General features: G+C 51.5%; 3 protein-coding genes across 8 annotated transcripts in view; 1 reads left to right on the top strand and 2 right to left on the bottom strand.

Moving 5' to 3' along the window:
• Nucleotides 1-7319, bottom strand: part of PLA2G2F (phospholipase A2 group IIF) — an 8733-nt gene extending 1414 nt beyond the window's left edge. Inside the window, exons 1-5 of the mRNA XM_045475911.1 lie at nt 7063-7319; nt 6379-6431; nt 3627-3771; nt 2613-2722; nt 1-578 (exon numbers count right to left, since the gene is read on the bottom strand). The exon at nt 1-578 is cut by the window's left edge and continues 1414 nt beyond it. Coding sequence (XP_045331867.1) covers nt 367-578; nt 2613-2722; nt 3627-3771; nt 6379-6431; nt 7063-7178 — 636 coding nt within the window. The 5' untranslated portion in view covers nt 7179-7319 and the 3' untranslated portion in view covers nt 1-366. The remainder of the gene's footprint in view (nt 579-2612; nt 2723-3626; nt 3772-6378; nt 6432-7062) is intronic.
• A 17277-nt stretch (nt 7320-24596) lies between these two features.
• Nucleotides 24597-31903, top strand: PLA2G2D (phospholipase A2 group IID). 2 transcript variants are annotated; one of them, XM_045475910.1, is made up of 4 exons: nt 24688-24817; nt 27985-28129; nt 28814-28920; nt 30293-31903. In XM_045475910.1, exons 1-4 carry the CDS (start codon nt 24778-24780, stop codon nt 30436-30438), a joined length of 438 nt encoding a protein of 145 aa, XP_045331866.1. In that variant the 5' UTR covers nt 24688-24777; the 3' UTR covers nt 30439-31903. The 2 variants fall into 2 exon arrangements, with proteins under 2 accessions (XP_045331865.1, XP_045331866.1); XM_045475909.1 differs by lacking the exon at nt 27985-28129 and having other exon boundaries at nt 24597-24817.
• Nucleotides 31904-48132: 16229 nt separating this feature from the next.
• Nucleotides 48133-68780, bottom strand: PLA2G5 (phospholipase A2 group V). Of its 5 annotated transcripts, XM_045475903.1 has the most exons (6): nt 68647-68780; nt 68408-68555; nt 54113-54162; nt 52737-52881; nt 49362-49468; nt 48133-48671 (listed from the first exon to the last, which is right to left on the bottom strand). In XM_045475903.1, exons 2-6 carry the CDS (start codon nt 68455-68457, stop codon nt 48547-48549), a joined length of 477 nt encoding a protein of 158 aa, XP_045331859.1. In that variant the 5' UTR covers nt 68458-68555; nt 68647-68780; the 3' UTR covers nt 48133-48546. The 5 variants fall into 5 exon arrangements, with proteins under 5 accessions (XP_045331859.1, XP_045331860.1, XP_045331861.1 ...); XM_045475904.1 differs by lacking the exons at nt 68408-68555; nt 68647-68780 and adding an exon at nt 57461-58805; XM_045475905.1 differs by lacking the exons at nt 68408-68555; nt 68647-68780 and adding an exon at nt 55440-56655.
• Nucleotides 68781-69398: the final 618 nt, after the last annotated feature.

Here is a 69398-nt window from a genome sequence, read left to right as displayed (position 1 = left end):
CTTGACAGTCAAGCTGAGGAAGTCAGGCTGGGGCCCGTGGCAGAGACCACTCAGAGGAGCCACCTCTTTTCCTCAGGCCTTGCCCTCTACACTCAAGAGAGACCCCAACAGGCTACATGTTTCCTGCCAAGTCTGGGATCAGCGGTAGGACATGGCCACGCCCAGTGCTGGGCTGGAAGGGCCTGGGAGCCACAGTCAGGACCCAGGCCTCCCTGAGTCCTCTGGGGCCGGTCCCCTGGAGAGTTCCAGGGAGGAAGCAGCCAGAAAGCCCTGGACTCTCAGTCTTCCCCCATCTCCACCTGGTCTGCCTGTCTGGTCCCCAGAGCCAGAACCTCCATCCCTCTTGCCCGTCAGCCCCGGGGGGCACTAGGGAGGTGCAGGGGGAGTGGGGGAGATGTGCCTGTAGGCCGCCTCCTCCAGGGGCGGCTCGTAGATGCTGCAGTTGGGCGTGGGGCCCTGACAGTAGATGTTGAGGTAGTTGCGATGCTTCTCATTGTACGTCTGGTTCCGGAGGCACAGAACCACGTTCTTGTCACACTCACAGGTCTGTTTGTCACACTCGGTCTCGTTGAGCTCACCTACGCCGGAGAGAGGTTCTGGTGGGTCTCAGAATATGGTCCCCTGGTGGGCAGCACTAACGTCCCTGGCAGTTCGCCCCAGGCCTGCGGGCTCAGAAGCTCTGGGCCGGGCCCTGCAGTTGGCATGATCAGCCATCGGGTGGCTCTGGAGCATGTTTCCATCAGAAGACCCCAGAAGTCCAACCTGTCATCTTATAGTCGGGGAAATGGAGGCCTCGGGGATGGGTTTACCTAAGTCACACAGCAAACCCAAGGTGGACCCGAGATAGACACTCGGGTGTCGGGGACTCCCCACCCTAGGCCTCCCCCTTCCATCACAGAATCGCCAGACACCCACCCTGGAGGGAGCTCGTGGTGAGAAGCCACTGAGGAAGGACTCCTAAGAGCTTGGCTCAGGGCCTTTCCCACGAGTGAGTGCTGAAGTCGCCCGAAATCGGCTACCCTGATAGCTGTCAACCTTAGGGGGCGCATTAGGAGCCACTGAGTGGCTTGCTAAGACAAAGACGGCTGGGCCCCAGGACCACAGCTTCAGATTCAGTAGGTCTGGGTGGGGCCTGCTAATCTGCATTGCTAGTAAGTTCCTAGGGGATGCCGATACTGCAGATTTGGGGAACACCCTCTGAGAACCGCTCACTAGCTCGGTGGTCGGCAGACTTTTCAAACTTTCTATCTGCAGAATACTTTCTCTCAAATGAAACTCTTTGCAGAAGGCCAACATATCAAGCAGCCAAAAGAGAAGCCGCTTAAGCTGTGAAATGGGTTAATGGGACCAGCTGGACCACTCAAGAACAACCCCCACCCATCACCTGAGTCCAGGAACCCCCAGAACCCAATGTGAAAACCCCCACTTGGGTTCACCCACCACCCTTTGAGGATCCTCGAAATGCATTAATGAGGGGACACCCCCTCTCCCAAGCCAGCCCCTGCACCCCACGTTTGAACAGCAGAATATGAGGACCACAGTGCCCTGGGTTCCCAGGGGGCCCCAGATGCACCCAGTTCACCACCAGGACTCTTCCCCAAAGAACAGAAGACTTGGGATTTTTTTTTTCTTTTTCTGCAAAGCTGGGCTTGCTTGCTTTTAGTGAGGGGTAGTGAGCAGAACCTGGTGAAAACAAGGAAACAAAGGGAGCCAGGGGCTGCCCGTGGGACTGGGCCAGGGGACACCCGCCGCCTAAGAGGAGGCACACAGGGACACCTGGGCCATTAACGTGGATCCGCACCTCTCAGTTGAGGAACGGCCCAGAGCGTCCATGGTAACCCCACCGGGCCTGGTTCCCATAGCTTGAATTCCTAGAAACACTGAGAGTCTTGGGATGAGGCCACCTTCTGGTAGGGTCCCAAGGACAGAACTAGAAGGGAACATGTCTGCTCTGATCCAAACCCTTCCATATATCCACGAGGAGACTGAGGCCAGGCAGGGAAGCACCCTATATAGGGTTACACCGCAGGAGATGTTGGCAGAATCCAGGTTTAAACCCAGACCCATGTGTCACCAAGTCTTCCCATCGCCTGATGATCTGGTTAAAAACAGATTCCTGGGCCCTCACCCAGGCCCACTGAATCAGAACCACTCCCTAAGCTCTCCGAAGCTTAAGAATCAACAACTAGGGCAGCAGCCTGCTGATTCGGGCTTGGGGGGATCAGAGCACATCAGAGAGACGTGCTAGGGCCATGGCTAGGGTTCTCAGAGTTAACAAACAAACAAAAACAAGAGGCCTGGCTACTTTGAGTTCCAAACAGTAAATATTTTAGTATAAGTATGTCCCAGTACTACATGGGATATACTTATGCTAATTCTTATTTTCATGCCAATAGTCATTGTTTTTATGCTAGCATTTACTTTTTAGTATGAGTATGTCCCGTGCAATATTTAGGATATACTTATGTGAAAACATGTTTCGTTTACCTGAAATTCAAACGTAAGTGGGCATCCTGTATTTCACCTGGCAACCCCGTGCACGGGCCCCCCGAGCAGCCTGGGGGCACTGGCAGTCTAAGCCCTTCTCCTGGGTGGGGGGGGGAGGGACTCACTGCAGATGATGGAAGTATTGTTCTCGATGGTGTATTCATAGTGGTCCACATAGGGGTGGCAGCCCAGGTCGAAGAGCTTCTGGTAGCAGCAGTCATGGGCGTGGCAGCACCTAGGGGCAGGTAGAGGACAGCAGGCCCACATAGCCGAGCTTGGCCCATCTCCCACCGGCAGAGACCCCGGTCATCTGTTTCGGTTCCTCGTGGATCAGACCTTCAGACTGAGGCCCAGAGAGGGGCAGTTCCTTGTCTGAGGTCACATAGCCAGGAAGAGCCCAGCTTTCCCCCTTGGAGCCCTGGCTGCAGGAGGCAGGAGGTGGGAGGCGTCAGGCTGTCCGATGATGTGGTCAGGATGGGAAGGAGGGTTAGGACTAAGTTGGTGTCAAAGGAGCCTGAGCCTATGAGGAGGCCATGCCCGGCTGGGCACGATGGCCAGGGAGAGACAAAAGTCTGGAGGGTTGAGTGGGCATTGGGGGTGGGAGGCAGGAAGCAAGTGTAGTGTGGCCATCCCCATCCCCTCTGGTGGAGGAAGGCAATTAGTCAACCTGCATTTATTAAGCACCCCCGTGATACCAGACTTAGCGCTGGCTGCTTTGGGGGAGATAGGAGCAGAAAGTTAAGCCATGGCTTCAGTCTTCAGTCTGATGGAAGAAACACAGTCCTCCATCAGGGCCTCTAGGGTGATGGGAGTGAGAGGGGTCACAGCCCTTGCTTGTGTTGAGCATGAGCTGTGCATCTGTTGCTCTCACGTGTGTGGGGGGCAGGTCAAAGTTTCCTTCCTGGCGAGACTGGGAGTTCAAACGCCTCCAAGCCCAAGACTTGGAGATGCACAGTAGAAACCACCCAAGACAGTAGAGGAGGACATGGGTCAAGGTCAGGCTCTTGGTCACAAACTCATTGAACCAGCCTCATCCTTAGGGGAAAGGACCCTCTCCCATGTCTCAGAAATGGAGACCAGTCTGACCTTCACTGCCCCCCTCCCAGGCCTGACAGTGGCCCAGGCACTCCGGAACCTACCAGTCCACCTCATCCATGGGCAGCCCGTGCCCTCCTAGTCCACAGTAGCAGCCGTAGCCCACGAAGGACAAGATGGCACTCCTCCCCGTGATGGTTTCCACCATGGACTTCAGGTTAAGCAGGCTGCTGCGGGCTGCGGGCAGGACTGCAAGAGAACCAAGGGGGTGCTGTGAGCTCCCTGCCTGGTGGGGGGCCCCCTCCTGTCTGACTGCCCTCCCCACACCCCAAGGCCAGGGAAAGGAGGAGAGAGAGTGGGCAGAGAGGGAGGAAGGAAACAATGTATAAAAAGCCATGATGTCTGAGGGCCCTTAGAAGGAAATAGCTATTACTCTTTACTGAGGGCTTCTCTGTGCCAGGTGCTGTCCTGAGCCCCTTCCAGGCATTAACTCATGGAGTGCTGTTGTTGCCCCCACTTTACAGATGAGAAGACTGAGGCCCAGAGCTTACCCAAGTAACTTCCCCAAGAACATCATCAAAAAAGTGGTAGGGGTGGAATTTGCACCCAGGCAGTGAGGTCCCAAGTGACCGGTCCACCGTAAGGGGCTTCACAAATGCCACGTGCTCTTGTGAACACAGGGGTTTGATTCTGGGTCCTGGGTTTGATCTGGCTCCTCTGCCCCCCAGTAGGAACTCAGTGTCCCCAGCACAGTCCTGGGGCTTGGGCATCTCACGATGAATCCAGAGACAATGCGGTGGTCTGGTCATTCGGCGAAGACAGACAGACACACACACACACACACACACACACCCTTTCCCTTTGGCCATGTCTCACCGGAAGCAATAGGTCAATGACCCCCTTCCCACGCCAGCAAAAGCAGCAGCCTCCCCGCACCTGCCAGGTGAGTCTGCCCCAGCGACATACCCTCCTCTCCCCTCCTCCCTGCCTCTTCACCCCGGCCTGTGCTGACTCTACATCTGCCCCTGGCTCCCTGCTGAGTCACTCCGGAGCCTGGGGCTCCAGTCCATACTGGGTGAGGCCAACCCGCACACGGGACAGCCGCTCTAGCCCCACTTAATGGGCCTTGGGAATCCCGCTCCACCTGAGCCTTCCCGTTTATTGGCTTGGTGACTTTCATCATTACAGAAAATAAGGAGCAAATGAGAGAGGCAACAGGGAAGGAGCTGGGACAAATGACAGGCAACTCTAAGAGGATGGTGGAGAGAGAGGCACATGTCTCAGGTGGGGTCTGAGGCAGGGGGAGGGAGGACCCTGTGTCCAGTGGACCCAAGCCCATCCCTGAGCTGCACAAGGGACGTGAGGGCCGTTGGTGGGAGTAGGACAAAGGGGACCTTAGGTGTGTCCCCCGGCCCTTCCCCCACGCTGTGCTGGGTCCTGCGGCCAGAGGGAAATGTCAAGCAGCTTGGGAGTCAGATCTGGAATCAGACCTTGGGAGTCAAACGCAGACAGCCCTGGGTCCACAAACAGGTCTCTCCACGAGGCCTGCGATGACCACGCGGGCAGGTTGCATAAGCTCCTTGACCTCAACTGTCAAACCGGGGACGGGGACGGGGATGGGGACGATGCCGCTCTCCTGCTGGGCACTGCGAGCAGAGGCTGTGAGGAGGGAGCACCTGTGAGGTCTGGCCTCCCGCAGCCCAGCTGTGCAGGTGTTTCCCCCGGGGGACAGCTTCCCCGCCCCAGGGCCCTCTCACCAGCAGCTGCACGCAGGGTGGGATGTTACCACGCGAGCCCCCCACACTCACACACGGGGACACACACTCGCCCACAGAGGCCTCGCACGCCCGCACGCCACACCACCAGTGGAACCACACTCACGTGTGCGGCGCCCACGGGGAACCCAGGGAGCCGAGGCCACGTCCACACTCGCACTCCAAGCAGAAGAAAGCGAGTCGGGCAGACGCCTTAGCGGCCAGCAGTTCGGGCGGAACTCAGAGGCTTGCTGTCTCAACACTCGCTTCAGCCGTCAGGTCAGCCAACCATTGTCACCTCTGGCCACGTTTAACCCTTATTTTGTGCCCAGCGGTTCTTTCTTTGCCCCAGAGCAGGCTGCACTCCGGCGATATGCAACGGGCCGGATGAAGAGTCAGTGACACCTCTAGCCCAGCTTCCACCTCCCGGAGGCACCTGCCACCAGAACACCTGGATGTGTGATGGGGTCACATCTGTGTCAGGAGCCTCAGCTGTCCCCGACCGGTGTTCCCCGGGAGCACCAGCCCTGGGAAAGGAGCCCCCAGACCTTCCTTGCCGACTTCTCGCACGCTCACACAGACGGCCCTGGTACACACACACACACACACACACACACACACACACGCACACACGTGCACCTGCAGTTAGTACACACTTACACATTTTTTGACGTGTGGAGGACACACAGACGTCACTGTGCTGAGACACAACCCCCCCCCCCACACACACACAGATACATGTGTATATCCACACCCAAACCTATTAGCTCTTGTCTCAGGTACACATGTACACAAATACTCTTATCTACACAAACACCCAGGTTTTCCCGGGGGCGGCCAGACGCCCAGCAAACACTACCATTTTACAATGCTTGCTCAGCCCGGGGCCCTGCCGCCTGGGAGGCTCGTAAATGCCCACGGCCCTTGGTGTGTTTATAATCGGCAAACAGCCCCAGGTCAGTGAGGGCCTGACAGGGGCCCGAGCTGGGAAGCAGGGGCCCAGAGAGAGCCAGTCAGTGGATGGAGAACCTAGGGGCCCAAGGTCACAGGAGCAAGTGGGGGAGGGGGGAGAGAGAGGAGTCTCCCCAGAGCCTTTACTCACCGCTGCCGGCCAGGACGACCATGGTGAAGAATTTCTTCATACCCAAGCTGGACCTGAGAGAAGGGAACATCCAAGCCCCGAGCCCGTCCGTCCCAGGCTCCCGCAGCTCCCTTCTGAGGCCCCGACGATGTCATCCCCCCGGGCCCCTACTCCTGCTGCCCCAGCTCTGGGATGATCTCCTCCCACCTGCCCTCCACCCCCTGAACGGACCGCCCCCCAGATGGCAGAGCCAGGAGGCACCGGGAGCCTCCTTCCTCCTTTGACCCCGAGCAGGCTTCTGAGACAGGAAGCTCACCGCCTCATGAGGTCGGGCTACTGTCACAGATCAGAACGAACCCCCCTTCCATAGGCACTCCAGGAAGTCACGTGACCCAACCCGGTGGCTGGGTCTTGCACTTGGAGCCAAGAGACCTGGGTCCCCAGGTTCTAGTCCTGGCTCTTCTGCCAAAATGCTGTGTGACCTCACGTAGATCCCATAGCCTCTCTGGGCCTCAAGTGCCTCATGAGGATTGACGGGCTTATCTCTAAAGTCTTCTGGTGCTGAAAATGTACTGACATATCTCAGCCTTCACTCAGAGACTTAGAGCTCTTTTTTCTGGAGACACGGATTCTAGGAGCCAGTTCCCCCAGCCCATCCCCGCTCCTCTCTGGGGAGGATTCTATCCCAGGGTAGCAGGCACATACCTCGAGGTTCTCCAAGGAAAAGAGGCCCTGAGACTTGGGCCCCTCCACCCGGAGGGGTGCCTAACCAGCACCTTCTTCCTCAACACTTTGGGGTTGGCCTGTGCCCCATCCGCCATGTTCTGTGTTCTGTGGGTCCAGCAACATAGGGCTCGTAAGGTCCGTGATCGCTCTGAAGGCTCCGGGGAGCAGGCCCCAGTGTCACACTGCCACACGCACGCGGGCAGGGTAGCGCCGGGGCAATGCCCCTGGGCGGGAGGCAGGTGACACACGCCCAGGAAAAAGGAGGCTCCACCCCCTCCCTCCCACAGCCACCGCCCTGCCCACAGCCGCCCCGCCCCGTCCAGGCCCCGCCCTCGGGCGCACCTGCAGGTGGGGGTTTCCACACCTGACCAAGAGCTGGCCCTTCCCTGTACATCTGAAAGGAAGTTCGCCCAAAGGTCTCTCCTGTTCCCACCCAAAAGGATGTGAAACAAAACATTATTCAGTCACATTTGTAACTGAACAGCGCTGTGGGCTTGACTCAAGGGGGCATCGGAGAGGCGCGGGACCTCTACAGTGGAGTTTTGCAGTGGGGGACAGAGGCTGTGCTCAACCCCAAACACAACAAAGGAAAGGGGAGTTTGTAGCCAAGGAGCAGGATGGGGGTCTGCAGATGGAAAGTTACTATGTGGGGGCTGTGGCAAGAGGATTCTGGCTAAAGCCACCTAGCAGGACTCTGGCAGAAGGCAGGCCAGACATCACGGGGGAGGGGGGTGGCAGGGGCAGAGGAACCCCATCAGACATCAGGGGCGATCAGACATGGAGGGTGACGGTTCCTGGCTGAGCTGGCTCAGCGAGGTTCTTGCAGAGAACAGGACAGCGCAGAGATAGATGAGGAGTCCGAAAGCCCACGCCTCTTTGAAAAAGAGCTCAAGGGAAGCCCCAGCAGGGCTTGGTCAAAGAGAAAGTCTTTGTCGGGAGCCCTCTGTGTGGATATGCCCAGGGCCTCCCAGAGCTGGAAGGACCATCGTCCAGAGTCTGCAGAGAACTCTCTACCCACATCTGCAAGCACGTCGGTGTCCACACCTGCCTAAGACTGGAGGAGGCGCCCAGCTCACATCTGAAAGGGCGCGCTCATCTGACCCGGGAGCAGGACCTCTCTGCCATAGCGCCACTGTGGCGTGCGGCCCGGCACCTCTCTGTGGCGGGGGTCGGGGTCCCCTCCCCACACTCCTCTCCCCTAACCTTGCCAAGGTGGAACAACCAGAAATGTCTCCAGACATTTCTAGATGTAACCTTGGGGCGCGTAGCCGTCTCTGGTTGAAAGTCTGGTGGCCTGCGAGTCGCTGCCATGTTCCTCTTGTGGGGGTGGCATTGGAGGGGGGTGGAGATGGACAGGAGAGAAGCGGATTGGGGCTGAGGCCCCTGAGCCCCTGGAGGTTTGGGCAGTTGTACCGATAGGGGGTCCCACCCCAGCACCCCTGCTTCTTGGCTCTGAGATCCCGGCTGGAGAGAGCCCTCGCCTGGCCTCGGAGTTCTCAGCTGTAGAATGGATACAACCAGGCCTCACGGAGCAAGGATCTTGCTAACAGATGACCCTGTTGAGTCATCTGGGCCCGTGGCAAGTGCCCAGTTAAAGATCTGACTGCTGCAGAGCAGAAGCCTGTTCTCTAGCCCCGAGGAGAAACAGGGAAGGGGAGAGAAGAGCACTCTTGGACATTAACCCCAAACAACCCCCCACCTTCACATCTGCCCGGTGTCCCCAGACTTGCTGACAAGGGACAGAAGTAATCCCCTGAGGCTTCCCTTCCTACCCTGGGCCCATCCAACTTCCTCTTCCCGCTCTACCAAACCAAGTGCCCGTCATTCCGCCTTCTCCCAGCCTCCACCTTTCCTGTCCCAACTTCCTCTCTATGGAACCAGGGCCTCCTCTTTCCCAAGAAGTTACCCTACAACCACCCCACCCCATCCCTGCACGGGAGGCAAGGAGGGACACTTGCTTCTCCATTCCTTTGTAGGTATCTGCTTTTGTCGATCTTGATATTTCACTCAGACTGGGAATCCCAGAGAAAAAAAAAAAACCCTATAATTTTATCCCAAAACCTGGGGGTTCTCTGTGGAGTGGAGGCTGTATCCACCCCAGCAGACAGGGAGCTCCCTGAGGACCAAGAGAGAAAGGAGGATGAGGCTGGTCTCCGTCTTCACACGGCTGCACAAAGCGTGGCTTCAGTTGTTGCTCTGATTTGTGCCAACACCTCTTAATGATATCACTCAGGCCAAAAGAGGAAGAACCAAAAAGTAAGGTATAGTCCACACACTGAAGATACAGCCTCCACCCTGCCAATCTATGCCAAGAGGCCACAGCCAGGGTGGGGGACCCCTGAGACCCCCTGAACTGCCTTTTTGCCATTTTCTCATCTCATGCCCCGCCGGCTGTGCTGGTTGGACTGTTCTCCAGAGACTAGAGAACGGGGTGGGTGGGGGGGGGGGGGGGAGGAGACGGGCTCTTCCCTCCCCCACCTCCCCTCCAGCACAGGTTGTTCAACACGAGAAGTCAATAATAAACTGGCCGACCCAGTAATTCCACTTCTAAGCCTGTAAACCAAGATGCACACCTGAGTTGTTCCCAGCGACAGATGCGAAAGGTGCTGACTATGGCGTTCTCTGCGATGCTCCCTCCACAATCAGAGGCCACATAACTTAGGGGATGAGTTAAGCAAATTATTAACCATCCATCCATAATCATGTCTTCAAAGATCTGATGATATAAAAAGCAAAACCCCTGGACATTAAGGGTAATAGCAATTTTGTAAAATATGGCAGTGGGGGACAGGGGGAAGTAAGGAAATTGGTGTGCACATGTATAAAAATCATCCGGAAAAGTAAACAGCAAAACAGGAGTAATGGCTAATTTTAGACAGTAGGGTCACTGGTAGTTATATTTTCTTGCATTTTTTTTATTGAGATGAATGTAAGACAATATATTCAGTAACCAAGATGGAACAGCCAATTTCCTTGAAAGACACAAGCTCATACAACTGGAAATAGTCCTATATCTATTAAAGAAAGTAAGTATGTAGATTAAAACACTTTCATAAATAAACTCCAGATTCCGATGACTTCACTGGTAAATTGGACCAAATGCTTAAGGAAATGATACCAGTTGTATTAGACTGATAGAGCTACCATAGCAAACTACTATGGACTGAGTGGCTTAAATTTCTGAGAAACAGAAATTTATCTTCTCATAGCTCTGGAGGTTGAAGTCCAAAATCAAGGCATTGGGAGGACTGGTTCCTTTCTGAGGGTCTCTCTCCTTGACTTACAGATAGCCATCTTCTTTCTGGGCCCTCACAAGGTCTTTCCTCTCTACATGTACATCCCTCTGGTCTCTTTGTGTGTCCAAATTTCCTCTTCTTACAAAGATGCCAGTCCAGTTGGATTAGGGACCACCCTAATGATCTCATCTTAACTTGATCGCCCCTTTAAAGTCGTATCTCCAAATACAGCCCCCTTCTAAGATACTGGGGGTTAGCTTCAACATATGAATGGGAGGACACAATTCAGCTCATAACACCAATTACTAATAAATTCTTCCAGAAAATTAGAGTGGAGGAAATGCTTCTACTTAACTCACCATTATTCTGATATCAGAACCAGATAAAGACATTACAAGAAAATAAAACTACAGATTAATATCCTTCATGAACATAGATGCAGAAACTCTTAACAAAATGTTACATAAGATTGTGAACAACCGAGGCTCCCAAGAATGTGACGCAGTATTTCTTTACGTTTATTTGAAAGAGATACTCTAAAATGTGCGAGATCCTCCAAATATTGAGGAAACTATGGGCAAGAAGATGGAGGTAACAGAAAAGGGTGTCTGCAGCGGTCAATAACTGTTATGGGGACTCAGTGGCAACAATGAGAAAAAAATTTTTTTAAGTTTATTTATTTATTTTTGGAAGAGACAGAGAGAATGTGAGCAGGGGGAAGGGCAGGGAGAGAGAGAGAGAGAGGGAGGGAGAATCCCAAACAGGCTCTGCAGTCAATGCACAGAGCCCGATGCAGGGCTTGAACTCACAAAACCGTGAGATCATGACCTGAACCAGAATTAAGAGTTGGATGCTCAACCGACTGAACCACCCAGGCGCCTCAACAGTGAGAAATCTCTTGATGTAAAGGGAAGAATATAGCAGGAACAAAACTACACATTAAGACCAGTTGTAATCAAGTTTAAACATGCTAATGAAAGGGCGCCTGGCTGACTCAGTTGGCTCAGTCGGTTAAGCGGTTAAGCATCCAACTTCGGCTCAGGCCATGATCTCCTGGTTCATGGGTTCAAGCCCCGCTTCGGGCTCTGTGCTGACACCTCAGAGCCTGGGGCCTGCTTCAGATTCTTTGTCTCCCTCTCTTTCTGCCCCACTCACACTCTGTCTCTCTCTCTCAAAAATAAATAAACATTAAAAAAATTTTTTTTAACATGCTAATGAAAAAGAAAAAAATGTTAGCTAAGAGTCTAACATTATAAAAAAGGAAAATATAGCATGAGCAAGTGGGGTTTATCCCAGAAATGAAATGTTGATTTTACATTAAAAATCAATGTAGTAGACCATATTAACAGACCAAAGAAGAAAAACTATATGATCTTTTTTTTCAATTTTTTAAAATGTTTTTTTTTATTTATTATTTTTGAAGGAGAGAGAGAGACAGAGCATGAGTCGGGGAGGAGCAGAGAGAGAGGGAGACACAGAATTTGAAGCAGGCTCCAGGCTCTATGCTGGCAGCACAGAGCCTGACATGGGGCTCGAACCCTTGAACCACAAGATCATGACCTGAGCCAAAGTCAGACACTCAACCAACTGGGCCACCCAGGTGCCCCTATGATCTTCTTTTTTTTTTTTTTTTTTTAATTTTTTTTTTAACGTTTTTATTTATTTTTGAGACAGAGAGAGACAGAGCATGAACGGGGGAGGGTCAGAGAGAGGGAGACACAGAATCTGAAACTGGCTCCAGGCTCTAAGCTGTCAGCACAGAGCCCGACGCGGGGCTGGAACTCACAGACTATGAGATCATGACCTGAGCCGAAGTCAGACACTTAACCGACCAAGCCACCCAGGCACCCCTATGATCTTCTTAATAAATGCAAAGAAATTGCCCATTTGACAAAATCTGACATCCATTCCTGATTTAAAAAAAAAAAAAGCTGTCAGCAAACTGAAATAGAAGAGAAATTTGTTAACTTGAAAGAGAGCATCTACAAAAACCTTGCAGCTAACATCATAGTTAATAGTGAATAACTGCTTTTCCCCCTAAGATTAGGAACAAGCAAGGATATCTACTGTCACCACTTCTACTCAACCGTGTACAGGTGATTTTAGCCAGGCAAGAAAACAAATAAAAGGCATTCATATTGGAAAGGAAGAAGTAAGATTGTCTCTACTGGCATGAACATGGCAGTCCATGTAAAAAATACCATAGAATTTTCAAAAAGCTACTAAAACTAATAAATGAGTTCAGCAGGTTACATAATAGAAGATGAAAATATAAGAAAATTAATTGTACTTCTATATATTAACAATAAATAAATGGAAATTAAAAAAACATTTATGATAATATCCCCAAATATGAAATATTTAGGAATAATTTTGACAAAATATATGGAAGACATGTATACAGAAAACGGTAAAACAATGTTCAGGGAAATCAAGGAAGACCAAAGTAAATGCAGGGATATACCATGTTCATGAACCAGAGGATTGCATGTTATTAAAGATGTCGGTTCTCCCCATTTGCTCTATAGAGTCAATACACTCCCAATTAAAATTCTATAGACTTTTTTTATAGAAATTGACATGCTGTGGGGCACCTGGATAGCTCAGTCAGTTAAGCCTCTGACTTCGGCTCACATCATGATCTCACGTTGGTTCAAGCCCTGCATCAGGCTTTGTGCCAGCAGCTCAGAGCCTGTAGCCTACTTCAGATTCTGTGTCTTCTCTCTCTCTGCCCATCCCTCTCTCATACTCTATCTCAAAATAAATAAACACTTAAAAAATTTTTTTAAAAAGCAATTGATAGGCTGATCCTAAAATTCATATGGAAATGAAAAAAAAACTAGAATATCAAATCAACTTCAAAAAGAAGAACAAATTTGTTGGACTTACATTATCTGATTTTAAGGCTTATAGCATTACTATAATCAAGACAGTGTGCAGTGGTATAAAGATAGACAAGGAGACCAATGGAACAAAACAGATGATCCAGAATTAGACCTACATATTTATGGAAATTTTATTTTTGACAAAGATGAAAAGGTAATTCCATGGAGGAAGAATAGATTTTCAACAATGATGCTAGAACAATTGACTATCAATGAGAGAAAGAAAGAAAGAAAGAAGAAAGGAAGGAAGAAAAAGAGGGAGAGTGGGAGGAAGAGAGGGAGGGAGAAGTAAAGAGAAAGGAAAAAAAAAAAAAGACCTTCCATCCATACCTCTCATCATATACAAAAACTTATTGGAATGGATCATAGTCCAATGAGGTGCCAAGACAATTCAATAAGGAAACTCGTCTGCAGATGGTGCTGAGACAACTGGATATCCACATGCAAAAGAATGGAGTTGGGTCCTTTCCTCACACCATACACAGAAGTTAACTCCAAATGGATGATAGATCTAAAAAGAATGGTTAAAACTGTAAAACTCCTTAGAAGAAAACATAGGATTAAACCTTTGTGACTTCGGGTTATGTGGTGGTGTTTTATTTTATTTTATTTATTTTATTTTTTTTTTCAACGTTTATTTATTTTTGGGACAGAGAGAGACAGAGCATGAACGGGGGAGGGGCAGAGAGAGAGAGGGAGACACAGAATCGGAAACAGGCTCCAGGCTCTGAGCCATCAGCCCAGAGCCCGACGCGGGGCCCGAACTCATGGACCGCGAGATCGTGACCTGGCTGAAGTCGGACGCTTAAGCGACTGCGCCACCCAGGCGCCCCGTGGTGTTGTTTTAGATATTACAGCAAAGGCACAAGTGAAAAAAAAAAAAGATAAACTGAACTTAATTAACATTTAAAACTTTTTCCTGCAAACCAACCCACAAAGAAGTAAAAGGACAACCCAAAGAATGGGAGAAAATATGTGCACATCATATGTCTAATAAGGGACTTGTGTCCAGAATATATAAAGAACTCTTACAACTCAACAATAAAAAGATAACAGCCAAATTTGAAAATAGGCAAAGGATTTGAATAGACATTTCTCCAGGGAAGATTAATAAACGGCCAATTATCCCATGAAAAGATGCTCAACATCATTAGTCAGTAGGGAAATGCAAATAAAAACCAGAATGTGACACTATTTCATGTCCACTAAGATGGCTATAATTAAAAAGACAAAGGGGCACCTGGGTGGCTCAGTTCTGCTCTTGATTTCGGCTCAGGTCATGATCTCACAGGTTCATGGACGGAGCCCTTAGAGCAGGGAGCCTGCTTGGGATTCTCTCTCTCCCTCCCTTTCTCTCTGCTCCTCCCCACTCACTCATTCACTCTCACTCGCTCTCAAAATAAATAGACAAACTTAAAAAAAACGACAAATAAAATGCATTGTTGAGGGTGTAGAGAAATTGGAACCCACGTACATTGCTTGTGGGAATGTGAAACCATGCAGCTACTTTGGGAAATTCTTTGGTAGTTCCTCAGAGTACTAAAACATGGAGTTACCATGTGACCAAGCAGTCCCATTCCTTGGTATATACCCAGGAGAGATGACAACATACACCCACACACACAAATTGCACACAGATGTTCACAGCAGCATTCTCTGTAATAACCAAAAAGTAGAAAAAAAACCCCAAATGTCCGTCGGCTGATGAACAGACACATAAAATGTGGCCTGTCTACATTATGGAATATCATTCAGCAATTAAAAGGAGTAAAATATTGATCCATGTTAGAGCATGGAAGAACCTTGAAAACATGATGTGAAATTAAAGAAGCCAGTTACAAAAGGCCACATATGATATGATTCCAGTTACATGAAATGCCCAGAATAGGCCAATCTATAGAGACAGAAAGTAGATTAGTGTCTGCCTAGGGCTGGGGGGAGGGAGTGTGTGACAGGGTGGGTTGGGGAGTGACTGCAAAGGAGTAAGCTTTCTTTGGAGGGTGTGGAAAATTAGGTAGCGGTGATGGCTGCATAACTGTGAATATACAAAAAAAAAAAAACAACCCACATTGAATTATACATTTGAAATAAATGAATGGTATGGTATGCACATTATATTTCAATAAAGCTATTTTTTTAGTGGATCATATTATTCAGCTTTTAAAAAGGGAAGGAAACTCTGCTACATGCCATCTGGATAAACCTTGAGGACATGATGTTAGGTAAAATGAGACAGTCCTAAAAAGGACAAATACTGTATGATTCCACTTGTACGGGGTACCTAGAGTAGTCAGATTCATAGAGACAGAGAGCAGGATGTTAGGGGCCAGGGCCTGGGAACAGGAAGGGACAGGGAGTTCAAAAATGGTATGAGGATAGTAAATGTTAGTTTTGTATATTTTACCAAAATTTAAAAAATAAATATTAAAAAAAATGCATCATAGACCTAGTTGTAAAACTTAAGCTTCTAAAACTGCTAGAAGAACATACAGGAGAAAATCTTTGTGTCAGGTAAGTCAGAGTTCTTAGTACAGCACAAAAAAAAGCACAATAGATAGGAGAAAAACACAATAAATTGAACTTCATGAAAATTAAATTTCTGCTTTTTGAAAGAGTCTGTTAAGATAATGCAAAGACAAATCACAGACCAGAAGTAAATATTTGCAAATATCTGATAAGGGACTTGTATCCAAAATATGTAAAGAGCTCTCAAAACTCAATAATAATACAATTTTTTTCAATGAGTAGAAGATTTGTACAGACTTCACCAAGGAAGATATTGGTTGACAAATTAGCATATAGAAAAGTGCTCAGTGGGGGGCCTGGGTGGCTCAGTTGGTTGAGCCTCTGACTCAGGTCATTATCTCATGCTTAGTGAGTTCAAGCCCCATATGGGCTCTGTGCTAACAGCTTGGAGCCTGGAGTCTGCTTCCGATTCAGTGTGTGTGTGTCTCTTTCTCTCTGCCTCTACCCCGCTCATACTCTGTGTTTCTCTGTCTCTTTCAAAAATATAGAAACATTAATGGGGCGCCTGGGTGGCGCAGTCGGTTAAGCGTCCGGCTTCAGCCAGGTCACGATCTCGCGGTCCGTGGGTTCGAGCCCCGCGTCAGGCTCTGGGCTGACGGCTCAGAGCCTGGAGCCTGTTTCCGATTCTGTGTCTCCCTCTCTCTCTGCCTCTTCACCGTTCATGCTCTGTCTCTCTCTGTCCCCCCCCACCAAAAAAAAAATAAACGTTGAAAAAAAAATTTTTTTTTTTAAAAATATAGAAACATTAAGAAAAATTTTTTTTAAACTCGCTGAGCTTGAAACATTTTATTAGTACATTTTGTTTTATGTAAATCGTACCTCGGTAAAGTTGATTTGAAGAGAAACAAAAGACGTTTATGAGAAAAACATATTGCTTCTACTTTTAGAACAAAAATGTTTATATATACATATCTGTAATGATTGGTTTGCCAAATCATTCCTAATCATTAAGCAGTTGACTGTGGAGTGAGGTGTCGAAGGGCATTGTTCCCATTTTACGGAGGCGGAAACGGAGGCCGGGAGCTGCAAAGCCTTGTGTCTCAGCCTGGTGAGTCACGGAAGGCCCGTCTACAGACAGCGTCCCCCAGGACCAGGCCAGTCGCTCACATCGGATCCCTGTACTGCAAGCATGGTGTGTGTGAACACTGGGGGGAGGCAAGCAGAAGAAAGAGGGCAGCTGCTCACCTCCTCCAGGGAGCCTGCCGGTGCACCTATTATTTTCTCTGGGCTCTCTCTCTCTCTCTCTTTTAAATTTATTTATTTATTTTGAGAGAGAGAGAGAGAAAGTGCGAGTCAGAGAGGGGCAAAGAGAGAGAATTCGAGAGAATTCCAAGCAGGCTCCGCACAGAGCCCAACCCAGGGCTTGAACCCACGAGCCGTGAGATCATGACCTGAGCCGAAGTCAGATGCTTAACCGACTGAGTCACCCAGGCACCCCTCTCTGGGCCCTCCTAACACCTGTGTTATTTTGGTCAGGCTGCCGTAGCAAAGTACCACAGGCTGGGTGACTTAAACAACACACATTTATTTTCCCACACTTCTGGAGGCTGGACATTGCAGATCAAGAGGTCAGCAGGGTGGTTTCCTTCTGGGGCCCTTCCTCTCGGCTTGCGGATGGCTGTCTTCTCCTTATGTCCTCACGTGGTTGTCCCTCTCTACCTGTCTATGTCCCAAGCTTCTCTTGTAAGGACGCAAGTCATACTGGATTAGGACCAACCCGAATGATTTCGTGTTAACTGAATTACACCTTTAAAGACTCTCTCTCCAAATATGAGGACAGTCTGAGGTACTGGGGGCTAGGGTTTCAACATATAAGTTGGGGGAGGGGGGACATAATTCAGCCCGTAACAACACCCATTGTCCACATGGCCCACGGCTACAGCCCATCAGGAAAAACCAGCCTTGGGGGTGACACCGGGTCTGGTCAGTCCTCTGCTTGAGAAGTGGTTTGACCTTTTGAAGCCCCACTAACTCCCTCTGTAAGCGGGGCAAATATTACCAGCTTATAAATTGTGCTTTGAGGAGGGAGTGAGAGCAGAGACTTTGCGTAAGACAGAGTGGTGTTATTTCCCACGGAGTGAATGGTGTATCCCTTTCACCAGGTCTCAAGGAGGCTGTGGTCCCCTGGCGGGTCATCTCAACAGTAAGAAATGGCTCTGGCTTGTTATCTGGTCTGTGTAAGTCAGAACCTCCGTGAGCCCCCACTTCCCAAATAAAGCCTTGCTGTTAATTCTGGGAGTCTCTGTAGGAGCCTTGGGAGCCCCGGGATTTTCCTAGTCTCCTCTGCTCCCCCATGTGACCGCCACGGCTGTTCGTGGAGGCCTCAGCACCCCAAAGCTGCAGGCTCTCGGATGCCCGGAGGGGCCGCCCTGCCTTCCAGCCTCAGGGCCACACTGTGCCCTGTGCAGAGCAGGGGCCATGCCTCCAGCCCCAAACTGTACCGTGTTTCTCCCCTGTGTCCCCAGTGCCCTGCCTGGGGACCGTAGCCTATGCCTGGAGCTTCCACACCGTCCTCTCCACGGGGCTTTGGCAAAATACACCCTACATATATCTTGGTGTCCACAGTCATCGCCCCGTTCCAACTCTTCAGACGGATCAACCCACCTCCCTGCAAATCAACTCATGCAGATTCGTGCGAGGCCCCCACGCCCGCCCGCCAGATGGGGGCCACACGCCAGGGGTCTACACAGCCTGGGTTCCAACCAGCTCAAAATTGGCTGGTTGCTCTAGGCACATCATAAGTCCCTAGCGGGGACCTGCCTCACTCCTTCCTGTCTGCACACTACCCAGCCCACTGGGCCTGCTGGTGGCTGGCACATAGTAGGTGCTCAGCAAATGCCTGTTGTGTGGAATCATTTGCTGGCTTCCTGTGGGATTTCTTGGAAGTGTGTCATTTGCCTCCCATAAGCTAATGTTAATAACAACACTAACTACCACTATTGAGTGCTTAGAGTGTGCGAGCCAAGCACTGCACATACGCCCCGTGTCTGGGAATCCTCACTAAAACCCCGATGAGGGGCATTCTCATTTTCCTCATTCTCATTAACAGATGAGGAAGCGGATGGGATGTCCGGATCCACAGCAGGCCTGACTGACCCCGGTTCTTTCTGAACACCCAGACTCTGCCGCCTCCCAGCCTGATTGTGGCCCTTGAGGAAGTCAGCAGGTGCTGGGCCCAGTCTGAGAACGGAGGAACCTTCCAGCAATGACCACCACAAAGCTTGCTGGCTGTGGGGATTTTGAGTGATTCTGAAAGTACATTCTGCGGCCACTAGTCCGAGTGTAGGTCACTCTGAATGAACTGAAAGGCCAAAGTGGAAATCCCCCTCCCGTGTGTCACCAACTTTACATCATTTAGAGACAAGAGACTGTGGGCCTGAGTCGTGTGGGGAGGTCAGTTTGCCTAGCCCCTCGCTTTGGTCAGAAGTTTAGACTCTTTCCTCCTGGGAGGAGGGGGCACTTGGTGCCATACATTTACTGATCACCAACTGTGTGCCTGTGACCCCCATCATTCCATTTTTTTTTTGGGGGGGGGGGACAGAGAGAGACAGAGCATGAACGGGGGAGGGGCAGAGAGAGAGGGAGACACAGAATCGGAAACAGGCTCCAGGCTCTGAGCCATCAGCCCAGAGCCCGACGCGGGGCTCGAACTCACGGACCGCGAGATCATGACCTGGCTGAAGTCGGACGCTTAACCGACTGCGCCACCCAGGCGCCCCCCCATCATTCCATTTGTACTCATGACAGCAAGCCGGCAGGGGATGTGTCATTGGCCCCATTTTTCAGATTTGAAACCTGAGGCTCAGAGAGGTAAAGTAGTGGAATCAAGGCAATGCCATTGCTGTGACAGAATTTGAAGCCACGTCTGGCTGATACAAAGCTGGGGTTTTCTTTCTTTTTTTTTTAATTTTTTTTTTTAACATTTATTTATTTTTGAGACAGAGAGACACAGAGCATGAACAGGGGAGGGGCGGAGAGAGAGGGAGACAGAGAATCCGAAACAGGCTCCAGGCTCCAAGCTGTCAGCACAGAGCCCGATGCGGGGCTCGAACTCACGGACCATGAGATCATGACCTGAGCTGAAGTCGGACGCCCAACCAACCGAGCCACCGAGGCGCCCCGCTGGGGTTTTCTTTCTACTACACAACCTCAGCCCATAATCTGGACAATACCTGATAATCTAGAAGATATTGGATAATCTAGAAGAATATCAGATAATCCAGAAGATAGCTGATACTCTAGAAGATACCCGATGATCTGGAAGATATCAAACAATCTAGAAGAATATTGGATAATCTAGAAGGTAGCTGATAATATAGGAGGTAGCTGATAATCTAGAAGGTATCTGATAGTCTAAAAGATACCTGATAATCTAGAATATCAGATAATCTAGAAGAATCCTGGATAATCTAGAAGATACCGGATTATCTAGAAGATACCTGATGTACTCCCTGCTGAAGTTTGAGGCCATTTAATTTTATCACCATCATCATCATCATCTCTCAAATATATTGAAACATAACATATATACAGGGAAATACACACATAGAAAGTGGATAGCTGTTGAATGAATGTTCACAATGTGACCACACCAATATGACCCACACCCAGCCAAAGGAACAGCATAAGCACGACCCTCAGCCCTCTTGGGAGTGGCTCCCAGTCTCCACGCCCCTCAGTCCTGGCTGGTGAAAATGGTCACTCTCCCATGAAGGAAGCTCGGTCTCTCCCTCCCTTCTCACCCCCTGCCTGCGCAGAGTATCAGAGCCTCTGGGGAAGCCAGCTTTGCTACTTCAGCCTCTGCCTGCAAACCTTCGGGGACTCTGAGCTTCCTAATATCCTGTGCAGATCCCCATGCGTGGGATCCAGGCCACAGGACCGTCCCAGTGAATGGGGCTTTGCAGGGAGGGACGGGTAGGCGAGGACTCTATCACTGGCTGGAAGGACACGCTCTACCCCACGGGGGTACCTCTTAGGAGATGGGGGTCCACTTTCTTCTTTTCTGCAGGGAGGTTGAGGCATCAGGTTTCCAGGCTCTGCTAGCTCTCCTCATTTCCACCTCCATCTGTATTCGGAGGGCAAGAAAGTATGGCCGAGCCCCTCGGCGCAATGACTCATCTGTACCATGGGGGTCAGGGCGGGACCTGCCTTACGTTACCATGTGTGAACCACTTAGAGCAGTGCCCGGCACAGAGTAAATGTGGCTCTGGCAGATCCGTGTTCAAACTCAAATTCTACTGCGTACCTGCTATGCGACCCTGGGCAAGTTTCTATCCTCTCTGAGCCCCCACTTTCTGCACCTGTAAAATGGGAATAGCAGGGCGGCACCTGGGTGGCTCAGTCGGTTAAGCGTCTGACTCTTGATTTCGGCTCAGGTCCTGATCTCGTGGTTTATGGGATGGAGACCCGAGCTGGGCTCTGCGCTGGCAGAAAGGAGCCTGCTTGGGATTCTCTGTCTCTCCCTCCCTCTCTCTCTCTCTCTGTCCCTCCCTGCCTCAAAATAAACATTTAAAAAAAATAATAAAATGGAAATAAAAGTATCTTCTTCATAGTGTGGTTGTGAAAATTAAGGGAGACAACAACCCAGTGTCTAGGTTGGTACAGGCTTAGCCAGGGGTAACTATTCCTAACCCTAACTGCCCTCCAGCATCTAAGCCCCTCGTGCTCCTTTGCACCCTCCACCTGGAGATCTCGATGGATTGTGGCCTAACATCAAATGTTTTTCTTGCCATTTCCAGGCAAGTGAAAAAGCACACAGGCTCGCTGACGAGTCCCAAAGAGTGACCAGGCCTAACGGGAACTCATATGTGCTGCTGGAAGCAGAGATAAGAGAGGTTCTAAATTCCTACAGACCTCACAGAGTGGAAGAGGCTTGAAACCTTTCTCTGTTCCAACCCAGCAATTTCACCTCTGGACATCTATTTTCAAGAAACCGCTCTTTAAACATAGACGAGGCTTTATCATCCCAGTGTTATGTACATTAATGAGCAGGGATGACCCAGAAGTCACCATCAGCAAAAAAGCAATCGATAGAAACAGCCCCAGAAATGACCCAAGTGATAGAATTAGTAGAGAAAGCCGTTAAAACACGATAACTATATTCTGTGTGTTTAAGATAGAAGAAAGCTTGGGGCGCCTGGGTGGCTCAGTCGGTTAAGCGTCAGCTTCAGCTCAGGTCATGATCCCATGGTCTGTGAGTTTGAGCCCCGCGTCGGGCTCTGTGCTGACAGCTCAGAGCCTGGAGCCTGCTACGGATTCTGTGTCTCCTTCTCTCTCTGCTCCTCCCTGCTCATGCTCTGTCTCTCTCTGTCTCAAAAATAAATAAAAACATTAAGAAAAAAAAGTTAGAAGAAAGCTTGAGCAGGGGAAAGAGAAACATAGGAGATATTTTTTTTAAAAAACCCAAATTTCTAGAGAAAAAAAAAAAACACTCCTATGGAAGGAACAGTAGATAGGACTACGGCAGGTTTGACAATACAGATGGAAAGTCTAGATATTTTCTCATCCTCCTAAGCAGGGATGGTGCCAGTGAAGACGATGATGGTGGGAATAACCATACCTACCGTCTGTTGATCTCTAGCTACAGACCAAGTCCTGTTCGCCGCCATGTTGTTTAAAAATCCCCGTGACAGGCCTACGAAGTAGGGACTGTCATTGCCTCATTTACACATGAGGAAGTTGAAGACAGGATGTTGAGCAACTTGCTCTAAGCGAAGAAGCAGCAGGAACACCAGGGAGGCCAGCCTTAGCCCGGGAGGTCTGGGTTTGGACACCACCTCCCACCCTCTCTTCCTCCACGGAACGCAACACGGCCCTCACTGGGGTCGCTGTGGTGGCTTTCTTTCCGTGGGTGGGACTTGGTACAGTGTGCTGAATGCATGCAGCCTCTAAACCCCACAGCAGTCAGAAGGGGGAGGGACTCTCGTCCCCATATTGTCCTTATCTGTAAATGAGGAAAGCAAGGCCCATGGAGGGGGAGTGATTGGCCCAGGGTCCCACAGCTAGTAAGAGAAGGAGCCAGAGTTTGGAGCAGGTCCTCTGGCCCCAAGCCTAGCCTTTCAGGTGTGCCCTGGGGCCTCAGGAGGCATCTGGGACAGCCGGTTTTGAGGCCTTTTCATGGCATCAATAGCGTCTCTTCTCTCCTGTTAGGGAAGAAACCTTCTGGAGTCAACAAAGGGCCTGTGGTCCTGGCTACTTTTGCTCCTGCCCAAATGGTAACCAGAAGCTGGACTCAGGGAGGTACCCACATGCCCCATCAGGAGCCCAGATCTGGAAGGCTGTACAGTGAGATCCCACATTGGGAAGAGCGTAAGGGAACGACCATTCCAACACGCACGAGGGAGGCATGTCGACGAATATGCCAGAGACGTACGTAGCTTGCTTGCTGGCTAATTAGTTTGCGTGCAGATTGTTTTCTCCCAGACGAGGTGGTCAGTTGGTGACTGAGTCAAGGAACAAAGGAAAAAGCAGAGTTGAGAGAAAGAACTCTCAGCAGTGACTCTTGCTGGCACACTTTTTTGGGTGAACTGGTAACAAAGAAGTCCATCTGTGCTCTGTGTCCTCGGACAGCCACCCAACGGGCATGGGAGAAGACCAATTTTTGCCACCATGGGACCCTCCCTTAAATCTTGAAAGGTTACCAGTGGAGCGTTGGTGGGAGACCGTCTCTATAATGCCTGTGTGTCCTGTCACCAAAACCTCCACTCTACTTAGGCTGGGTCCACACCATCTGCCTCAGTAGGATACTCATCCACCAACCGGGGCAGACGTGCGCAGTGAGTTGTCAACACACATCAGTTGCCTTCGAATCGTGCGTGTGCTTTGGCTCTAGAGTTCACTTAAGGAATAGGTCGTACGGAAAGGATCCTGAACACAAACTGAGATTTAGCCTCAAGGATTTCTTTCACTGTACCACTACTGTATGGACTAGAATAATAAAAAATTGATTGGAAGCAACCTATATGCCCATCAAAAGGGGATTCGTTAAGTAAGCAGCATAGACGTATAAAAGAATGCGAGGTCGCCTTGCAAACTGTTACTGCAGAAAAATACTTAATGACATAGAAATATGTTCAAGTTATAGGGGTAAGTGAAAAGACAGACTATAAAGTATTACTTGTAACATTTTTCTAATTTGGTCAGTGAAAACTGTGGAAAAGTGCATACAGCAATAGAACCAGAAGAGTATACACCAGAATGTTAAGGGTGGAAACAACCCAAGTCCCTCTCTGTGGATGAACAGATAAGGAAGATGTGGCGTATATGTTAAAATGGAATATTATTTAGCCATGAACAGGACATGCCTCCATTTGTGACAACACAGGTGGACATTATGCTAAGTGAGAGAAGTCAAAGACAAATACTGTATAATCTCACTTATATGGGGAGTTTAAAAAAGCCAAACTCGTAAAAACAGTAAAATGGTGGTCACCAGGGGACAGAGAAGAGTGGAAATAGGACAGATATTGTTTACAGGTCCTGGGGATTTAATGCACAGCCTAGCGAATACAGACAACAATATTGCATTGTAAGTATCAAACTTGCTAAGACATTAGACCTTCATTCCAGCCACTAAAAAGAAATCACAATTGTGTGATGTGCTCGATAGAGGTACTAATTATGGCCACACTGGCAGTCATAGTGTAATATATAAGTGTATCAACTCAACATGTTGCACACCTTCAATTTACACGATGATTTACGTCAAATGTATTTCAATCAAAAAAAGTGAGTGGTGCTTAATGGATTCATAAATGATTTAAACATTTTTTATTATCTTTGATTTTCAAACCTCCTACACTGAATGTGTTCCTTTTGCAATCCAAATGTTTTTTTTTAAAAAAAAAACAAACAGATCTTAAAAATAAAAATAACATTCCCCATGGCCAGAAAGAGGAAACAGAAAGAGCATACACCAGAGCCAGAGCTGGGAGGGCCGGGGGTGGGCTCGGCTGGGGTGGGGGGGGGGGGCAGGTACCCTGATTTAAGAGGCTGCCTGCGTGGAAGGGGACTTCCAGTAGCCGCTTCCAGGGCTGTGTGCGAGGACCATGAAACTTGCCCTGCTGTGCACGCTGCTGGTGTTTGCTGGTGAGTGGGGCAGGACCCACAGCTGGGAAGGGAAGGTGGGGTATGACTAGGTGATATCTCTTTCCTAGACTGGTCCTCTGCTCTGATCCCCACTGCCCTGGTCCCCCCCCCCCCACAGTCCCCAACCCTTCCATCCCTGCCAGGAGCCAGCAGCAGCGGCTGGTCCCCTAGAATGCTGGCTTCGGCCAGGGAGCTCTGGGCTATCACGCTGTGCAGCATGCCTCTGGTCTGCTGTGAGGACAAGCAGCTGGAGACTCAGACACTGGGGCCAGGTGAGCGGACACCTGGGGCCCTTTGGACACAAATTGCAGAAAGGGATCTCCCCAGGCCACCCTGCTCCCCTCTGTCCCTTTGACCAGATAATAGCAACGTTTCACTTACGCACAGCACTCTGTGCCTGTCTTTCAAGTTCATCGTCTCCCGTGAACCTGGGAAGAGGGCTCTGTTGACTGTGGTGGCAGATGGGGGGAGGTTTCCATTCGATCTTCAGCAGAGCAAATGTAAAAATGTGGCTGCCAGCAAATTGGGTGTATTTGTTTCTCGAACCATCTCAACGTATGTAGCGTTGGAGAGGATTTGTGCTTTAAAATGTGGATTTCTGTTATCCTGGGACTCCCAAAGTTTTTAGAGGAACACATCTCCAGGGTTACAGCGAAAACCGTTAGGAAAATTGCAATCAAGCTACAGAAACTCATCTCTCCGACATAAAGAAACAATGCACTGTAGAGGCAAAATGTACAGATGAACCCGCATTCAACTGTTGGCCCACTGTCTCCTGGCAGTCTGACCTTGGCCAAGTCGCCTTACTTCTCTATGTCCTCACCTGCAAAATGGACATAATGGCACCCTCTTTACAAGGTTGTTGGGTCTCTAATGAGAAAATGTATCCAAAATGTTTAGCAGGTGTAAGTAACAGCAAGCAAGCAATAGCTTAACACGCAGAGCATGCATGATGAGGCGTTAGCCATGCTCACTCCTAGGGGAAAAGGGTCCAGCCCTCTTGGTGGCAGCTAAGGATAGAAAGAGCTACCAGGACAAGAATTCCTGACAAGCTAAGCCAGTTCGCCAAAGATCTCGTAACCGCAAATTGGGTCCCGCCACGTCTCCGGGCTGGGCCCGCCTCACTTACAGAAGCAATGAGACTACCATCCAAAAGCTTTCTGAATCAAAGCTAAATGTACTCCTGGCCCGGCATGGGAGAAATGCGCCATTCCGGCGTGAGTTTATTTGTGTATTCCTAAGCTGACGTGGAAAGGGCCAGGCTTAGGGCAGAAAGAGGGACGAGGGACACCAGAAAGGCAAGATTCTGAAGCCAGGTCCCTGCTGGCCCACAAGGTGGGTGGTCACTCACCTTGCAACGGTTTGCCTCCAGGTTCCTTAGCATGGCATCCGGGACTCCAGCGGGCCCGAGATCAGTCATTGGCTCCGCCAAAACTTAACAAGGTTTCTCTTAAACATTTGTACAGCCAGAGCCACCATGTCAGACAGGAGTGGCAACGTGGATTCCTGCGCATTGAGGGACACGCTGGGGACACGGCAGGCCTGCATGGACCAGATACCCACCAGTCACTTTGGCTGCAACCCAAGGCAGCTGGTTTGGGATCTCGCCCTTGGCCCACTGTGCCAGCCCCTCCCAAACCCCCTCTTGGGGTTCGCCCGCCACTTGACTATTTACTTCATTATAGTCAATGAAAGTCATATAGCTTTCATTATAACACCATTTAGCAGGGAATGGAGGGGAGGTCCATAATGAGGTCGTTCGAAGGGGTGCACTGGGCCCGGTCCCCCTGAGACTCGGCCCCATCTGTCTTCTTGAATCGTCTCTCGAGGTTGCACACATGTATACCTCAGTCTCCTTAGCTCGTCTGTTCCCACCCACCCCCCCCCCCAGGCTCTCCCCTGAATCCTTCGACTTAATGTATTTTATTCCTCCTGTCTCAACATAATGCATTCGTCTCCCCCAGTAAAATAAAATCCCCTCGCGGTCAATTCTAACCAGCAGCAATTAGAACTAAAATGAAAAATATCCGTGAAAATCATTGATTTCTAAATCATACTGCCTCCCCAGGTGAGCCTTGAGAGGGCGTTAGTGTGCGGCTTTCTGGAAGGGACGTGCGGGGCAGGAGCGGGTGCGGAGAGGAGGGTGTCTTCCTGTTACAGAACGGGGAACTCAGGGCAGAGGCAGTGACTGGAACCAAACTGCCCTGGGATTCAGTGCTGGCTCCTCCATGTACCGGCCACTGTGACCTGGGCAAGGTACTAAGCCTCAATCTGCTCATCTGTGAAATGGGCATTAAAGGTAGTTCTCATTGTACCAATGTCAGTTTCTCAGTTCCTGTAAATCCACCATTATTATGTAAGCTGATAATAACATCAGAGGAAACTGGGTGCTGGGCGAGGCATGTGTAAGAACTCTCTGTAGCTCTTTGCAACTTTTCTGTGCATCTAGAATATACCAAAATAGTTTACTTATTGAAGAAAACCCAGTATTTATCTCATGGGTTGAACAGAGTCAATAAATTACTACATGAAAAGACCCATAATAAGCCCTCGTTATCATTATATTATATATATATGTATATATATATATATATTTTTAAGTTTATTTGTTTATTTTGAGAGAGAGAGAGAGCACAAGCAGGGGAGGGGCAGAGAGAGGGGGAGAGAGAATCCCAAGCAGGCTTTGCACTGTCAGCGCAGAGCCCAACTCGGGGCTCAAACCCACAAACTGCGAGATCATAACCTGAGCCGAAACCGAGATTCGGACGCTAAACCGACTGAGCCACCCAGGCACCCCACCATCACCATATTTTTAATAAATATTTTTTTTTTAGTTTATTTTTTTTTTAAGTTTCATTTATTTTTGAGACAGGGAGAGACAGAGCATGAACAGGGGAGAGTCAGAGAGAGGGAGACACAGAATCCGAAACAGGCTCCAGGCTCTGAGCTGTCAGCCCAGAGCCCAACGCGGGGCTCGAACTCACGGACCGTGAGATCAAGACCTGAGCCGAAGTCGGCCGCTTAACCGACTGAGCCGCCCAGGCGCCCCTGTCATTTTCTCATCCAACGTCACTGGTTCGGTCCAGCAGGGCAGAAGGGCCAGGCGTGTGTCCCACCGGCCTCCTCTGACGTTCATATCCTCTCCTTGTTACCGGGCTCTTTGGCAGGTGTGATTCCAACCCAGGGCGGGATCTTGAACCTGAACAAGATGATCAAACAAGTGACCAGAAAAACACCCATCTTCTCCTATTGGCCCTATGGCTGCCACTGCGGACTTGGTGGCAAAGGCCAGCCCAAAGATGCCTCGGACTGGTAATCCCTTCCCAGACAGGACTGCGGGGGGCAATCCTGTCCTGCCCCCACCCCGGGACTCTCCCCTTTCCTGCGCCCTCACGCATTCATTCCTCGACTTCGTTTTATGCCGTGCGCTGGGAGCCCTGCTGAGGCCGGGTACGGCTCCAGTCTTCCTGGACCTTGCCGTCTAGCTGGTTCTGCAGAGTCTCTGAAGGCCCCCCTTGCACTTCCAAGCCCTGATCTAGTGGTAACACCCACACACGCTCCCTGCTGGTTTGGTTTATTTGTTTTTTTTTTTTAATGCCTCCCTCTTTTTGCCATTATCTCCTTCAAGCTTCACTACAACCCCAGGAATCAACTAGGAGAGACCAGAGCCATCCAGGCCGGGCGTCACTTCCCTGACCCACCACTTACAGGCTGTGTGACCTTGGGCATGTGGCTTGACCTCCCTGAGTCTGATTCCTCATCTGTGAAATGGGCATTGTACCAGTGCCTCTGTCGTAGGGTGGTGGCGGAGATTAAGAGAATATTCATGGATAAAACAAATGCCTGGTGCCTAGAAAGCACCCACTAAGTGTCAGCTTGTGTGGTCATAAAGACTGGAGCCCTGCAGGCCTTGACTCTTCCCGGGTGGGCACTCGGTTTCTACTCTTGGGGCAGCTGTGTTCCCTGCCTGTCCCGTTCCCTGTCCTCTCCCTCCAGGTGCTGTCAGAACCATGACTGTTGCTACGCTCACCTGAGGCAGCACCGATGCCATATCCACACAGACAACTATGACTACACCTTTTCCCAGGGGGACATCCAGTGCTGTGAGTGCCCGGGGCCTCGGGGCTGGAGTCAGAGGTTGAGGAAGGGAGTTCTGGCACTTAACTGCCTTCGTGTGCTGTGTGACAAGGCACAAGCTGCTCGCCCTCTCTGTTTTTCTCATGTGTCCAGGGATAGTAGCTGGGCTGTGGGGGAACGGGTATGGAGAGGTCCAGCTGGGATCCCAGAGCCGCTATCAACCAGCCGTGTGACCTTGAACATATTGCGTGACCTCTCTGAACATCAGTATTCGCCTCTGTAAACTCCGGATAACAGTGTGCTACCCCCTAAAGTTAACTCAAGAACTAAAATGAGAGCAGACAGAATGAGTCTGTCTGTGCGAGAATGAGTCTCGCACATGCCTGCTGCCCAGCGCGTGCGCGATAAATCACACGGACTACTGATGTCATTGTTACAACTGACGTTGTTATCGCGAGTTAACAGAGCAACCCGGCCAGGAGCTGTGCCACCCTGATGATCTCCATTTACACACAAGGAAAGTGGGACCAGAGTGAAGAGGTGCTGGCCCAGGGTCACCCTGCTGCAGGTGACAGAGCCTGGGCTAGACCTCAGGTCCCCCCACCCCCACCCCTGGGTCCACGCCTGGAGGGAGGCGGCCGCTCTGAGCTGGGAATCACGTGGCTCATCACACCAGAGTCCCCGCTCATTAAAGTCTTAATAATAACAACAACAATCATAGCCAACATTTATTGAGCACCTACTGTGTCCTGAATGCTCTGCCTTCTCTAATACTCCCAGCAGCCCCAAGGCAGCTCCTACCCTCACCCCCACGCACAGATAATGATACTGGTGCGCCAAGGTCCCTTTGGCCTCTGTCTCGGCGGGTACAGTTCCATCGGCCCGGGACACGCCCCACCCCCCCACCCTCCGCCACCTTCCACCCTGACTTTCCACAGGGGAGCAGACCCTTCCGATCTCAGCTCAAATGACTCCTGACACTGAGTCCGATCCCCCTACTTTGCCATCTTGGAGCCCCTGCAGCATTTCTTACTTCTGAGAGGAACAGTATGTATTATGCCTTTCTGTGGTCCTCTAATACCTGCTGCCGCCCCCTCCCCCAGGAGTGTGAACCCCTTGTGTCCATTCTGGTCAGTCCTGTCCCTCCAGGGCCCTGCCACGGGATGGGCGCTCAATCGCTTATGAAAGGGATGAATGAATAACAAATGGAGTGACAGAGCTCAGGGAGGTCACGGTTTGTGCCCAAGGTCACGCGCCTAGGAAGCGGCTGGGAATGGGACTCTAAAGCTGAGCAACCCCTGCGCGGCCTCCAGAAACTCCCCGCAGGGACCCTAGACCCACACCCGCCTCTGCCTCGGGAAGGGACAGACACTGAGCTCCCGTCTCCTCCACCCACAGCCGACAAGGGCAGCTGGTGTGAGCAGCAGCTGTGTGCCTGCGACAAGGAGGTTGCCTTCTGCCTGAAGCGGAACCTGGAGACTTACAAGAGACACCTGCGTTACTACTGGCGGCCCCACTGCAGAGGCCAGACCCCTACGTGCTAGGAGGAGCCTGCCGGGCCGTCCCTCGCCCCCTGCCCCCTTCCTCAGCATCTTGAGCGCTGCAAGTCCCGTGGGACTGCTGACATCCCTCAGTATCTAACCCCCTGCACCGGCCTGGGAGGGTCTCAACCTAGCCCCACCCACCACCTTGCTCCTGGACCTTCGAAACCTTCCCGACCAAGTTGGCAGCTGTCTCTTCCGAGGATGGATTGAGATCGGAGGAAAAGCCGCGGCCAGGAGGCGCCTGGGGGATGGTGTTGGGGCCGAAGCGGCGGGTGTCAGGGGTGGGGGTTTGGGGACCGTGGTGTGGCAGGTTCCCTCTGCCATTGCCACCCACCGGCCCTCCTGCCTGAGTCCCACCCGCTCTGACACACTGTCCGTGCTGCAGCCGGGGTGGCCTAAAGGGTAGCGTTGATCCTTCTGTCCACATGGCTCTACTTCTTAAAACGCCAGAGCCCTCCACCACCCCGGGAGAGGGCCTGTCGAGGAGTTTGGGACCTGTGCTCTCTGGCATACGTCACTCTCCCCAACTAGGCTGGGAGGTCCTCGTGGGCAGGATGCATGACTATCTTGGATTCAGTTGCATCCCTGTGCCCAAAGCAGTGCCCGGGACCAAGAAGGGGCTCCCCGGATCCCTCTCGAGCAAAGGGCCAGCTGAAGCCACCCGGTCCTGCCTAGGTCTGCACGCACATGTCCTTTCCTGTTTCCAGGTGCTTGAGCAGGCTGGGACCTCTGTGGAATGCTCCACCTGCTGTCCCCAGGTAGCTGATCCCCATCTAGGCTCCTCGGGGTCCAAGGGCTACTGGGGACGGAAGTGTCCCCTGGCTGACTCCTCCCCGGCTCCAAGGGCTCGCTCCCTCCTCCAAACCCGCATAGCACTTTACGGGGCTGCAATTCACCAAGCTTTACCTTGAGTGATATATAATATCTGGGTTTTTCTGAACCCTTCCAACCGGACTGGAGCTCCTGGAGGACGGAGGCTATGTCTCTCATCTTTGTTTCCTCTGCTCCCCGACATAATAGGTGCTCAATTAATGCTTATGGACCAATGGGCCCATCACAGATGGATGGAGGTCGTGGCAGGTGTTATTGGTGCCTCACCCACATGCCCTCCCTGCCCAGGCTCCCAACCCCCAGCTAAGCCAGATGTTTGGCTGCTCTGTGCTCACATCTGTCTCCTTCTCCTACCTGTCTGCTGGGAGCTACCACCCCTCCCGCCCTTCCCACCTCTAACCAGTGACTAGAGAGTGTGATACCAGATGGGTGTCATTGCCCGACCCCGCCTCTGTGCGGGACCACCTGGGTGAGATGCTGCATGCCCCAGAGCTCCTCGTGGGATCCGGCTGAGGCCAGATGTCTGGAACACCTCTTTGCTTAGCTTTGTACCCTGGCCTGGCCTGTTCCCCTTGTTGCCTTACAGGTTTCTCTTGAGAACACGCCCTCAGTAAATCACTCACTTGCGCAAGAATCCTGTCTCAGGCTCGGCTTTCTGGGGAAACTGACTTGGGACAGACGGATGGATGGACGGATGGATGGAAGGCCTTCTTCATATAAGGATCCACGACCTGTCATTTGTACGTGATTAGCTGTGTCTCCAGCAACAGGGCTGGAGCCACCCACATTCTCCAGCCGTGACATACATAAGTGAAACAGCCGACCGATCACTTTTCCTTCGACATGAAGCTCAGTGTCTTGTGTGAGGCTGGGTAATAGGAATTAGGAACCATGGGCACTGGGTTCAAATTCCAGTTATAAGTCCCGGTTTCCTCACATGCAAAGTAGAGCTGAAATTAAGGAGGAAATAAGATGAGGTCAGAGGTCAGCATGTTAAACTAGATTAATGCATATGAATGGTGAGCACGGTCCCTGGCACACGGTAACGCCTCTGTAGATGTTAACCGACGTCCCCCTTCTTTCCACCCAGCTCCCCTCTCCGCCGTCTACACGACTGCGCAGCCCTTTCCATTCGATCCTGACTCGCCATGTTCTTTTGTTCAAGAGCTGGCGGCTCCCCCTTGTCGATCGGAGCCCCTGTGATAGTGACAGCGTCAGTGTTGGCAAAGGATGGGCGTTATTTTCCATTATTATCCCCATTTTACAACCTGAGGTTCAGAATACGGACAGCAACCTCTGAGGTCCCACAGCCAGATTCCAGCCCAGACTCCCCCCACCCCGCTCCCTGGTTCCGCATCCCATTTGTACTGGTCAGGAAGCTTCCTATGCCTCGATGGACTTCAACAATGAGGGCATTTACGACCTCACATGACAAGAAGTCCGGGGGCAAGGTGGCTCTTTAGTGGCTTGGTAATGTCTTCAGTACCTGGTTTCTTTCTTGCTCTGGCCACTCTCGCTGTGCTGCTTTGCCCCCTGGGTGGCTCAGAACAGCAGCGGTGGTCCAGACCTCATGCCTGGGCACGAAGACATCTAGCAGAGAACACGCTGTCCCTTTCATGTCTGTTGTCAATGAGCCTTACCGCCACCACCCGGCAGACTTTCCCAGCAGGACTGGCCACCCTAAGCCATAGTGATGGCTAATCCCAAGGTGATGGGATTAGTCTGGTCGGTTTAGAATACTCAGGATTTATGTACCCTCAAGAGGAGACAGGGTTAACGTCCCCCGAGTGTCACGTAGCCACTAGAATGGGAGCCGTTAGGGTTGTCGATAGCATAGTGTTGGGTGGGCAAGTCTAGGGCTGGGTCAGGAATGGGGCTGTCCCTGTGTGAGCTCAGCACCTAGCACAGGGCCTGGTGGTCCCAGAGCAGGTGATCAACAGTCATTTGTTATGAATGAATGAGTGAATGAATCCCAGGTTGGTAAAGACCTGGGACTTTGAACCAAGAGGTGGGATGGACAGATGGGGTCTCAGGGCAGCAGGACTGAGTCCCCAGAGTAAGGCAAGACTCCCCACCCCCCACCCTGTGGGTTCTCATTCTGGGCCAATTTCCAATCCCCGGAATTGGGTAAGAGGCGCAAAGGAAGGAGAGACTCACAAGCAGCTTCTGTTCTCCACCCGCATCTGTCCAGCAGCCCTGGGTGTAGGAGGCAGACAGGAGGACACAGTCACTGTGCTTCCTGTTCCCTCCAGGGTCAGAATCACAGAGGGACAACCCGGAGCGGGGCGGAGGGGGAGCCAACACCGAGACCTGACATTGAACACATGTGGTGCCCACTCACCCACTTCCCTCAACTCCCTGGGGCATGGGCATTGTCACCTGCATTTTCCAGGTGCAGAAACTGAAACTGAAGGGTGAGTCACTGGCTGATAAGTGGCAGGGCCGGGACTCGAACCCAGTCCTCTCTGGCTCCAGGGCCGCGTCTCACCCTACCTCCCACACTCTTTACTGGGACACTTGGTGACTCAGCCCTGGGTGCCCTAGGTGGGGAGGAGCCACACCCCGGGATGAGGAGGTGAGGGTGATGGTGGCAAGGCAGGAAGCCTGGGGAGAGGGCTGGTGAGTGATAATTGTACCAACAGTAACAGTGGCACTCAGATACTGCCCTCCCATTGGGAGCGCTTAATCCCACCACCCGCTGATCTGACCCCCAGGCCACCCAGACCCAGGGTGCCACCTCCAGGGGGTGGGGGCCCAGCCCAGGGGCACGATGGGCAGCTGTTTTCTCCACGACTCTGCCTGTTTTTCCAGCAGGAGCCTCTATCCAAATACCCAAGCTCCTCCCTGTCTCTGGGATGTGCGGGTGGGGCCGGGGCTCCTGTCTCCCCTCTGCACCCTGCTTCCTGTGCCAGTGCCCTCTGGAGGGGGGCTGGGGGTTGTTGGTTTGGGGTGCACAGCATCCTTGCTCACTACTGAAGTCAGGTCTAGAGCGTATCTCACCCAGGCAGCCCAGACACATGGGAGTGAGGGCCTGGCTGGCTCTAGAGCTTGGGGAGCGGGGGGGCTCCTCTATTTTTTTCCCAGTTAAAATAAAGAAGAGATTTTAGGGGTCCCTGGGTGGCTCAGTCAGTTAAACATCCCACTTCGGCTCAGGTCATGATCTCACAGTTTGTGGGTTCGAGCCCCGCGTCGGGCTCTGTGCTGACAGTGCAGAACCTGCTTGGGATTCTCTCTCTCTTTCCCTCCCCCACTTGTACTCTCTCAAAATAAATAAACTTGGGGGGGGAAAGAAGAGATTTTAAAATAGTTTGTGAAAATGCGAAGCATGTCAGAGAAAGATTCCTTTCTCTGTCTCTGCTTTAGTTTCCTGGCCAAGCCTCATTCGCTTTGGGGGTCTCTCCTGGAAGGACTGCCTTCTTCCCTGGCTCCTTCTGTCATCCAGAGCTCAGCTGGCAGTCACTCCCTCAGAGAAAGGTCCCTGCCCTCCCAACCTAAAGCAACCCCCTCCCACCCTGATAGTCTCCCTGCCTTGTTTTCATTCTCTGCTCCCCTTTTCTGCTGGTTTTCTTAATCACTTACTCATCCAGCCATTTGTTGACCTTAGATTGGAAAGCAGGAGTGTTATCGCCTCCCGGCCCCTCCCTCAGAATTATCAGAAATCAGTCCCCCTCCTTCTGCCAAGAACACTCCCCCACTCCCAGGAGACCCTGGGGTCAAAGATCCTTCTGGAAGTGGGCTGCCTCTTCCGGAGCCCCTTCCCCGGCTGGCTGGGAGTTCCTAAGAACATGCTAATACATTCTCTCATTTACACCTTATTACAGGTGCCCCTGCCAGGTGTGGCTTCTGACCTTCTTTTCCAGGGGAGGAAAACAGGCTCTGAGAAGTAAAATATCTCGCCCACAGTAACTCACTCTGCGAGAGGCGGCAGAGGCCGGGCACCCATGAATCGCCGGGTGCCACCCTCTCCAGCCCAGATGGTGTGCTCCCTAAGGCAGTGGTTCTGAAACTTCACAGAGGACAAGAATCCCCTGGCAGAGAGTGTTCACAATGCAGGTTATTGGACCCCACCCCCAGAAGGTCTGATTCTGCAAGTCTAGGATGGGGCCCAGGAACCTGTATTTTTTTTTAATTTTTTTTTAACGTTTATTTATTTTTGAGGCAGAGAGAGACAGAGCATGAACGGGGGAGGGTCAGAGAGAGGGAGACACAGAATCTGAAGCTGTCAGCACAGAGCCCGATGTGGGGCTCGAACTCACGGACCGCGAGATCATGACCTGAGCCGAAGTCAGACGCTTAACCAACTGAGCCACCCAGGCGCCCCACGGAACCTGTATTTTTAACCAGGTCTGCTGGAGATTCTGTCTCTGGCTCAGGATCATACTCCAAAAAGGATGCAGGCGGTCTGTCCCCGTGGCCCACCATGGGGCTGACCAGCCTGATAAACCAATGATCCTGGGCCAGCGCAACTCACTGGGCTGAAAGATTGGAGACCCACCTTCTGTTTTGTTTTTTAAGTTTTTATTTTTATTTATTTTGAGAGAGGGTGAGCGAGCAGGGGTGGGGCAGAGAGAGAGAGGGAAAGAGAGAGAATCCCAAGCAAGCTTTGGGCTGTCAGTGCAGAGCCTGGTGTGGGGCTCTAACTCACAAACCAGTCGTGAGATCATGATCTGAGCCGAGATCAAGAGTGGGACCCTCACCCGACTAGGCCACCCAGGCGCCCCTGAAGGCCCACCTTCTAGATCAGACTCCTTGCAAGCACCGTTCTTTCCGCTGAGTCTACTCCAAACTGCCAGATAGGATAATGGCGAGGCTTATGCTTCCCAAACCCAGCCTTTGACACACCTCCTTCCAGACACTTGGTTTGATATTTCAATTTACTTTGTTTTTTAACCTTTCCTAACCTAAGTAAATTTATCTGAGAAGGAAATTAATTCCTCTCTGGTATAAGGAAAGCCAGTATTACTTGTCATCAACAGACGGTGACCATAAAAATCAATGCAATGAAAATAAAACTCTTATTGGAAGGGTGCCTGGGTGGCTCAGTCGGGTAAGCATCCGATTCTTGATTTCGGTTCAGGTCATGATCTCATGGTCGTGAGATCGAGCCTGGAGTGGGGCTCTGCTGTGAGGGCACAGAGCCTGCTTGGGATCCTGTGTCTCCCTCTCTCTCTGCCCTTCCCTTGCTCTCTCTCTCTCTCTCTCTCTCTCAAAATAAATAAATTAATTAAAAAACAATTTTAAACTCTTATTGGAGAGAAAAAGTGCACAGTCAATAGTTGGGTGAACTAGGCACGCACGGGAGAGGTGCTGAGGACGCCCAGCCTCCACACAGAGACCACCTTCGCCTTGATGCATTCTGAAGAACTTGGAAGGAACTGGAGAGAGAACAAGTCAGGCAGTCTGTGAACAGCACAGTTTGTCCTCTTTGGGGAGTCCCAAGCCAGGCGGGTGGGGGTGGGGCGGGAGACACCAGCTGGGCGATGCTGTAGAAGGTCCTGGAGACGAGGGAGGCAGAACACAGGGACTGCTCTGGGGGAGCACAGGCAGAGCCCAGGGGCAGGTGGTCATGGTGTGGCTGGACTGGCCTGGGAGACCCCCACACTAGGCTGGCTTCCATCACTCTCTTGCCCTGGGGCCTCAAATGGGTTCAAAATATGCCCCTTTGCATAAGAATTATTTTGAGCTGAAGGCAATTAAGAATTGACAGCTGCGGAAAGAGTTCTCTGCCCGTCCCTTATCTGCCTAAAAGCAGGACACAAATTTCCCTGTGAGGAAGGTGCCCCCAACCCTCCTACTTGGAGAGAAGAGCAGCTCTTATCATCAAAGCTGGGAAGTCACCACCAAGATTGATTTGCATAAACAGACTTTTCTAAAATAGCCTTTCTTCCATTAGTTCCTCCATACATCATCTGGTCATCTCCCCCCAACTTACTATTACGTCCCGTGAAGTCCAAACCTTTTTTTCTTTGCTAAAAAGGAATCCTCTGAGTCTAACTTCTTTGAGTTTTCTTTTCTGGGAACTCCTATGCATGTCAATATTAATAAATATCATGCACCTTTTCTCCTGTTAACCTGTCTTTTGTTGGTTTAATTTGCAGGCCCCCATGAGCTAAACCTAAAAGGGTAGGGGAAAAGGTTTCTTCACCAACATTGGCCGGCAAGTTCCCATTGACACCAGAGTGGTCAGGGTGAAAAAGCTCATGTTAAATGGAAAAAGGTAGCAGGAGAAATGCTCTAACATAGTTAAGTAGTCAAGAGTATGGACTCAGGGTCCCACACACAAGGTCTGCCAGCTCTAGGGTCTCCTCACTCCAGGGTGTAGGATCTTGGGCACAAGTCACCGAACCTCTTGGAGCCTGTTTCTTTACCTATAAAATGGGAATTATCATACTGTCCACATGAGGTGTTGTGGGGTAAATGACAGACCCCGGGAAGCCACTTTGCACCCTGTCCGGCATGTAGAGACCAGCCCATGGGACACATAGCAGTTGTTGTCCTGCTCATTTTTGAAGGAATGTTAGCAGCATTAGTAGGTTGTTGACATTTCTTTCCTTCTCCCCAGGGCTTGTCCTCAGCCAGGCCTGCTTGTTGGAGCTCTATATAGGGCATTAGCCAGCGGGCTGTGGCGAAGCGACCCCTCCTCAGCCACCTCACCAATGACTGTCGTTGGGGCTTGCGAGGCCCCGGCAGCCTATGGGTGCCAGTGACTGGCAACTCTCCCCTCCTGGGACAGCAGGCAGGCTGGCCAAGGTCTGAACTGAAACCTTTCCTGGGCATCATCTTGAGCAGGGACCAGCCATATTGATTCAGCACACCTTTCCTGGGCAAAGAGGGTGGGGTTCATCCCTTTGTGCTCTGCTTACCAGCTGTGGTTCCTGGGCAAGCTCCTTGACCTCTTTGTGCCTCAGTATCTCCACCCACAGGATGGGGTGTTCATGGTGCTTCCTTTGTGCGATAATACAAGGATTCAGTGGAACCTGAATGAAGAGGTGAAGCACGCTTAGGACACCGTCCACACTGGGATCTGCTCTATCACATCAGGCATCAGGCGAGGCAGTCGGGCTCATAAAGAAGTTCCAATCCCAGCCCTCAAGAGGTCCCTGTTGCCATGGGGGGGGGGGGGCCTCGCCCAAACTTCAGAATCCAAGAAGCTGGTTCAAGTCGCGGCACAACTAACTTGGGTGGGGCCTCCAACAGGACACCTTTCTCTCTGTCTCTGTTTCCCACTCTGTAAAATGGGATGTTTTGAGCCTATTCTGGATTGTGGATTTGGCAACACTTTGAAAAGCATAAAATATTAAAAAGTCTAGAATATTCTACATATAAAGGAAGTCTGGGGGTGCCTGGGTGGCTCGGTTGAGTGTCCAAATCTCAATTTCAGCTCAGGTCACGATCTCACGGCTCGCGAGTTCAAAGCCCACGTTGGGCTCTGCGCTGACAGCACAAAGCCTGCTTGGGATTCTCTCTCCCTCTCTCTCTCTCTGCCCCTCCCCTGCTCACACTCCCCCTGTCTCTCTCAAAATAAATAAATAAAACTACAAAACAAGAAAGGAAGTCTGTAAGCTAAAACTTTGAACGTTGATTGGAAGCTCAGTATGATAACACAACTGTCTCTAGATAAAGAGATCCTTGGAGAAGATAATAAGAGGTTTAAGGTTTACAACCAACAAGTTTATTTGAAACCTGAGTAATCTCAGCGTCTGACAACTGGCTCACTTTGATTTATAGGAAACCGATTGTGCAACATTCCAGATTTATTAAATCAGCTGTTTAGAATCGGTGACTCAAAGAGATTTTGGGCATGACAACCAAACAATTTTCTGATTCTCTACCTCAAGGGTTCTCCGACTTGACAAATGAGTTCTTTGCCAATTCCCAGAATCTATCATTTTGGTATTGACAGATGGATGAGTTTGAGATGTGACTTTTCTTTCTAGAAGATCCGTCTCCCATTCTCCCCAGCTCCTTGCTGGAAAAGGGATGGGGCACTGAAGTTGAGTGGCAGAGTCAGTACAGAGGAATTCACACAATAACCAGGAATCTTCCAGAAAGGAGTAAAGTCAAAGGAAAGCCAGAGCTGGGCAGTGTTTAGAGGGGTAAAGGCAGATTCTAACCAGGAATGGTTCCAATGGGAGACAAGATCTGGGCTGGGCTCAGTTCAGAATACAGTACGGACATGTGGGGATGTGCAGTCAAGAAGCAGGTGGGGGTGGAATCGCTAAAAGGGTCCATCAGGAGGCGAGGGGGGATTCTGTCTAAACCGCCCCCATAGGATTCTTGCTGAGGGCAGGCCCGGGTGATCAGACATCACCTGCAGGATGATGGTTGGTGGGGGGGGGGGGTGAGAAATTTGATAAGATATCAAGGCGATCAGATATTGAGGGTGAGAGTTCTGGCTAGACTTACTTAACAAGATTCTTGCTCCTGAGAATGAGAGCGAGGCAAAAAAGGTTTCAGAGGAGCCTGACTAAATTTGGTCAAGGAGTGAAGTTATCTGATCCCTCTTCCTGTTCAAGAAAAGAAGAGATTCTTTCCTCTGAACCGCATGAGTCACTTTGTTGTTTGGTCTCCTTTTGTTCGTGAAGGATTGGTGAACCCATCGGCTAGACCTTGGTCATAGAGGCTATTTGCTGGATGGTGTGAGCAGTCTGGTATTAAATGGGAGCAATTTCTATGAAAAGTATAAGAAGAGAAAGCTTAGTAGTTGAGAACCCAGTTTCTGAGATCAGAAGGCAGCCAGCTGGAAGATTTCTAGATGTTGGGCTGGAAGTGTGTTCATGATGGAGTGAGGACAGCAACATCAACCCAACAAACTTCCCGGCTCTCACTTCCAGTGTCATTGGTGATGGCCTCGGGGGTTCCAGTAAACTCTCAGAGCAGCTGGCACAACAACAGGTGTGAAGGTTGCCCGGACACCATCTATTGTGACTTCTCTGAAGTTTATATCAATTCACCCAGCTTCTGTTGACAGGACAGCAGGGAAAATGGCAGCTTGAGTTCTCCATGATGCCGGGGCAGGAAGGTGGGAGAACAATGGGAAACTTGAATCTGGGGAATTAGAGTCAGATAGTGGAGAACCCCTAAGGGTGGGCTGTAGTTTTCCATTAAAACACGAAATTTCTTTCTACGGTTACACCCCATTTTGACCAAAGATAATCAAAACATGATTGTTCTTGTTTACAAAATTATTCTGGCCTCATTGGATTTGGCATGATTATTTATATAAGAGCAGCAAAAAAATGGTGATTGACCACATGGGCCTTTCTGAATTTGCTGTCCTGGAACCTTTCATGAGGAATATCAGTTTAGACACATAGAAGCCTCTGGAAGCTAGGAAGCCAAGCCAGGAGCTCACCATGAGACTTTGCCTTCAGTATCCGTAGTTTTGGGTGAATTCCTCTCTTCTCAAGGTCCCCAAGATATCCTAAGATCCCTGGGGCTGACAGGAAGTGATCTTCCTTACCTGTAAGGCTAGGAGCCCAGTAAATCCAGGTGCCAAACCAGTTTTTTTCAAGGCAGCTTTATGAGCATTGGCTCCATAAATTCAACCTTAGGTTCTTAAAACTGTCTTGTCATATCTGATTCTATGCACATCATTCTCAAATATGACATGCCCATCAGAGTCCTGGTTATATAGCCAACATTTCCACTGATGATCTGTTACAAGGAGGACTGATTCTTATGAAACTCAGGCAAGTCATTATATTGCCATGGGAATAAGAATACTCAAGGAGAGTTTCTGAATTTTGAAGGGAGCAGGTAAGGAGAAAACATAAATATGTCATTTCTGTTTATGAAAGTATAGTCTACCAAATTGTCATGAGCACAGACAAATTTCAAGACAAGAAAAAGCAGCTTGTGATATCTGGAAAGTAGAACACTAAAGACCTAGCCATGTTCTAATGATCCTCGCTAAACTGACTTAACAAGATTCTTGCTCTTGGGGACAAGAGTCAGGGACAGGGCCCAGTCAAACGAAGGCTTAGAGGAGCCTGGGTAAAGTTTGGTTAAGGAGAGCCTATATTGGTAACAAAGTTACAGGGGTTGTACTGGGTTTAAATGGTGGAGAGGTAACACGTTGTAAGAAAATGTTCTATCGTAAAAAATGACAACTGTTTCAAACAAATGTTTTCATTAAAAGGGAAAGTTATAAAATGTACATGGGTTTTGTGAAGAGGATGGTAATATATAAATCCGTGTTTGTTAGGAGGGCACACCTCCTACACCTTTACCGTGGAGGCACCGTCCCAAATTTAGAGATGTATAAAATTAGGGCCAGGAACACAGGTCATCTAAGTCTGTGGATGTTGACAAGTGATACCCATGGGTACATGTGAGTATATCAAGTAAGCTCTGCTCATCTTTTGTGATCGATGCAGCCTCCTGGTGTCCCCACACCTTACTGCTTTCTGCATCACCCCAAGAGCTTGTTAACAAATATAGTTTTCTGGGGGCGCCTGGGTGGCTCGGTCGGTTAAGCGCCTGACTTTGGCTCAGGTCATGATCTTATGGTTCGTGAGTTCGAGCCTCGTGTCAGGCTCTGTGTTGACAGCTCAGAGCCTGGAACCTGCTTGAGATTCTATATCTCCCTCTTTCTCTGCCCCTCGCCCACTCGTGTGTGTGTGTGTGTGTGTGTGTGTGTGTGTGTGCGCGTGCACACATGCAGTCTCTCTCTCTCTCAAAAATAAATAAAACATTAAAAAAAATTTTTTTAGTGTTTATTTATTTTTGAGAGACAGAGAGAGACAGCATGAGCCGGAGAGGGCAGAGAGAGAGAGAGAGAGGGAGACCCAGAATATGAAGCAGGCTCCAGGCTCTGAGCTGTCAGCCCAGAGCCCGACACGGGGCTCGAACTCGCGGACCACGAGATCATGACCTGAGCCGAAGTCGGATGCTCCACCGACTGAGCCACCCAGGCGCCCCTAAAACATTTAAATAAATAAATAAATAAATAAATAAATAAATAAAGCAAATACAGTTTTCTGGTCCCCGGACCGGAAGTTATGATCCAGCAAAGGCTGGAAGTACAGAAACTCGAGGTCTCTGACTGGTTGCAGGTCCTGCTTGCTCCAGGCCCAGCGTGGGGCTCCCTACAGGCACTGCCTCACCTACAACCGCAGCTACTCCCACCTGAGAGCTCGACCGGCGGTGCTCCCCACGGGGTCACTACAACCACAGCATCACCGACAGCCACATCCAATGTGGTAAGGGGCAGCCTGGGGCCACCTTCTGCCCTGGTCGCCAACCTTAACCCATAGGGTTTGTGCTTAGAGCCAACCAGTTGGAGTCAAACTCTTGGGCTTGGGTTTGGGGGTCCTCTCCCATAATAGGTGCCATTATTGAGTGCCTACTGTTTGTCAGGCACCACACCGGCTAATTTATGTGCAAATCATGTCATCAAATATTCCCAACAGCCTATGCAGGAAGGTGTTATTAGCCTGTTTGGCAGCTGAGGAAACTGAGGCTTAGAGAATTGGAGTCACAGGCCTGAGGTCACATGGTGAGGAAATACACAGAGATACCGCCTGAGCCCCCGCCTGGGCCAAAGCCCTTAAACACTGGCTCCCCAAGATTTATTTAAACTCATGGCTTGGCTCTCTGTTTCCCAGTGAGGAGCCAAACACCTGTGTTTATGTCCAGTTCCTCCGCTGGGTGGTTCCAGAATGTTCAGGGACTGATGCCATCACAGGCTTGGAGATCCATGACCAGAAGAAGCCCAGTTCTGATCTAATGCTTGAGGAGAAGGATGAGGGGGTCCAGGGCACCGGGCCCCAGGGGTGCCTTTAGGGGTTTGTGCAATTAAGGCTAAGACAGATGCCGGCAGCTTCAGTCCCAGGCAGGCCCTGAGAGGTCATGTGCACAAGGGTTTCTCGAATCCTTTTGATGGCAACTCACAGAATGTAATAACATTTACACCTGTACCCAGTCAACACCTCCCCCCCCCCGTGCACACACACACCACAACAGAGGACCATTGGCTGAAACAGCACTTCACCACTTGTGATATAGTCACACATGCATCAAGAAGCACACACACATGATGCACACGCACACACACACGCACACACACACACACACACACGCACACACACCCGATGCAACCCTCCGGACTGATTTCATCATCCACTAATGGACCAGGGCTACAGTTTAAATTATCTGTCAGGCCTGCTCTTATAGGGGCGCCTGGGTGGCTCAGTCGGTTGGGCAGCTGACTTTGGCTTAGGTGGTGATCTCACCATCGTGAGTTCGAGCCCCGCATCGGTCTGCCCGCTATCAGCACAGGGCCTGCTTCAGATCCTCTGTCTCCCTCTGTATCTGCCCCTCCCCTGCTCACTTGCTCTCTCTCTCTCACTCTCAAACATAAACATAAACAAACAAACAAAAAAACCCACCTGCTCTTATAAAATGGGAAAGCTGAGGTCAAGAAGGGGAAGGGGTCTGCCCGAGACCACCCAAGACTCATCCGAAGTCAGAACTAGAACCCAGTGTCTGGTTCCTGATTCTTCTCGTTACCCCATATTACATTCAGATTAATAGAACGTTAACCCCACTGAGTGTGGAGGAGGTATTTGGACGGTTTGAGGCTCAAAATCCCAACAGCTAGACAGGATCTAATCCTGTGCTTCTCAGAGCGTTTGGGACACATGCAAAGCACAAAGTGCCTCTGGGTCACGGCTGTGGCTGTTGGCTCTCACTGAGCCCGTGGGAATCTCCGTGGCCAGCCTCCCCCAAAACCAGGTCTCTGTATTGCATTCCTAGCTCCAACTTCTCGCTGGGGTTCCTGAGAAGATGCAGACGTGAGCCCTGCCTTCTGGGTGTCTCTGGGTGCAGGGGGTCTGACCCGGTCGGTGGACGTCTACTGAGCATCCCCTCTGTGCCAGACCCCGTGTGCCAAGCAAGGTATGGGGGTGCTGGCCGCAGTGAGGCACAGACCCTGCCCCCGGTGAGGTCAGGCCCCGGATCTGCACGTCCCAGGCCCCAATCCCCACTCTGCCTCTCTCTGGTTGTGTGGCCCAGGTTACTCACTCAGCCTCAGGTTACCCACCCGTTAAGCGGGATAATTACATCTGCCCATCAGGTTGTTGGAAGGATGAAGTGACATAACCCATATGAAAGTCCCCGGCACGTGGCAGGCAATCAGCAAGGGATAGCTTTTACGATTATTAGTACCGATAAGAGAAAAAAAGCAACTCACAGGTAAGGAGAGGGAGGCCACAGCCCAGAAGGGAAGAAACAGCAAGAACGGAGGCAGCGTGGAACACACAGGGTGAAACGGGAGGGGTGGAGCGTTGGGGAAGAAGAGAATGGTTGGGAGCTCAAAATGGAAGGGCCGTGCAGCCAGCAGTGGAAAGACCTTAAACGTCAGGCTGAAGAGGCAACGGGGAGCCACTGAAGGCCTTAGAGGAACGGAGTGGTGCAAGAAAAGATGATTGGGGAGCCCTGACTGATAGCAGCAAACCTCCACGGGGGCTTTACTTATGCCATAGTCGTGGGCTTTCCGAATTGAGCGGGAAAGGGGATTCTGTCACCATCCTGAGAGACCTCCAAGAGGTGGCAGGATTTCTGAGGCTCCCAAGGAAGGCTTTTGCCACCCGAGTGGGACGCACCGGAGGTGAGCACTCCAGTTACCTTCCCAAGCTGGCACGGGTCCCGGGAGCAAGTCCGGAAGCAGGTGTGCAAGCGGGGTCAAGAGTTGACCTGCGTCTGAGCAGGCTCTCGACACACAGGACAGGCTGGGACCTCATTTCAGGAGCAACCGCGGGAAGTCCACACCCACTGCTGGGGCGCTGAGTTCTCTCCCCTGGCCCCCTGAGGACACCGCCCCAGCGTGGAGGAACAGCCTGTCCCCTCGCTCAGCACAAGCCCAGACCGGGGAGGCATCAGGGACTGAGTGACCAGGGGGTGAGCCACACCTGTCCAGACTGTGCCACCAGAGAGGTCAAAATTCCCCCACCACTGTACTGCCTGCCCAGGTCCTCAGTTCTCTCTGTCTCCACCCTGGTCCGTGAACACCTTAAGGGCAAGGACCGCATCTCGTTCATTCACCTGTTCATCCAGTGGTTCATTCATTCAACAGACACTTGCGAAGCACCTGCTGTGTGCCAAGCATGTTGTTAGGCACCAGGAAGCCTGCTGTATCTACCAGGGCTTGATCGGAGCCTCAGAACTGCTAGGAGGCACCAACAGATAAAATAAAAGACTTTTCACAGGGGGTTGACTCCCGTGATCGGGAGAGCCAGTGAAACAGTCTGTAAAAGGCGGTTTCTTTTTCTGCTGGTGCCACCGCCTGAAGTTCTGCAGCCCAAGTGACAGGGCAAACTGGACCAGCAAGGATGAACCCACGAGGACAGCCCAGAACACCCTTTGCCATCTCGCCACCTCCAAGGACAGAAGCTGAAGCTGGTGACCCGGCAGGGCCGGGAGTTGCTGCCACCCCAGAGTCTCCCGACCCCGACGCGGTGAGCCAACAGATAGGGGACAACACGTGTCAGCCATGACAGCATCTCACGCTCCGATTCCGACTCCGCTCAGAAAAACCCTACCCCCTCTATGCCACGGCTGCCTCCACATCTCACGCAGAACGTCCCCGGGGACCCGCACGAACCGGGAATTCTGTGACGATGGCGTTTCTGGGCAACGCAGGTTCAGCAAAGCTAAGGGACACGGGACAGTTCTAGGACGGCCCACCCCTCAGGGGACCATGGCAACTTTGAGAGATGACCTCCTTGAAGGTTTGCTTGTCATGCAAGAGATAGTCAAGAGTCAAAGCCTCCTCCTAGGTTTCAGCGACCCCTGGATTTCATCTTTTCCCCAGAGCTGCCCACGTAGTGAGAGTGGGTCCAGGGCCACCACGATGGAGGACCTCATGGGGTCCCCCTCTACAGAGGATGAAGCCAGAGCCCCAACCAGACTAACAAGTCAGGGATGGCCTCTGTTATTCAAGGCCCTCGTGGGGCGCCTGGGTCGTTCCGTCGGTTGAGCGTCCGACTTCGGCTCAGGTCGTGATCTCACAGCTCATGGGTTTGAGCCCCGCATGGGGCTCTGTGCTGACAGCTCAGAGCCTGGAGCCTGCTTCGGATTCTGGGTCTCCCTCTCTGCCCCTCCCTTACTCGATCTCTCTCTCTCTCTCTCAAAAATAAGCAAACATTAAAAAAAAAAACTTAAAAACAAACAAACAAACAAAAAAAGAACGTGGAATCCAGAAGATCCTCCCAAGAACCCCCAATGTGGATGAGTCCTTGAATTGCCCCAGATTCCGTTTTCTCTCTCTCTGGGCTGGAGCTGAAGACAACAGGATAGTGATCAGAGCCCAGGGTTTTAGAACCAGGATCTGAGGACTAACTCTAAGTTTTGCTGTTGATGTGCTGTGTGACTTTGGGAAAGTCTCCTAACCTCTCTGGACCTCCATTTCCTGGTAGATAAATAAAAGTCCCCCCCTCCCCCCGAGAGGCCCTTCCAGCTCAAGCCCATCTCAGCCCGTGGTGCTGCTTTCGTAACCTCACAGCAGCCCTTGTCCACAAATGCCTGCCTCGTCTGTCCGAAGCCGGTACTCTGAGCAAGGATGCCCAGTGATAACAGTCTGAGCACAGCCCGTCTTGCACACCTTAGTGGCAAGACAAGTCCTTCCTGTCACCTGACCCTGATGGGAGATGGGAGAAGCCGGGGTTGGGTCCCTTCTCCGTCATCCAGGATACCACAGTTGGAGAGAAACGGCATTAAAGCGAAGTTCCAAATATCCTACACACCCATTTAAAATTGGATTTGGGAAACGGTTTCGATCAAAAAAGTCTGATGAGCAAATTGGTCATTTGAGCCCCATTCTGTGTAATGCTGTCAACTACAGACCCGGGTCCGTGTCAAACGTCTCTAAGACACTGGGACATTCAGAGGCATCTCATAAAATTAAATTTTGTCTTGAAAATGTTCAGCACTGGAGCTTTTAAAATACAGATCCCATTTATCATGCGGTTATTTTGGGGTTTGTCTGCGTAAGGAAGCCAAAAGTCCTTTCTTGGAAAGGACTGTCCTTTGCTTTGGAATGTGTCCTGTCTTCCTGCAGTCTCGGTATCAGATGCCCTTTCTTTTATGAACTGATAGGTGAGGTGGGTTTTTTAGAATCCTCACTTGGTAAAAATAAACCCTTCCGCTGAACTCTATTTTTTTAAATGTCCTGCTCTGTGAAATCCCAGAACCTCAGCATTCCCACTGAGGCTCAAAGTGGCCTCGGGATTCCCACTTTACGTCGCAAGAAACGTGATAGTTGTTTTTGTTGTTGTTGTTGTTTTGTTTTTTTAAGAGAAGCTAGAAATCAGAGAGGTTCGGTAACAAGCCTGAGACCACACAGCTGGAGAAGCCAATGCTGGGATTTGCATGTGGCCCTCTCTGGCCTGGCATGATCGCCAGTTATCTTTTCCGCACCTCCTCAAGGAAAACAGACACCCAGTGCTTGGCCAGGGAGGAACGCCAAGGTTTAACGAGATGAACCCCAAAGAAGGCTTGGATCTTATCCCAGAAAACCTTCTGTTCCTGAGAGTCTGTGGTGAACTTTGAGTTGAGTGTCCCAGCGGCAGAGAGTTTCCAGGGCAGAGGAAAATGCCCATGTAGTTTAATTTGTCTTAAGAATAAATTTTATTTAGGGGTGCCTGCGTGGCTCAGTTGGTTAAGCATCCGACTTTGGCTTAGGTCATGATCTCGTGGTTTGTGAGTTCGAGCCCCGCGTTGGGCTTTGTGCTGAGAGCTCGGAGCCTGGAGCCTGCTTTGGATTCTGTGTCTCCCTCTTTTTCTCTCTCTCCCCCTCTCCCGCTCATTCTCTCTCTCTCTCTCTCTCCCGACCCCCCCCCCAAATAAACAAACATTAAAAAATCTTTGTAAAGAATAATGTTTTCAAACATCTCTATGGCAGAATTAGGGGGTCAATTTTGCTTCTACCTTGAGTAAAAACTCTCTAGAGGGTGGTAGTGATAGTCCGACTACAGAAACTGCAAAGTCAATGTGTCTTCCTGGAGAAGGGGCGCTGTCTTCAGGGCAAGCGGGAAGACAGCCGGCCTGGAGCGTGGGGCGAGCCCACCTCACAAGTGGACCTTGCGGGGTCCTGGGACCAGAGTCATTCTCCCGGGACTCTCTGGAGCGTGGAGTGTGGCCGTGGGGCTCCGCCAAGCCCCGTGGACCATGGAGAGAGAAGGAGGTCCAGGACTGCGAGCCTCTCTCGGGAACCCAGGGGAGTCGGTGAGCTCCGTGTGGGAGGAGAGAAGGGAGCAAGGAGCTCACTGAGGGCCACTAGAAGCAGAGGATGTTGGGAAAGTATCGGTAACGAGGATTATAGCTCCTCAGATTCCTCTTCAGGCAGTAGACGAGCTTCCGGTCACAGGCACAGAGCTGCACTTGGCAGAGGGGCCCGAGGTCTGCAAACAGGACGCCAAATGCAGAATGAGGAAGGGAAGATGTGGGCCCTACCTACGCTGCCTCCTGGGCTTGCTTCTAGCCTGAGCTGCGCCCCCAGTCTGCTTCCTGCCCCAGCAAGCTCTCAGTCTGATGAGGGAGGCACAGCGTCTACACTGGGGAACGCATGATCTGATGGAAGAGGCATAGCTGGTGCCTAGGGTAAGGTTTCAGCCCAGGGAGACACAGCCCCTGCCCTCTGGGAGCTCCCAGTCTGACGGTAGAGACACGGTCTCTCCCCTTAAGAGTTCCCACTCTGACGGTGGAGGCAGCCCCTGCTCTGGAGGAGGCACCACCCTCAGACTTAGCTTTGAACTCAGATGGACCTGAGCTTGAATCCCAACTCCAGCTGCGTGCCCTGGCAAGCCTTTGGGTTTCAGTTTCCTCGCGTGTAAAATGGGACTGAACGCACTCCAAAAGGCATTTGGGGGCGCAAGAAAAAGGAAGCATGCAAAGCATTCGGCACCTAGTGAATGCTCAGTCTGCGATGTTTCAGCCCTTACCCAGAGGTCCTCACTGCAGCAATCCTGCCCCTCTTGTCCCCAGCTCCGCCCTCCAAGCTACAAGCTGGCTGGCCTCTAGGGGCAGCTGAAGGCAGAGCCAGAAAAGACCCAGGCTCTGTCAGTGGCCTGAAGGGGAAGCCCCAGCCTTACCGCAGGTGACCAGTCCCCGTGCAAATCTGTATTTGTATGACTGTGTCCGGATGTGGCAGCCTTTCTCCTCCAGCCGCCCGTAGCAGTGATCATGCACCCAGCAGCACCTGTCAATGCAAGGGACCTAGAACCTGAGCGGACGGAGCACAGCACTGGTGGGTGGGTGAGGTCTGGCAAAGAAAGAATCTAAGGATGAGGCCGAGTACTTCTCTGCTCTTCCTCTGGGGCTGCCTGCCACCGGCTAGCGGTTCACTGGCCCGCTTTTTCCTCCAAGGCTCACGGTGAGACTACATCTCCCAGCCTCCCCTGCAAGTAGGTGTGGCCACACAGTTAGATTCCGGCCAGGGGATCGCGGGCAGAAGCCATGGACACCACTTCCCCGGCCTACCCGTGAAACTCTCCCACACTGTCCTCCTCTTTCTCTCTCTCTCTCCCATCTCTCAGCTGGATGGAGATGACCCCGCAGAGGACTCTGAGGCCACAGGGGAAGGCAGAGCCACAAGACGGAAGGAACCGGGGTCCCGGAAGTAACACGTGATTCACATGGAACTGTTACATGAGCAAACAATAAACTTCCGGTGTGTTGGGTGTGGCAGATTGCAGTTTTTTAAAATCGACTTACGGAAAAACAGCCAAGGTCGTACAGTGTTCCCTTTTGCCCCACATCCTACGTCCCCTATCATTAACATCTTATATTATTAGTACAATACACTTGTTACGGTTAACAAACCAGTATGGACGTCGTTGACTAAAAGGCTAATTCGCTAAATCATAATACATCCTTATTGATTCATTAATTATAAAAACTCCATCGTTTATTTAGATCTCCTTACTTTTTACCTAATTTACCTAACGTCCTATTTCCATTCCTGCCTATTAACCTAATGCCCACATTACATTTCATTGTCACGTATCCTTAGGCTCCTCTTGGCTGGGACAGCTTCTCACACTTCCCTTGCTTTTGGCGACCTTGACAGTTTTGAGGCATACTGGGCAGGTGTTTTGTAGGATGCCCCTGTATGGGATTTGTCTGATGTTCTTATGATAAGACTGGGGCTATGGTCTAATTATTCCAGCTTTGGCCTTTGGGAGCCCTTTCAGTCAGCTCCTGTGCTCCCTGACATATATCCCTAGCATTGTGGGAGGTAGCTCTCTTTAAACACTTCCTTAACTTTCGCCCTTACATGAGACTCCAGGCTCATCCTGTATATTTCCTGCCCTTGTCTTACAATCAGCCATGTCTCCAAGGAGTCTTGGTTTTTTTTTTTTTTTTGTTTTTTGTTTTTTTTACCTTATTTTTGAGAGACCGAGCACAAGAGAGGGAGGGACAGAATCTGAAACAGGCTCCAGGCCCTGAGCTGTCAGCACAGAGCCTGATGTGGGGCTCAAACTCACGAACTTCGAGATCATGACCTGAGCCGAAGTCGGACGCTTAACCGATGGAACCACCCAGGCACCCAGTTCTTTTTTTTTTTTTTTTTTTTTTGAAGAATGGTATTAGAGACCAAGTCTGGGCATAGGAATTTGCTTATTGGGGCGCCTGGGTGGCTCAGTCAATGAAGCATCCAACTCTTGGTTTTGGCTCAGGTCATGATCTCACGGTTCGTGAGTTTCAAGCCCCACATCAGGCTCTGTGCTGACAGCACGGAGCCTGCTTGGGATTCTCTCTCTACCTTTCTCTCTGATTTCCTGCACTCTCTGTCTCTCTCAAAATAAATAAACTTTTTAAAAAAGTTGCCTATTGCTAGTGGGATGTTTCTTTTGGGTCCTCCCAGCTGACAGAGCAAAAAATATGTGTCTACATTAACCCATGTTTGTACACACATCAGTACCTATTTCTGTGCGGAACCACCTGCATCTGTATTAAGCCAAACAGGAGTTTGTCCTGACCTCTAATCTGTCACCACAGGGAGGGAACTCCCCCTCCAGCAGTGGGAAACTTGGCTCCAACCATCTGCCATCCATTTGCCTCATGGCCTCCTTCCATGATCCAGGTCAAGTGTCTCGGAATTTTCCAAAGAACAATCTCTCTATCTCACGTTCAAAGTTCTAGAACTTTGACACTTCCCAATCAAGAAGTGGAATCCAGTTCCCCTCCCTCTGAGAGTCTTTGAGATTGCCTCCACCAACTGATACCACAGAATTTCTGAGGCTAGACCCTATTGTCTTGCAGTCTTGGGACACTCACTCTTGGAACCCAACAGTCACTGTGCTGTGTGGGGAAGTCCAAACAGCCTTGGAGAGGCCTAAGTGAGAGGAGCAGAGGCCCCCAGCCCACAGCCTCAGCTGAGCTCCCAGCCAGCAGCCAGCCACAGCATGCCAGCCATGGGAGGGAGCCATCCAGAAACTGGATCGTCCTGCCTCATCTGAGCTGCCCAAGCTGAGGCCGGATGGAGCTGAGACAAGCCATCCTGCCAAGCCCAGCCCAAATGGCAGATTCTTAGCAAAATAAATGGTCATGGTCACTTTAAGCCACTACATTTTAGGGTGACACGTTATGTAGCAAAAGACCAACTGACTAGGTCTCCAAGATGTGTGACACGTTACTAGATGTATCTCGAGCAAGTCCGTTAACCTCTCCGAGACGGAGCTTTCTCACCTATAAAATGGTGTTTCAACTGCTGGTGGGAATGCAAACTGGTGCAGCTGCTCTGGAAGACAGTATGGAGGTTCCTCAAAAAATTAAAAATAGAGCTACCTAGCCACCCAGCAATTGCACTACTAGGCATTTATCCACGGGATGCAGGTGTGCTGTTTCGAAGAGACACATGCACCCCCATGTTTATAGCAGCACTATCAACAATAGCCAAAGTATGGAAAGAGCCCAAACGTCCATCGATGGATGAATGGAAAAAGAAGATGTGGGATATGTATACAATGGAGTATAACTCAGCAATCAAAAAGAATGAAATCTTGCCATTTACAACTACATGGATGGAACTGGAGGGTATTATGCTAAGCGAAATTAGAGAAACAAAAATCATATGACTTCACTCATATGAGGACTTTTAGAGACAAAACGGATGAACATAAGGGAAGGGAAACAAAAATAATATAAAAACAGGGAGGGGACAAAACATAAGAGACTCTTAAATAGAACAGAGGGTTACTGGAGGGGTTGAGGGAGGGGGGATGGGCTAAGTGGGTAAGGGACATTAGGAATCTACTCCTGAAATCATCATTGCACTATATGCTAACTAACCTGGATGTAAATTAAAAAAGTAAATAGATCATTTAAAAAATGTAATCATTAAAGTTAAAAAAGAAAAACAAAATGGTGCTTCAATACTCATCTTCCAGAACTGACGTGGAATTAAGTGAGATCCTTGGGGTGTAGAGCCTAAGTGTAGAGGAGAATTATGAGAACCAGCTCACCAATCAGTGCCGTCCTTGGGGGTCCCCCGACCGCCCCAACCACAGTAACAGCCGTAGAAGCCGTAGTTCGTAAGGGCGGTCTTTCCGGTCACCTTCTCAATCATGGACTTGAGGTCCAGCAAGCCCCCTGGCACAGCAGGCACACCTGAAAGGCAGCCCCCAGCCCCAGGTGAACACACCATGCTTGCCCCAGGCCCGCTCGCCCTGCAGGCTCCCGCCCCTTGTCCTGCCCTAGGACTGGGGGGGTACCCAGGCATCTCCTTCTCCTTCTCCCTGTTAGTGAGACAGGAACAGGAAAGGGGAGGTCAAGTACTAGAGCTAAAAGTCCGGACTTGGAGAATGGGAAACGTGAGTTCCAATCCTGCCTCTGCCGCTCGCAGCGTGATGTTGAGTGTGTCACTTCATCTCTCCGAGCCTCAGCTTCCGTGTGTGCAAATTTGTGGGGGGGGAGGGGGACACTAAAGCAAACGCCTACCTTTTGGAGTCATCCTGAGGATTCAAATGAGAGAAAGGATGTAAGTTATGAGCACAGTGGCAGACACACACTGAGTGACTAAGAGATATCCGGTGTAATTATTATGGTATCTGTATGAAGCGGGAAGACAGGTGCTTCCCGTGTCTCCTGCCGATGCACACCTCCCTCCCCGCAAAGAACACCATTCGGAACGTAAGGCACAGAACCTTAGAGCAGGGTGGGATCCTCCGAGATCACTGAAGCCAGCTCCCTCGCCTTACGGATTGGGAAACAGTAGTTTGGAGGGAAAGGTTCGGGTTTCACAGTGAACCAGAGGCCTCCCCTCTCTGCTCTAGGCCTCCCGCCCTCCCTCGGTCTCCAGGGATCTGGCAAGATGTCAAAGATTAGGACAGCCTGGCAGGGGCTGTGGACATGGTTATGGGACTCCCCTGTGCTGTGCGGTCACCTCCAGCTGGGAGGGGACAGCAGGTGGGGCGTGCATAAAACCCAGGCCAGCGTCAGCAGAGAATGACCCAGAAACCACGGTATGGAGTTGTTATATAAGGGTCTTGTTTTCATTTGGGCTTTATTTTCTTTTGTTTTGGACCAACGTTAAAAAAAAAAAAAATATGCCTCCCACATTTGCAAGCCACATATTGTCCACATAGCACAACCTTTACCCATCACCACCTAGAATCATGCTACAGCAGCCCCACCAGTCAGCTGAATATCATCCCATGTCACAGAGGAAGAAACAGAGGCTTGGAGAGGAAAAGGCTCTTGCAGACGAGTATACAGTAAGTACAGAGCTGATGTTCAAACTCGAGTCTCTGTGACCTCAAAGACTGGCCTCCTCTCCACTACCCTATTATTCCTAAGGGTGGAAGGTCACAGGTTCAGAGGTCATGGGGCCAGCACTTACTACAAGCCAGGAACCAAGCCAGCGTGAGAAGGCCTTTCATCTCTGGGGTTCTGGAAAAGAAAACACATGCCATGGCACACGTCTCAGGAGATGCCCCCACGACGCATTCAGACCTCCCCCCTCGGTCCCCGCCAGGCCCCACTTCTCCTGTTGGGCAGCACACGGGGCCGCCTCAGCCGGACAAGAGACAAAGACCTCAAGGCGTTGATCCCAGAGGCTCCTGGGGGCAGAAGAGCATTTGTGGGGTGTGGCCCCAAAGGAGGCAGGAGAGGGCTTTCCCACCACAAATGCCCCAATTCAATTGCCCCCTCTGCGGAAGATGGCTAAAAGCAACCGAAGAAACAGGCTGCAGATTTCTTAAATGGAGATTTGGTGGCACGAGGAAGGAGCAGGAATTGACACAGGCTGGACGTGGCCCTTGGTGAAGGACACAAGGACCGGGCAGGGAGAAAAAAAAAAAAGCTAAACCTGGACAAGGGCAGTGATGATGCGGGGGGGGGGGGGGGGGGGGGGGGCGGGGGAGACGGAGGGGAGCGGATGGTGTTAAGTCCCCTCATGGTGCTTGGTTGCCGGTGTTCAAGGATGTCTTCCCTGCTGGGGTCTGAAGGCAGAAGCGGGAGAATAATGTGTGGCCCCGAGTGAGTGCTCAGGGAGGAAGCACAGGCTGGTCCCGTGTGACCAGCTTTCAGGGCCTCGTGATGGCTTTGTGAGTCCCCCACACTTTTGCCTTCATGGGGCCCTTCCTCCACAAAAAAAAAAAAAAAAAAAAAAAAAAAAAAATTCTTTTAAGTTATATTTTCCAACTACGTTGGTATGGAAGCAAATACAATCCGGGCTGGATGCGTGATTGTATATTCGTTATTATTATAGCCAGTGGTTTTTTTTTCCTCCTGATTCTAAAAGAATTAAACTGAAGACCTTTCCACGGACCTCAGGCACTGTGCCTACCTTAAGAATAAGTGGACCCTGGGTACCCGTGAGAGCTCCGAAGGGTAGGTATCACTGTTTCCATTTTGCCAGTGGAGAAATGGAGGCTCGGGGAGCTCATGGAACTTGCCAGAAGTCACACAGGTGGTAGGAAGTGGAAGAAGGGTTCAAACCCACGCCTGTGCACCTCTCACGGCATCGCACAGCCTCCCTTCCTAGAGGGACCAGCTCCACTTTGAGCCACGGAGCTGGAGGCCCCAGCTTCCCTCCCCACGCCTGTCTCCGGCAAACACATGAATCACTGGCCTTGAGTCCCAAAAAGTCACACCCAGAAGGCAGAGGAAATTCCATGTGTCTTGGGCCAGTGCCTGATTCTAACTTGGCCTCAAAGGTTCCTTACCGGTGGCTGGCTGTTTCCCTTCCTACTCCGGATCCCAAAGTCCTTGTTTATCCACAGCTGTTCAGCTGGCCTGTGGTCCGTCAGGACTTCCCCTTCGGTGCCTCTGACCCCTGAGCTCAGTGGTCCCTTGTGCAGTGCTCTGCCCCGAGCCCCTGACACCTGTCAAGGCCTGGTTCCGTACACACAAGCTGTGGCTCCCCAGGGCTCCTGGTTACTGGGCTGGCCTCTCCATGCCATCCTTTGTCCGGGAGCTCCTCTGAGTTCCAAGAACATTCCTGAGGGTTCTGTCCACCCATGACCTCCACCCTGAGGGCTCTGACCAGCCAAGGAAAATGGCCCTGGACCCTACATTTCCACACCAGTCTTCCTCAGCTGCTTCCCAGAGCCACAACAGGAGAAAGGTGCCAGTCACCGCGCACAGGCACCCACAGTGTGCCAGGTTCTGTCCGCTGCTCTTTAAAAGCCTGGCGAGCTCCCCGGCAGGTGGCTATTGTGAAACCTGCAGGCTCAATGTCTGTCCCATCAGCAGTCATTTGTTGGACCAGGGGATAGCAGCTGTTGGTTTTACAGGTGGGGAAACCGAGGCTCTGGAAGGGGATGTGCCCAGTACTCCAGCCCAGGAATCGACTCTGCTTCGCTGCCTCCAGGCAGCAACTCTGTACCCTTCCCTGTGTTCCTTTTCCATACTGGATGATGCTTTGAAGTCCTGGGGACCTTGCTGGGCTGGGAACGGACAGCCCCTCCCAGGACCAGCTAATTCCTAGAGGTAACATAAGACTCCCCTTGAGCATGGCCGTCATAGGCAAACCAGCCGGTGTGAAACTCACACCCCGACCTCTCCGTCTAACTCTCCCGCTCCCAGCCAGCGTTTCTTCTGCCCTTTTTCACTCCATGGCCAGAAGCAGATAGCTAGGGACCAACTCTGCACCCCTGCCTCCCAGAGTCTGCTGACACCATTCAGGCTGGCCAATCTCACAGCGTTTACCCTGCCCTCCTTTGCCTTTCCCGTGGAAAACACAAGAAAGGCTCTGGGCTGAGCTTTCTCTCATTTCTTCTGCCTCCTGATCAACCCTGATGCTTCCCCATGTGGCCCCGCATGGTGTGGTATGTCTCCTGCTCTCAGAAACTGTAAATAACAGACCTTTTTTTTTTTTTTTTTTTGAGAGAGAGAGAGAGAGGGAGAAAGAGCACAAGTAGGGGAGAGGGACAGAAGGGGGAGAGAGAGAATCTTAAGCAGACTCCATGCTCAGCTCAGAGCCCTACGTGAGGCTCGATCCCACACCCCTGGGATCATGACCTGAGCCAAAATCAAAGTCAGACACTCAACAGACTGAGCCACCCAGGTGCCCCCAGACTAGCTTTTAAATGGCAACCAGCTCTTGATCTGTCGGCCTCACGATATACCTGAATCAGATCAAAATCCCAGGCACATTTTAGAGCAGCTGGGCCCAGGGCTGTTGGTGCCACGGAACAGCACGAGACCCCATGGAAAGGGGCCTGAAAGAATACAACAAAGGGGCGGCAGAAGCTTCGAAATAGCTGCCCCAGGGGCCAGGAAAGCGGCCCATCGGTGGAGCCCAGAGCCGCCCCCCAGGAGAAGGATGTGGGCTCGGCTATTTCCATCCAGTGACCACAGAAGAAAATGAGCACAGCCACAAGATAATTTAGGAGGAAAGTGGTAGCTGAGGTCATGAGAAGTGGAGGAAGTGGAAACAGACAGCCTAACGGCGGCACGAAAACGTGGGGGCCGAGGAGTGGCCGGGTCACTGGAGGGATGGACCCTCAAGTCCACACGCAGCAGCCCCCCCCCCCACCATTCTCCCGGACCCCCCAGTCGGGTCTCAAGCTAGAAAGGACAGACAGCACCAAGCCCCACGGCACAGCAGGCACGTGAGAAACCTCCCCCGGGTCTGTGGGGGAGGCACCGGGGGATCAGGGGCCTCCTCTCGCAGCCCCTCTCCCTCCCTGCGCCCTGCCCACCCCACCCCAAGCGAGGCAGCCCCCAGAATGAGATTCCTCACCAGGGAGACCTTCTCTCCGTGTCAGGCCTGCAGCAGGGGCAGGGGCTGGGCCTGCGGGTTTTAAAGGCCTTTCTGCCAGCCTCCCACGCTCCTGACCGGGCGGCTCCGGGACCGACGGCTCACCTAGAAGGGCCTGCCTCTCCCCTCAAGACCCCCGGGGGCTTGGTCCCTCTCTGTTCAGAAGCAGCTATTTCCTGAAGGGTTCACAGTGCCTCGGTGGCTTTCAGGAGAGACGCTGGAGAGGGTCTGGCTTGGGCCGCCCACGGTCCAGGCTTCTCCACGGGGGCGGGGAGGCTGGAATCCCCCTCCGGGGGCAGCCTCCCGTCCGCCCTCCACGCTGCGTCTCTATGGAGTCCTCCAGCCCACGGCCCCTGTTCACATTTCATCCCGTCTCGCTGGGCCTCAACTCAGGGACGGCTGTGGCAGCCAGGAGGCACCCCTCCCGGACTCTCCCCTCGTCCTCTTCCTGTTGTTGCTGACTTGCCAACCCTCGCCCTGTTCCTGAGCCGGGGAGACCCAGGAGCCTGTGAAAGCCGCACTCTGGAGATGCTGGAAAATGTCCCTCGAGCCCAGCTGGCACCTCCCTGTTGGCACCTGACTCCGACTGGCACGGGATTCCCACATTCCTTCTCCCTGGGAAGGAGAACTCTCCAGGCTTGCAGTTAGAGACGGGCAAGCTGGCATCCCCGCTCGGCCGCTCAGTAGCTGTGTGGCTCCAGCCAGGTCACCACACCTCTCTGTTTGTTGCTGTGAACTATGAGAATCATGCCGCCCTGCCGCCCCAGAGGCTCGTGGCAAACCAGCTACATAAAACAAGGCCGGGTAGGGAGGTGTGAGGCTCACGGGTTGGCATCACAGACTCTAGATCAACTTCGAGTCCTGGGTTCAAATCCTGGCTTCCCCACTACGAGCCACAGCTGCTTCGGGCCGACTGTAATTGGCCTGCCTCAGTGTCCTTGTTAGGATGCCAAAGTGAATGGATGCATTTATAACAGAGCAGTGGCCAAATAATGCTGGTAAGCAAATGATGAGTAGCCTTCTAGAGGGTTCTGGACGAACATGGGTAGCTGTTACTATGCTCTGTTCACTTCTGTTAATCCGTGCCCCCGCCCGGTCCCTGACCCATGTGCGCACACTTTTCTGAGAAGACGTGAGTGTGAGTTCCTTTGTCTCGTCGCTCTTGCCTTCTTTGCTCTCCTTCCTCTGCTCGCGGCTGCGTCAGAGAGAAGCCCCTCCTTCCAGGCCTCAGGGCCCTTGTCTTCCCGAGACCTAACCGCCGGGCACCCCGCGGAACCCTACGAATCCAGCTCAGTACAAGAAAGTGCTTACTGACCATCTGCCACGTGCAAGGCCCTGGGCGGGGGGGTGGGGGGGTCACGGTGAACAAGACCGAGGCCCAGCCCCCACAAGCTTCCCTTCGGCTTGAGGGAACAGACAGCAAAGGCATCGAATAAATACGGGCCAGTATGTCAGGGGGTGACAGCTCCCCTTTTCCTTCCTCCTCCTACCGACACTCCCGGGCCTCACCATCCCAAACCAAACACAATGAAGCAAGAGAGAGGAAAACATCCCTTGCCTCTGCAGACCTGTCTCTCCAGTTTTGTCCAGGGGCGCCTGGTGGCTCAGTCGGTTGAGCGGCCGACTTCGGCTCAGGTCATGATCTCACGGTTCGTGGGTTCGAGCCCTGCGTCGGGCTCTGTGCCGACAGCTCGGAGCCTGGAGCCTGCTTCGGATTCTGTGTCTCCCTCTCTCTCTGCCCCACCCCTGCTCGTGCTCTGTCTTTCTCTCTCTCTGTCTCAAAAATCAATGTTTTTTTTAAAAAAGCCAAATTTCTGGACTGAGAAGCCTCCACTGTTTCAACACCCACTTCCGTCTGAACGCTTTGCTGCCTGAACCCTCTGCTGTGTCCCTGAGCCGGCTCCCAGGGATCTCCCCCAAAGCCTGGTGTTGCCCAAGCTTGGGCTTCACCCCCCAGCCCTCCCTCTCCCTCTGGCCTTAAGAGGGCCACACTCAGCCATCTGCCCTCCGCTGCCCAGCCTCCCAAATGCGGGTGTTTTCAAGGGATCTGCCCTCGGAGTCTGCTCCGCTCTGTCTGCACCTCTCCCGGGGTGAGTTCATCCATGTTCAGGGATTTAGGTCTTATTTCTCCGCAGATGTCCAGGAGCTAGCCCAGCCGAGCGGTGTCTGGCTTTAGCTGTGACCCAATGACACTCCCTGAACAAACGATTAAGTATGGGGATGAGGAGAAAGCACAATGTCAGCTCGAAGGATCTGAGCTTCAAGTCAGACAGATCCGTCCCCACCATTTCCACTCCCTGTCGAGTAGAAGACTCTTGAGGGCAGGATCCTTCTCTGATTCATTTCTGACCCCAGCACCTAGAGCAACATCTGACGCCTGGTAGGTCCTCAAGAATTATCTGTGGGATACGGGCACATGCACCCCGATGTTTATAGCGGTGCCATCAACAATGGCCAAGGTATGCAAGAGGCCCAAATGTCCATCAACTGATAAGTGGATAAAGAAGATGTGGTTTATATACACAATGGAGTACTGCCCGGCAATGAAAAAGACTGGAATCTTTCCGTTTGCAGCAACGTGGATGGAACTGGAGGGTATTACGCTCAGTGAAATAAGTCAGTCAGAGAAAGACAGTTACCATATGTTTTCACTCATACGTGGAACTTGAGAAACTTAACGGAAGACCATGGGGGAGGGGAAAGGAAAAAAATAGTTACAAACAGAGAGGGAGGGAGGCAAACCATAAGAGACGGTTGAATACAGAGAACAAACTGAGGGTAGATGGGGGTCTAGGGGGAGGGGGAAATGGGTGGTGGACATTGAGGAGGGCACCCGCTGGGATGAGCACTGGGTGTTGTATGTGAGGGATGAATCGCGGGAATCTACTCCCGAAACCAAGAGCGCACTGCATGCACTGTATGTTAGCTAGCTTGACAATAAATTACAGTAAAAAAAAAGAAAAGAAAAAGAAAATAAATATCTGTGGGATAAATTAAACATCTCATAAACATGCCTGTTCTCTGGCACCTGCTCTGTTGATCTTGTGCAGACTCGTCCCAGGGCTGAAGCCCCACTGAGGGCAGCCAGAGACACTTGGACACGGTCTCATCCTGAGACCAGAGCTGCCGAGATGCCCTCGGCCTCATCAGAGGGTTTGCTGCCTCCCAGGAGGCTGGCATATAGAGCAGGATGGCCCGGAGCTCACTGGCAGACGGTCCACACTGAGTCCTCCTCCTCCTCCAGGGAGTTATACCTGATTGCTCCTTCCGTAGGAGGGCTGCCTGTCTCTGGAGTGTTGCAGAACTCATCACACACGTTGCCTACTTCGGCACTTCCAATTGGAAGGAGGGGGTTTCGAGGTTGATCACTCAGGAAGGGAGGAGGGGATGCCTGGGTGGCTCGGTCATGAAGCATCTCACTCTGGCTCAGCTTATGATCTCACAGTTCATGAGTTTGAACCCTGCATTGGTGAGCACAAGCCCCTCTCTCTCTCTCTCTCTCTCTCTCTCTCTGCCCTTTGCTCACTTGTGCCCTCTCTCTCTCAAGAGAAGAGAAGAGAAGAGAATAAAATAAAATAAAATAAAATAAAATAAAATAAAATAAAAGGAAAGAATGAGAGAGGAACTCAATCCTCAGTGGACATCCACCGTGCCACGAGCAGAAGAAGACAGGTTCAGCATTCGGGATCTTGAATCCCCACAATATCTCATGGGGCATTAGGACCCCATTCTGTAAGGAAGGAAACTGAGGGACAGATGTTAGGTCGCTTACAAAAGCCTGACCCAAAAAGCTAAAGCCTGGCCTATCACCCCAGTCCACGTTCTTGCCACTACGCCAAGGGGTAGACCCCCCAATAAAGACTTAATGGTCATGATTTTCACAGGACATCTGACCGGTGTCACGTGATTTCCTTATAAACAAGGTGGAGAAGTAAAAGCTTGAGTAATAGTCAGAGCTCATAATTCCTGATAATTGCTTGATGGGAGGAACCCAGTCTGTGGTTATAAACTTCCAGCCCAGGGCTACAGGCAGTGCTAGGAAGTGCTACCTGGCCTTTCAAAACGTTAGAATTAGTTGCTAATTTGTAAGTGTTAAGAGATCTCGGACAGAAATCCAGATTTCCAGCTTCTCTTTAAAAGTCCTGGCAATCCTGGGGCGCCTGGGTGGCTCAGTCAGTTAAGCATCCGACTTCGACTCAGGTCATGATCTCACGGTCTGTGGGTTCGAGCCCCACATCGGGCTCGGTGCTGACAGCTCAGAGCCTGGAGCCTGCTTCTGATGCTGTGTCTCCCTCTCTCTCTGCCTCTCCCCCACTCTCACTTTGTCTCACTCTGTCTCTCAAAAATAAATGTTAAAAAAAAAAAATTAAAAAAAAAAAAAAGTCCTGGCAATCCTGGCTCTGGATCCCCACACACCCACAATGGCCAGACCCCATCAACTGGACACGTGTTTAGCTTTGCCCTGGTCTCCGTCATTCCTTACTGTCCCATCCCCACCTGTCACACTGCTGCTCCCTGCCTGGAGGGCTCTCTAGTGGCCTGTCATAGAACTGGGCTTGAGTCCTACCCTCTCAGCCCACCCCTCAGTGATGGGACAGTGACGGCCTTGAGAGCAGAGATCATCTCTCGTACAAACTTGTGTTTCGAGTGCTGAGCTCAAAGCAAAGCACCTGATAGTTGTTCAGTACTGGGGGCACCGATCCCAGGACACGGAGATCACTGAGGGCTTCCTAGAAGAAAAGTCACCTGTACTGAATCTTTTAAAGTAGGTTGGAGAAATCGGAACCCTCGTGCACAGTCAGTGGGAGCATAAAATGGTACAGTTGCTGTGGAAGACACTATGGCAGCTCCTTAAAACATTCCAAGTCGTGGGGGTGCCTGGGTGGCTCAGTCGCTTAAGCGACCGACTCTTGATTTCGGCTCAGATCATGAGGTCATGGTTCATGAATTCAAGCCCTGCATCAGGCTCCGCGCTGTGACAATGGGATTCTCTCTCTCCCTCTCTCTGCCCCTCCCGTGCACATACTCTCTCTCCCTCTCTCTCTCTGCCCCTCCCATGCTCGCTCACTTGCTCTCCTCTCTCTCTCTCTCTCAAAATAAATACATAAACGTTAAAAAAAATTCAATGTAGAATTACCATATGACCCAGCAATCCCACCTTTGGGTATGTGCCCAAAAGAATTGAAACAGGGCCCCAAAGGGGTCCCTGCACACCCATGTTGATAACAGCATTATTCACAATAGCCTGAACATGAGAGCAACTCAAGGATCTACCAATAGGCGAACGGATAAAGCAAATGCAGGCTATACATACAGTGGAATACTATTCGGCCTTAAAAAGGAAAGAAATTCTGCAAAACGCTACAACAGGGTTGAACCTAGAGGATGTTACACAAAGTGACATAAGCCAGTCACAAGAGCACAAACACATGCGATCCCACTTGTAGGACACACTTAGAGTAGTCATCGTCATAGAAACAGCCAGTCGGATTGGGAGTTGCCAGGGGAGAGGAGGGAGGATAGGGAGTTAGCGTTTAGTGGGAACAGACTCTCAGTTTTACAAGATGAGAAGCGTTCTGGAGACGGATGATAGTGGTGGTTCCACAACATTATAAATGTATTTCACACCGATGAGCTGCACATGTAATGCGGTTAAGGTGGTAAATTTTAGGCTGTGTGTATTTTACCACAATAAAAAAATCGGGGAAGAAACAGGGGAGTGGATCAGAGTTCACCAGGCTAGGATGCGAGGAAGGGCATCCCGAGGGGAAGGAACAGCCTATGTAGGGCTCACAGGCATGTGTCACGATGGCTCGTTTGGGGAGCTACGAAGAGATGAGGTGTCTGAGGGCATTAGGCAGCGGGATTCGAGTAAATATGTAATCACCGGCTCTCCGGGGAGGGTGGGGAAGAAAAGCCCCGATTTTTAACATCTGCCAGTTGCTGTGCAGAGAGCAGCATGTCACTGACTGAGGCACGTGCCCGCATTCTGGACCCACCGCTTGTTAGCCATGTGACCTTGGGTGAGTTTCTCAGCTGCTCTGTGCCTCGGTTTACCAACCTCAGTAATGGGGACAACCATGTTACCTGCCTCGTCTCTCTGTCCTAGGCTGATCCGTGGCAGGCGTTCGGAATTGAGTTGCCGCATGGTAGGGGCTCAGCAAACGTTTGCGATTTTTCCCAGGAGAGTGGGGCGGGCCTCCGCGTCATTTCTCAGAAAAGGAACTTTCTCTACGTGTTTAGCAGGCACGGAGGAATGGTGGAGGGGCTGGATGAAGAGACACAGCGGGGTAGGTCACGAATAAGAGATGAAGAAGTCCTACCCCGACATCCCCCCGAACAGAAACCCGCAAGGACCTGTGACCCCCAAGCCCGCTATCACTCAGATCACAGAGGCAGCGGCCGTCTTGGCGGTGACGGCAGGAGCGTGATGTCCACGAGAAGGGCTCCTGGCCAGACTCATTGGGAGGGGTCTGTCTGGTCCTGACCCCCATTCTGAGAGCCTTTCTGGAAGACTAGGGGGTGTCTGGGTCACAGGATGCCTGTCTGATGAGGGGTCAGGGGCTGACTGGTGTTTGGAAGGGGGCTGGGGGTACCCAGTCTCTGTCTCCAAATTTCTGAAGGGCTGCCGAGGGTGAAAAGCACCCTACTTGTCCCGTGTGGCTCCCGATTGTGGAGGCAAGACCAGACGAGGATGCCCCATGGAGGCAGATTTGGGCTCAAGCCCAGGATGTCTTTTCTAGCAGCCCAAGTGTCCCAGGAATAGAATGAGCAGTCTTGAGGGAGGCGAGCTTCCTGTCCCCGGAGGCACTTTGTATTTACTGCATTTTAGGAACAAATATAGTGCAGAAGGTGGGGACTGAAGACGTAGGGCATGTCCCGCTCCCCCCTCAACCTCTTTGGAAAAGGAACACGAGGGACCTGTCAACAGCACATGAAGTGAGCTTAAGTCAGTTTTGGAGTGGAAGTTCTAGCCTGTAAAAAGGGTAAAAAAAAAAAAAAAAAAAATGACAATTTAGCAAAATTGCAAAAAAAAAAAAAAAAAAACACGCAGAGAAAAGCCAGGAGCCCTTCAGCATTCTACGACATGGGGAGAGCTGTCAAATATTCCATGCCCTCTGCCTCGTGGGTCTCCCCACCCCCGACCTTGACTCACGCCACAGTCGTGTTCAGGGCTGTGGCAAAGAGCAACATCAGTTGAGTCGGGTGCTGACTGGATGGGCTCCAGGGTACCCGCCGCTCTGACATTCTGCGACAGTGCGTGCTGTCACATTCACATTAAAAGCATGCCAAGCTTTGCTACCTAGGGCTTTGGTACTTGCTGCTTCCCCGGCCTAGAATACTCATACTTCGCATTAGCATTAGCTCCAGGTCTCAGCACAAATGCCACCTCTTCCGGGAAGCCTTCCCTGACCACCTCCCTAGGGTAGTTCCTCCTCCTCCACTTAAGCTCATATCATTGCTTTTCCCCTCGGTGACACTCACCATCATTTTGGACTCTCTTTCATGTATTTCTTGACTTGTTTAGGACTTCTGTCTCCTGCCCCTTCCACTACAGGCCGGGAAACTCATCAGTCTTGTTCCCCATCTTTTCAGCAGCTAACACATAGCCTAATACATATTTGGTGTTTGATATTTATCTGTGGAATAAAGAATAATTAGGGGTGGGGAGGATGTGAATGAGCCAAGACTTAAGGGAGTAGCCAGCCTCACCAGATTTCAGCTATTCTAGAAGTCAGCAGCCTGCTCTACTGATATACACGGGGGCACCCGGCTGGCTCAGTCGCAAGAGCGTGCGACTCTTGATCTCGGGGTCGTGAGTTCAAGCCCCACGTTGGATGGTGAGATTACTTAAGTAAAACTACAATGAAGGTATGTTAACTAACTTGAATTTAAACAAATAAATGTTTAAAAATAACTTTTAAAAAGTCATACAATTGAAAAAAATAAAAATAAATGAAATGAAGGGACACACAGGTCGTCTTACTGTGGCCTCAGTAGGTTCCTGCATGTGTAACAGCTACTCTTCAGTAAGACTCATCTGTCTTCCACCAAAAACCTTTGCTGGAAATGCAGATTCAAACACTCACCTGGGAGCGAATGCCTGCTTTGTTTTATCTTTGAAAAACCAATCAAACTGTTCATTCTCAAGAAACATACTTTGAGCTAGCCTTCCCTTCTGTCTCTGTTTCTCACTGTCCTTTTTGCTTTTTTGCATTGCGAAAACCTGCTTGTTTTTCCACGGTGTAATGTCACTTCTTTTGTTTTTTGTTTTTTTTCGGAGAAACCCTAGAGCAGGCTCTGATTGGGAAGATCCACCATGGCGCCCAAGGCTCTAGGCTCATGGTCCTGACACTCACGGTTCCAGGCCCTGCTACTTCTCACCAATCCCAGTCCAACCCAGCAGCCATTGCTGGAGAAATTCCTGTGGGCAGAGCTCCAGCTGGGCACTACAGGAAGCAAGTGCAAAGCTTAGCCCATCGTCCTCTGCACTCCAGAGTTGAGAATCCAGCGCCTGTCTGTTAGGATGGGGGAAGATGAGAACAGGCCTTTGGAATGCCCATAACCCTCGAATAGCACTTGAACTCCTTCCCCGGGCCTAAGAGGAAGCGTGCCCTCCTTGCACAGCCAGAGTTGCTGGCTTCCTCCTCTGCTCCTGGTTCAATCTGCTTAACCTCTAGGTCAGCACGTATCACCTGCTGCCAGAGTCACAGGTGCCTGTCTCCCCCCACAGGCCTGTGGCCCTTCATGATCTGGCCCCACCACCGCCCTTTCCAGCCTTGCCTTATCTATCCCCCCTGCTCCCCAGTGCATTCCTGGGAAGAACGCTTTTTGTTCGCCAAATATACCGCACAGAATATACAGTTTGGCAGGTGGTGATAAACACTCCAGGGGACAATAAAGCGGGGAAGGGGGCTGGGAGTGCTGTGTGTGTGTGTATGGGAGAGGGAGCTTGATGGTGAGGGTGGCCAGGGGGGCGCCTGGGTGGCTCAGTCGGTTAAGCGCCCGACTTCCGCTCAGGTCATGATCTCACAGTCCGTGAGTTCGAGTCCCATGTCAGGCTCTGTGCTGACAGCTTGGAGCCTGGAGCCTGCTTCCGATTCTGTGTCTCCCTCCCTCTCTCTCTCTCTCTCTCTCTGCCCCTTCCCCGGTCATGCTCTATCTCTCTGTCTCAAAAATAAATAAACATTAAAAATAATAATAAAACAAACAAACAGCATGGCCAGGAAAGGCCCCCCTGCAGAGGTGACATTGGAGCAAAGCGATGGAGGAGGTGAGGGAGTAGGCCACGGGGACATCCTGGAGAGGAGCATCGCAGACAGAAAGGAGAGCATATACAAAGGTCCTGGGGTAGAAGCATGGCTGTGAGTTGGAGAAACAATAAGGAAATTAAGTCTTCCTTTGCCAAAAAGCCTTCTTGTGAACCCACCACCCCACTCGGACCGATAGGTTCCCCCCTCTGTCCCCAGACCCCCTGTGCGCTCACTCATCATTGGACAATCAGATTCTATCTCAGTGTCTCCCCCTCAAGACTGCGAGCAGCTTGGGGACAGGGACTGTGCCTTTTATTTTGCCATGCCCGGTGCCCAGCATAGGGTTTAATATACATTTATTGACTCAAGTGAACCCTTGGATGAATGAACAAAGCAGACCGGGAATCCGTGAGGATGCGTTATTCACGTCTACACTTGCAGCACGTATAGCACACTGGCACAGGCTGGGTCTGCGAAAAGGAAGTTTGCGGAATGACTGATACAAATGGCCAAGGCTTACCAAGTGCAGTTACCCCGCGAAGCTCTTCATGCGCCTTATCCCATTTCACCCTTAAAGCGATCCTACGAGGTGGGCACTGCCATCATAGGCCACTTGCAGATTAGGACACCGAGGCCCGAAGGGAAAGAAAAATCACACAGCTGCTAGGCAGGAAAGCCCTGAGTTGAACCTGACAGGTCTGACCTCCCAAGGCTACAGAAATCCAGCCCACAGGTCAGCTGCCTTCCAGAGAGAGGGGGCCGGGCGCAGGGCGGGGCAAGGAGGGCTACGGAGGGACCGAGGAAGAGGCCAGAGAGGTCTCCCTGTAAGGGCCTGGACGGCACCTTCCCAGCTCTGTTTTTCCTCCCGCGGGGACCAAAGTGTCCACATTCGGCAGATGCTCAGAAAAGGTTAAGGAACCGTTGATGATTCTTTTTCCCAAAGAGGAACATTTTCTTGTGGTCTACGTTAAAAAAGAAATTCAGGCAAAGCCTCAGACGGACATAAACACAGAGCCCGCTTCATACCCGTGCCTGGCTTTGCCTCCATTTTCAGGGACCACTTTCAGGGTCACCTTCGGCCCCCTTTGATTGGGGAAAGGGTTAACACTAGGCAGGGAGAGATAAGGGACCCTCGGGGAGTCAGGACACAGCTGTGAGGGGGAGGCTGAAGAAGTGGGGAAAAGACAAACATGTTCCAGACCTGCCTGGGCTAGGTGCCATGAAGGGAGTCTCACAAACTTTCTGATAAGATCCCAATAAAAAGTCAGGGACAAAAGTCCTTGGCGGCTACCCCATCAGGACCCCTCTCACTCTTGAGAGGTTTATACTTTGTCTCAATAAACTCTATCACTTTGCTTATTCTCTGTTGTCTGCGAGATTCACTCTTGGACCCCGTGAGACTAGAGTCTCTCCCCGCCCCCTCCTGAAACACCTGCAGGTGAGGCCTTGCCTCCTTAAGAACCGCACGGCTCACCAGGTTTGTCACCTTAAGGGAAAGGGACTCCAGGACCCCAGGGAGACTCCTCCAGCAGGACCTGTGCCTGGCCCTCACTCCCCAGAGATCCCCCCCGCCCTCACCACCCCACCCCGGGCTCTCCAGACCCCACCTTCTCCCGTCTCTCCCACTACCTGGCCTGCCCCTCCCAGGATAGGCAGCCTCACGCCTGTCACTGACCTTCCCGGCCCGGCCTCCGCTCCTGCTCCTGCGGCCGGGCCTGCTCTCATCGGGCTCCCGGCTCTGCTGGCTCCCTACCCCCAGCCACAACATTGAGGCCCATAGGCTGACTCTTCAACTCTTCTCTTGGACTCTTCCTCTCCAGAATCTTAAAGGCATGAGTGGGAGCAAGTGAAGACAGGCCTGGGGGTGTTGAGAGAAACTCGCACCTGCACCCAGCGGGACATTCCCCTGCTCACCCCCAACTGCCTCCACAGATGCAGGAAGGCCAGCAAAAACCCAGAGCCTGAGGCTGGCGGTCCTACCAGAGGGGCCTGGGCGGTCACCCAGAGAATTCCAGCGGGGGTGGCTTAGAGTCCAGAATGATCCAGGTCACAGCCTTATCCGGCTTGACAGGGCCTTTGCTAATCCCACACACACACCCCACCCCCAGCCTGGAGGAATTGCCTCCACCTCGGCCCTGAGCTCAGAACTCTCTTAGGGATCTGACCGTCTGCTAAGTAACGTGGCTATCGGAGCATCTGGGGTCCTCGGTCTTGGCTGAGACAAGGGCATGATCACAGAGCCGGGGGATGGGATGCCCAGGAACACAGATGGGGGGGGGGTGGGGAGCAGGGTAGAGTGGAAGGTGCTAGAGCCACCGGGAAAGCAAACGTACTGGAAGTGAGCTCTCAGAGAGGGGACCGGTGGCCAGAAATGCGGTGGTGTTGGCACTTACTCCAAAATAATTTCCCGAGTTCCTACTCTGTGCCGGCCGCCGGGTTCAGAGACGAACGTGGGCAGGGGACTCCTTGCTCGGAGTTTAATGCTGGAGACAGCGCAGGAACGAGCAGGCCACCAAAAGCAGGGCGGGAGTGCAGGGATGGACAAGCCCAGAGCAGCAGTGTGGACGGGGACACCCTGCCCTGGCCAGTGGGGGCCGGGAATGATAGTAAGAGCAGCCACTGCAATCACAGCAGTGGTGTTAACGCTTACGGGGTGCTTACTGTGT

The sequence above is a fragment of the Leopardus geoffroyi genome, chromosome C1 (genome assembly GCF_018350155.1).
Source record: "Leopardus geoffroyi isolate Oge1 chromosome C1, O.geoffroyi_Oge1_pat1.0, whole genome shotgun sequence".
Lineage (NCBI taxonomy): Eukaryota > Metazoa > Chordata > Mammalia > Carnivora > Felidae > Leopardus > Leopardus geoffroyi.
The sequence above is the reverse complement of the archived record's forward strand: the minus strand, read 5'-3'. Positions and strand labels throughout refer to the sequence as shown.

Coding starts and splice junctions, on each gene's coding strand:
- PLA2G5 (XM_045475903.1), bottom strand. CDS start 68,457: ATGAGAGCAGGCCCGGCCGCAGGAGCAGGAGCGGAGGCCGGGCCGGGA. Junction 52,882..54,112: donor GGCTTGGTTCCTGGCTTGTA/GTAAGTGCTGGC, acceptor GCTGCCTTTCAG/GTGTGCCTGCTGTGCCAGGG. Junction 49,469..52,736: donor CCCAAGGACGGCACTGATTG/GTGAGCTGGTTC, acceptor TTGCATTGACAG/GTGCTGCTGGGTGCATGATC.
- PLA2G2D (XM_045475909.1), top strand. CDS start 24,612: ATGGCCAGAAAGAGGAAACAGAAAGAGCATACACCAGAGCCAGAGCTG. Junction 24,818..28,813: donor CACGCTGCTGGTGTTTGCTG/GTGAGTGGGGCA, acceptor CTCTCCCTCCAG/GTGCTGTCAGAACCATGACT. Junction 28,921..30,292: donor CCAGGGGGACATCCAGTGCT/GTGAGTGCCCGG, acceptor CTCCACCCACAG/CCGACAAGGGCAGCTGGTGT.